The sequence below is a fragment of the Nothobranchius furzeri genome, chromosome 6 (assembly GCF_043380555.1).
Source record: "Nothobranchius furzeri strain GRZ-AD chromosome 6, NfurGRZ-RIMD1, whole genome shotgun sequence".
In the NCBI taxonomy this organism is placed as follows: domain Eukaryota; kingdom Metazoa; phylum Chordata; class Actinopteri; order Cyprinodontiformes; family Nothobranchiidae; genus Nothobranchius; species Nothobranchius furzeri.
Window position 1 is genome coordinate 80,980,302 of NC_091746.1, and position 69,059 is coordinate 81,049,360.

The 69,059-nt window shown below is 43.3% G+C and overlaps 2 protein-coding genes across 3 annotated transcripts in view; one reads left to right on the top strand and one right to left on the bottom strand.

The window, feature by feature from the left end:
* Positions 1–3,782: 3,782 nt before the first annotated feature.
* On the bottom strand, positions 3,783–37,725 carry mxd4 (MAX dimerization protein 4). The gene is made up of 6 exons (XM_015943732.3): positions 37,457–37,725; positions 36,926–37,025; positions 30,566–30,595; positions 11,558–11,672; positions 5,050–5,212; positions 3,783–4,161 (listed from the first exon to the last, which is right to left on the bottom strand). Exons 1-6 carry the CDS (start codon positions 37,518–37,520, stop codon positions 4,004–4,006), a joined length of 630 nt encoding a protein of 209 aa, XP_015799218.1. The 5' UTR covers positions 37,521–37,725; the 3' UTR covers positions 3,783–4,003.
* Positions 37,726–62,956: 25,231 nt separating this feature from the next.
* Positions 62,957–69,059, top strand: part of LOC107375287 (WW domain binding protein 1-like) — a 20,292-nt gene continuing 14,189 nt past the window's right edge. Inside the window, exons 1-2 of one of the 2 annotated variants that reach the window (XM_054744831.2) lie at positions 62,957–63,400; positions 67,155–67,181. In XM_054744831.2, coding sequence (XP_054600806.1) covers positions 63,350–63,400; positions 67,155–67,181 — 78 coding nt within the window. In that variant the 5' untranslated portion in view covers positions 62,957–63,349. Of the gene's footprint in view, positions 63,401–67,136; positions 67,182–69,059 lie in introns of both variants that reach the window. The other variant, XM_054744830.2, reaches the window with a different exon arrangement.

A 69,059-nucleotide genomic window follows, 5' to 3' on the forward strand; every position in this document is an offset into this window, starting at 1 on the left:
GTAAATTAGGAATCATCTGGATTTTTGTTTGTTTTTGAGCAAAATGCAAACTATAGTTGATGAAAACTATAAATGTGATGTTTGCGTTGATGGTTTAGGATTAGGCGCGTGTGGTATTCGGTTCATGTTTAATTTAATTTAATCCAATTATGAAATATATTAAAAATGAAAACCGTAGAGGCACTGTGGATGCTCAGTGACACATTTAAAACATTTCTTTGTTGACTCTTGTTGAATAAAAACTGATCATTTATTGTTGTTGTTGGCGTTATTTAACTCTGCTTCTTCAGTAGCAAATGGTGAACTTTGACCTCTAAAAGCTGATCACAGCTTCGCAGCTGCACAAACCAAACGGGAAGTACCGTTTCAACATCTAAATCGTCGTTTTCCTGCTTGGAGGCAGTTTAAAAAAAACTCACCGACAGCTTTTATGTATAAAACATTTTAATTATATTACAATGAGAGAATACACAATACCTCCAAGTAGTGACGTAGCCAGCACCAGGTACTCGTGTGCACAAAAACAAAGGAACTTATACAACAGCTTCTGAATGTAGATTACACATTCGCTTTAGAAAAAAACAACAACAAAGGAACATTTTCACAGGTCTCTGGCACAGAACTCTCCCTCCTCTGCACAGCAAACAAATTCTTCATCGTCCTCGCCTCACCTAAAGCCTCCCGCCGCGTTTCGATCAGCTGACCTCCGAGCGTCAGCCGATGCGTGAAGATGCACAAACAGAGAAAAAGAGATGAAGTGCAGGAAGTGGGAAGCTGACCTACAGGTAGTTAAAGCTATCCATCGTGAGTCGCACACGTGTTTCTAATTCGTCATGGAAGGATTAAAAGTGGCTGTAGGTTTGGCAGGAATAGTATTTTCTGTGGGTTTTATACGATTTTCTCTTTTACCCCGGGCGCCTCGCCGTGGCGACACTTTAGCTAATCTCTGTGCAACAAAACGGTAAAATCCTGAATCTCATCTGGTGTTGGGGCTCTCCCAGCAGGTTGTGAGTCTAAATGCTCTGTAGCTAAATATCTTTTGCCCCCAAATGGGCAAAACTGCTCTAACAGTCTCTGCTCGGTGTTACAATCTGTTTTTTCCAAGGCACGTCATTAAAGAATCACACACACGTTCCCTCAAAGTTCCCACAGAGTGTCAAGCTGTCTCAAAGTGTGTGTGTGTGTGTGTGTGTGTGTGTTTGTTTTACATGAAAAGTCAGAATCTCATATCTGGCCTCGTTTCACCCGTCGCTTTTCTTTACTAGGAGGTTCTGTGCAAGAGAATCATCGGATGCAATTCATCTTGTTCACTCACTTGTTCATTTTGACCAATATTTAGAAAAATGACTTGTTTTTTTTTTGTTTCTACAAACAGTCATGTACAAATCATTTGACATGAATGTAAACTCTCCACAAAGAAAAGAAAACAAAACAAAAGTTCTGTGACTTTTTCAACCTCCTGCAGTGTATGGAGAGAGGGAGAGAGAGAGAGAGAGAGGATAGGAGGTTAAAAAAATCAGTGAAACAAAAATAGTTGGTCACCAACGACGCAAGAGTAAAAAAAAAAACTACCTGCTTGTTTTAAAAACAAAAACCCCGCCCACCCTCCCTCAGAAAGCACAGGATGGTAATATTGCTGTGTGAAGAGGTCCCCTGATCAGCGGCTAACACTTTTTTATTTCGTCTTTTTGGGACGGACCACTGGGAGAAGGGAGGATATCACCTTAAGCTGCCATTGATATTATTCTTTAAATCGCTCCTCTCCCAGTGGCTCCCATTCAACAAACACATGTAATCAACAAACACACACACAAAATAAAAATAAAACAAAAAAGAGGTTAACACGCTTCAAGCCCAGACGATCAAAACCCCGTCCCACTGGTGGCTGTTCAGGAGAGGGAGGGGGGTGTGCCTGGAAGCTGCCATGGGAGTTTTACCAGTGTGTTTTAGTTTTGCCATGACAGGGGGGGGGGGGGGGTGATGGGGGAGGTGGCACCGGCAGACAAGGGCGGGTTCTGGTCTTCTGGTCACACACCACGTTCTCGTTGAAGTGTTTTGCGTTTTGGGCTGAAATGACCGCCGCAGGGAAACAAAATGAAGGAGGGGTGCGAGGAGGGGAGCGTGACCTGAGTAGGGGTGAGGAGAAGGGAGGAGGCTCATCAAGGCACAGAATGACAGCAGGAGAGTCGCCCATGAGAGAGGGGTCAGTGTAGGAGCTCCCCCGCCCCCACTCTCCCTTCAACAAGCCTGGCCTCCTGTCTGTCCGTCTCTCATGTACATATATAGATATAGATCGATATACTCACTGTTTTTTTTCTTTTTATAGAATAAGAGGACATTTAGGAAAATATAATACAAAATCCAATACAAGAAATATAGACTACACTAGAGCTGGTGCCACTTCAGGTGACGAGGAGCTTCTTTTGTTTGCACGATTTTTGACTTTTTTTAAATTTTTTTGGTCAGACCTGCCTCAGTGGACAGGCCGCGTTTTGTGTCGTTTTATTAAAGTGCTAAAAGCGCTAAAGACTGCAAGAGACTGGCGGGATACTGATTATTATCATTAATGTTATTAATAAGTGATCAGAGAGCAACGCGAGCGCCTCGTCCGTCGATAGTGACTACTGTGCAGACGTTTAGTCGGGTGAGGAGGAAAAACCTTTCAGTTGTGCAGATTTTCAGCAGAACCCGAAGCAGAGGGGGAGAAAGTAACAGAGGAGTAAAATTCACGTGGATCCACCGTTATTCGGCTAAGCTGAACACTTTTTGTTTCTTTAAGCCCACATTTCCAGCTTTGACCTGTTAATCAGAGAAGCAAACCAACAGAAAAGTGACAGAGCTGCAGAGAGGTGTCATATTTTGGGTGGGTGGGGTGGGGGTGGGGGGTGGGGGGGCAGACGGAACAATTAGTGAATTGCAGGTCGGCTCGTCGAGCGTAAAAACAAAGTCTCTCGCTAACACCTCTCGGTCCGCCCGGGTGGACTCGATCCTCAGAGGAAGCCTCTCGTACTTTTATTGCTACATCGATTAGCTACTGAGAAGAAAACACGAGATTTCTAGCTGTGAGACAGCTCCTTCGTTTCTCCGACGTAGTAGTCCGTCCATCCGTCCACGCCGCTGGGTGGTATAGTGTAGTGGTCAGTAGTGCGGGGGTAGTGGTTAGGCAGCCCAACCAGAGGGAGACGAGGGTCTGGGACAGGTACTGTACATCTATTTACACGTTTATTCTGCTCTGCTGCAGCTCCGCCGCTTTTCACAACGCCCCGGTCCCAAACCGAAAACCGTTCTAGCCAGAGTTCAATAGGAGCCCTGCCTCGGGGGCGCTTAAGATGGCGTCAATGGTAGGAACCGGACCCAGCCTGAGTGAACAATCACACCAAAAGGTTAGGACCTGCTTGTCTAACTGGAACTACACGTCCGATCCAAATACGGTCCGTAAGCTGCAATTTATGGTCGTAAATTGTAAGAAACGTTACAGGTGTGTGTAGGTTTAAACATAATCTCTCTTCTCATTTACCCGACAAAGTAAATCCTTCTAAATCTAGGCTGTTGACAGTGAAATGTCCAGCTGATCCGCAGCAGTGACTTCTGAGCATCTAGGTAAAAAAATGTAGGCACTAAATGGAAAAAATTAAGTTTTTGAGGTTCTGGTGTTGCATGTATTGCTCTACAAAACAAGTGCTATTTGTTGTTTCCTTTTAAATCCCAAACTTAGTGCAAACCCTGTCTGAGCCACACACACCACACACACACACACACACACACACACACACACACACACACAAATCACCGATTAACAGGTCAAAGCTCTTCACCTCCCTTGAGAAACATCAGATGAAACCGACTAACTCTGTTTCTGTGGTCTTTGAGCCTTCAGCAACATTAGGGGGAGGGTTCCAGGAATGGGTAGAAGGTGTTGGCAACTGAAAATGTAGGAGAGCAAGGACAGGAAAGGGTGGTGGTGGTGGTGGTGGTGGTGGTGGCGGGGGTGGACCAGTGGTGCCTAACAGTGTTGCAGCTGCAGTCTGTGGGAATGTGTGGCCGTGTAGCTGGTGTCGCTGGAGCTGCTCTGGAGGCTGTAGTGGTCCTCCTCGCCGTCGCTGATGCTGTCTATGCTGTCCACCTCGCCAGGAGTGAACTCCATGCCCTCGATGTCCACCTCTGCTTGCACAAACGGACAAAAAAAACACAGCTTTACAAACAAAACAGAAGTTTTTTTGTCCTCCAAACGTGCCGTACGGTATATTTATTAGGCGGCTCGCTGCACCTGCAGATTAAACCTGGATGTAGGCGGCCTTCAGAGGGAACAAGCAGACTTTTTTGCTCCTGCTGGTAATCCCGACTGCAGATAAGCAACTGCATGTGTGTTTACCTCAGCCTGGATTAGCAAACCCACTTCAGGGAACTCTGAAAGCTAAACTTTTACTGAACGAGGCTCGGTCCCTGCATGTTCCTGCACTTGAGCGGCGTTCAAGCATAATACATGTGTTATAAAGGAAACCAGGGTGTTCACCATGTGGTCGGACCACAACACAAGACTAAAGCGTTCGCCGCACACGCGAGGCAATCCTTCAGCATTCTTATCTCTGCACACCTGCTCAACCATCCAACGAGCGCTTCAGACGAGACGAGTCGACGCCTCGTGAGATTTCTGGGGGTTTTTCACTTTTCTAACTTTGCTCTGATCTCAGATTGCTGTCATTCTGTAGCCGACAGAGCTGTTACCACAGCGTGCGCCAAAAGCAGCCCACAGGACAACATCTCTCCCACCATCAGTAGCTGTAGAGGAGAGCCAGACTTGTTTACCTGTAATCTGAGGTGTTAACCTTTAACCCGGGGGAGTAGCCTGCAGACGGGGCCAGCGCTAATCGTCTGGTCCGAGTGAGAGCAGCCAAACGGCTGAGTGGGAATAGCTGCAGGCCTGCTGTGGTTTTACACTAATTATCATCTGTGATTTTGTGGCAAACGTGTAGGGGGGGGGGGGGGGTTAAAGAGTGAGGGGATGAATGCAAATTTGTTTGTTTTTTTTATAACTAGAAGCTAGCGTACCTTGCTCCGAGTCGGTGGAAATGGTGGAGCCCATGCTGTCGGTGCGGATGCGCTCCATGGATCCCGACACGGAGAGCTGCTCAAGGCGGCGTTTGAGGTAGCGGTGCTCTCTCTGAAGCTGCTCCTTCACATTTAAAGCCTTCCTGTCCTGCTCTTCCAGCTTCTGCAGACAAACACACGGAAAAAAAGACGATAGTACATCTTAACATACAGAAAAGATCTGTTTCCTAAAAATGTCCTTTTTTGTGTTTTGATTCCCTTAAAATACCGAAACTTTACAAGTGAGGGGACAAAACCCCTTTGACCTTTTCCATGAAACAACAAAACACTTTTTAGCATGTTTGAATTCTACTTAGAGATGCACCCCAAAAATCTGCTAGTTATCAAAATCGACAGATATTCAGCACAATCAGCTTAGTTGGCGATTGTTCGAACTTCTACTCAAAAATGTGGAATTTTATACATCCAGAAATTAATTGTTTCTAGTTAAAGCCACTGTAGCAAATCGGCAAAACAAGCTAGCTTTTAAACATAAACAAAGTCACGGAACTCTCACCCTCTACCCTCTACAGTTGGCTATCATATCTAGGCCACGCCCATTTGATGCCAGAACCTGCATTGCCACAGTTACCCCCAAATTCCACTACCTCCGCTCCGCTCCGACACGAACGCCGGAGCAAAATCGGTCCCGTTGTAGTCAATCAGAGCAATTCCACTACTGCGGCCGTGCTCCGGCAGTGCGGCGCCGCCCTCTGTTCCGGCGTCCGGCAAAAATAGAATCGATCCTATTTTTGACGAACGCCGGAGCACCTCCGCAGTAAATGGACAGAAATCACAACGGCCCAACAGGAAAAGGAGCAAGCACAACTTCCGTTTTTCACAATAAATCGATAAACAAAAGGCGTTTTTTGTTTCATATGCACAGGTTTAACAACTTTTAACAACTCTCAATGGCGGCTGAAGTTTAAATGCACAAAAGTAAGCCATAAATACAGTTTCTACTATCAAAGTAGTCACCCTTTGTTGATCCAAACACTGCTGATCTCTCAACACAAATGATGGGCAGATTAAGCAGTTCATGCCGATGCTTCTCCCACACAACGGGAGTTTGGATCTAACTTTCGCGTTTATTGCTCGGACTGTATCGCAAGATCTCGAAAATCCCGCGCATGCTTGTTTGCCCCCCTCAGGTTTCCGCACCGGAGCGGAGCCGTTGTAGAGCGGGTACCGGTAAAAATTGAGTTTGGAAGCGAGCGGCTGCGGAAGGCGGGGGCGGACCGGAGAGGAGTGGAGCGGAGGTAGTGGAATTTGGGGGTTAAAGAGCAAGTCACCGCCAAATCAACTTTTTCTGATAAACCATATAAATGCGTGTCTAATTGTGCTGCAGACACATGTAGTCAATGGTTTTGCACTTTAGTGCATTTTAGTTAAAATTGAAATTTTCTGCCTAAAACTGTCAGTGTTGTGCCGTCGTCAGGTAAAAACTCTGCACTGCAGTTGAATTTAAATCTACCATCGCTATTGGCTAAGAGGTACCCTAGAATGTTAGCTGGTACCATATGATGTCACAATGTCATTGTGAGCCTGTGTGTGTGTATTTGTTTGCGGCTCCGCCCTCTCGGTCTGCTAGGCTACAGCATTTGTTGCATTTTTCAAACAGGAAGTGGGGGTGGAGTAACACTCTGGTAGGGGGTGACTTGCTCGTAAACGAGACAGCACTAAACACCAGTCGCCGTCGTCTATATCCAAACATCTCTTGTTGTCCGTGACTTCAAATGTTGTTTTTCTTTTTGGGATTCCAGTAGTTTGTCCTAGAGTTGAAGTGGTAGCAGCCAAGCTGTTTCTCCTCTGGTATTATTGAGCGGAGAACCTCTCACACCAGCGGTGTTCTGTTGAAAAATGCGTGAGGGCGTAATGAATGGAGAACCCAGGGGAGTAAAGCGGTTTGGCAAGACCGACAACGGGATGGTCTGATAGTTGTTTTCAGACCGAGCCGTGTTATTGGCTGAGGTTTTTAGGCAAATGTGAGAAAACCACTTCATTAATTTTTTTAATCTCAACAATATATTTATAGCTATACTAATATAAGGCATGAAAAAAATGTCTTAAGCTAGCTTGTTTTGTAGATTTACCAAAGTAGCTTTGACTATTAATAATGCTATTTTTTTTGTCAAATTCTGAGGTAAATCGGTTGGCAGATCTGAGAAGTCCAAGGATCAGGAATCTGTATCAGACCTAGGGATGAGTACCGAATTCGGTACTTTTTAAGGTACCGACCGAATTCCATAGTACCGACCGAACACCGATTCACGTCATTTCAAACGGTGCCTCGTTTCGGTACTGCCAAGACAGCTGCGCATGCGCAAGAGCGTTATGTCGCCGGTCCCTGCGAGCCCGTTGTAAACAGAGCAGCATGGTAGAAAGAACACACGCTAAAACTTGGGTCCACTTCACTAAATGTGATGGGTAACTGGGTGATGAAACAAGCGACAGACAACAATCTAAGTGAGACATCCTCATCTTAATCTGCTCCAGTAGGTAAATAAAATGTTTAAGATAACGTTACCTTGATTTGTTAGCTTCCGTTTCGCTAATGGTGCGTTCGCTTTCTCCTTGGAACTCCGAATTTCCGACTAGAAGAACATGAACGCGCTCTAAAGTTTGGCTTTACTTTACTAAATGCGACGGGTGATTGGGTGAAGATGAAACCAGTGACAACAATCTAAGTTTGAGGCATCATCGTTTTAATCTGCTCCAGCAGCTAAATAAACTGTTTAAGATAACGTTAGCTTGATATGTTAGCTTCCATTGCCACCGTTGTTATCAGCTAATGGTGCGTTCGCTTTCTCCTCGGAAATTCTAACTTCCCAGTAGGAAAAATCAAATGAAAAAGGACGGCAAAAGGAATGAAGATACACAGTAAATTTAGTTCACAGTAAAGATGTTTGCTTCATTTTAATTATCAGCTTATAAAACTACAAGGACGATGTTAAAATACAAACTTGAATGATATTTATCGTGATATTTATCAAATATGGTTATATATTGAGAAAAATATATATTTAATTATAAAAGAGAATTAAAATAATACTCAAAAGTATCGAAAATTGGTACCGTTAAGTACCGGTATCGACTCGTAGGTACCGGGAATTAGTACCGGATCGATTCAAATGTCAAAGGTACCCATCCCTAATCAGACCTGAAACCAGCTCAGTGGCCTAGTGGTAGGGTGTCCGCTCTGAGACTGGGAGATCAGAGTCCAATTCCTGGTCGGGTCATACCAAAGACTTTGAAAAAAATGGGACCCAATGCCTCTTTGCTTGACACTCAGCATTAAGCTTGGTTTATGCTTGACGCATTAGCTTTCCGCTTGGTGATGCGGCTCGCAGATGGAACGCGCTTCACAACTCGCAGCGTTTATGGTTCATGCGACTTGTCTCTGCGGTGAGCCAATATTCTCCCAAACTGTAGGAGGCAGCATGGAGCTCTACGGCATGCATCCAACACTACACCATAGTAGAAGTAAAAATGACTGTTTACAACATGGCATTCCAGCATTTTTTAACAGCGTCCTCGTCTTTTCCGACAGTGCGAGCTATTTCTCTCCAAGAATTATTAACAACATGTTGATCACGGTGATCTCTGAGAGCTGAATCATACAAATGTCTGTATTTACGAATCTCTGCCATGCTAGTTCTTGCCGGTCCGCCATGTTTTTCCGTGTCTGACCGTCCGCGTGGTTAGAAAATTTCCTAGGTGTGCGTTGCGGAAATTTTGGGCCGTGCGGAGGCGCGGTGGAGGGGCGTGGTTGTTAAAATGACGCAATTTCGCCACGCGGAGCCGTGCGAACCTCGCGGACGCGTCAAGCATAAACCAACCTTTAAGGGGCTGGATTTGGGGGGGGGGGGGGGGGGGGGGGGGACCACCAAATGCTGTGTCTGCAGCTCACCGCTCCCCCAGGGGATGGGTCAAATGCAGAGAACAAATGTTGCACACTAGGGTTGTCTTAGGGTTGTCACGGTAACCGGTATAGCGGTAAACCCCGGTAAAAAAGTTGACAATAAAAATAACCGTCCAGTTTTTAAAAAACTATATTATCTCGGTGGGTTTACCGTGGCCGCGGTTTCGGCGCGATGACCCTTACCAGCCACCGTCGCTTCAGCTGAAGTTCCCGCGGCGCGCACACGCACTTTTTAATTTGCAACGGCACCAAAACTTTGAAGCTGAAATAATGGCCGAAGGAGGCGACGGCAGCGCCCAGGACATCCATCAGCCCTCAAAGAAGACTATTCGGAAGTATGGGCATATTTTGGATTTCTGAAAAATGCTGAGGGACAGTTAATAGAAGACGGCTATCCCGTTTGCAGAACGTGCAGGAAGCAAGTGTCTGCAAAAGGTAACACTTCAAATCTAATGGCACATCTGCGTGACGATCACCCACGTCTCTACAGCCAGTGCAAGGTAAGTTAACATTAGCATTTTAGCTGAAATGCATGACGTGAGGACTTTTGGCTGAGGGAGAATTCAACGAGTCACTATATACTGCAGCCGCAGCGCCCTCTGCCAGCATTTAAACCGTGTCACGGACACCCTGTTGCTGGATGAAGCATCTTAATTGTTGATGATGAAGAGAAATATACAATTAGTTCCTTGTCATTGATTTGTTTACTTATTCAATGCCATTTATACTTGAACATTTGGATTTGATTACATAGTGTAGTAGTTATTTTAGTAATTTGTTTAAAGTGGCTATTTATTTTAAATACATATTTTTTTAAGGTTGACTTGTACAGCGCTCAAGTCAAGTGTGGACTGGAGTTTTAGATTTTCATTTTGATAAAGAAGAAAACAAGTATATGAGAAAACAAGTGGTGTTTCTTTGATTTGTTTACATATTGTTTATGTTTTGAATGTTTGGATTTGTATCATTTAAACCTGCACTGACTACTGTAACATGTTCCAGAAAAATAAGCTATTTGTTCCTTGTGAAAAGTTGCACTTTTGCTAAGGCTTTGTGTTATTTTAGGTTTAATAAACACTGTTAAACCTTTTCAGAACTATTTCAGTTTGTGTAGAACAGGACTATCAATGCTTTCTGAACATATGCAACACCGTTTAAAAAATACCACGATAATACCGAAAACCGTGATAATTTTGGTCACAATAACCGTGAGGTTACATTTTCATACCGTGACAACCCTATTGCACACACATCAGTGTGTGTGACAACTGATGGGACTTTAACTTTAAACAAAGAATCGTTGCATCTTTGATAAAAAAAGAACTGAGAAAATCGTGCCCGTGCTTTTTAGGCTGCAGCTTCCATATTGTCCTGAAAACAAAATGTTATTTTGCTGAAACGCACATTTTAGACATTCATTTCTTGAATGAAATAAGTTTTTAAAGCTGGTTTTAGTTTGGGGAGAAAAATAAACAAACTCCTTGTGATAACAAATTTGACTTGATGCAGGAAGGTGTGCTTTGCATTCATTTGCATCTGAAAGTTTTCAGCGGTGAAATCAAAGCGGGGCCCTTTGTGATCCGAGAAGACTCAGTTTTGTGATGAGAACCAGCGTGCACCGTCTGAGCAGAGAAGCCATGCATGATAAACAGGAAACGAAGGGTTAAAATTCTCTACGTGTGGATTTTCCACCAGCCACACTGTTGCTGCCTGTAAACAACACGCAGCATGACCAAAACTACTGCAGCAAGGTTACATTCTTATCAGTTAATGTATGAAATCTTTCATGTTTCAGGCTTTTCTGTGCCAACACTTATTCTGCCTATCGTGACGGATCCTCATGTCTGTGAGCAGAAACAAAACATCACCTCGTATCTACAGATCAGCCACCAAAACGCTATACAGTCCACCAAGCTGACTCATTCGTTAACAGATGTCTTTCTTCCTTTCAGTCTTGAACTTCTTTTTTTTGACAAGTCAGATGGAAAGATTGGACAGCAATTCAACTCTTAAAGCAGAAAAACAAAGCTAGAGTTCAGTGTGCTTTAAAGAGCAAGTCACCCCCAAATCAACATTTTTTTCTGATAAACTATATAAATGCGTGTCTAATCGTGCTGCAGACACGTGTCCTCAATAGTTTTGCACTTTAGTGCATTTGAATTAAAAAATGTATTTTCTGCCTAAAACTGTCAGTGTTGTGTCGTCGTCAGGTAAAAACTCTGCACTGCATTTGAATTTAAATCTCCCATAGCTATTGGCTAAGAGGTACCCTAAAATGTTAGCTGGTACATTATGATGTCACAATGTTGTTGTGAGCCTGTGTGTGTATTTGTTAGCAGCTCCGCCCTCTCGGTCTGCTAGGCAACAGCATTTGTTGCATTTTTCAAACAGGAAGTGGGAGTGGAGTAAGAATCTGGTAGGGGGTGACTTGCTCTTTAATGTTCTTACTGAGTTTTTTTAAAGTTGTTGTTTAAAAGTTCCGTTCACCCCGATATCCAAGCAGCTCAGCAAACTAGTTTTTGAAAGCAGCGTCCACCATTTTTGTACCTTAATGTGCATTTTGGCCCGCTTCAGCAAGCTCAAGGTGGTGTGTCTCGTGCTGTCTGGACCCAGAGGCACCAGCTTCTTCAACTGCTCCAAGTAGAGCCGTAGTTTGGCACGTCTGCAAGCACACAAGCAGAAAATGAGTCAGCACCTGTCCTCTAGCCCCCCCACCCACACACACACACACACACACACACACACACACACACACACACACACACACAGGTTGAGAGCAGCTCACTGGCATGTCCCTAAATAGCAGGCGGATGCTCCTCTTGTGTACTCTGATTTACGTGCTCTGTCCGAAACAGGAGCGGTGACTCTCCCATCAGAGTTTGACTGTTGGACATTTTTAAAGGTCTATGTTAATATGAAGCCCCTGTTTAGGCCAGTGAAGGCACCACGTCCACATAAAAAAAGCTGACAATCCTGAACACCCGACTCCATAATCGTAAAATAGATTTTTTACCAGATATGTTTGTTAAAATGCATCTTTTACATCTGAAAGGACTGATATTTCAGCAGAAATACTTCCATTCCTGCTGGGCTTGACCTCACTTTGCACTAGAACGACATCACGCTGCTGCTGATTATAATTATAATAGTGTTATGCTTTCTAAAATGCTGTTACTGCTATGACAGCCGGGAGATTGGAGCTGCTTCGTTCCATACTTTTTCAAATTGAGGCCATTGAAGACTCGGGGGGGCTATCTACATTTGGTAAGATAGTGATTGAATACTGGTGACTTTTACAAATAAACACTCAAAATGACCAAACTATCGCTCAGACAGGAACACTATTATAAATCTTTTGATGTAATGTCCCGTGGAAACTATTTGCGACTTGTTTTTTATCCCTTCAACATTTTTGTGAACTCTGCTGGAAGCTTCGCTCAGGAAAATATCTTTAAAAAGCCTAAAGAAACTCATATTCCATGCATGTACTACTATTTCCCAGTGTTCCTGAATGCCTCCAAGCCAAACAAAAAGTAAAACCCTTGACGCCTACTGAAATATGACAAGCACTCACCCCTGCAACGTTAAACTTCCTCAGATCTTACCTACACACCCACCTACTCCAGAGTACAGTCAGACTCCTACAAATCTCAGCAGCATAAATACCGTTTATTGTCATTGTTTGATGATCATATCTCCAAGCCACAAGTCAGTCATGTTGCTGATCTTGTCTTTGAGAACAAAAACGAGTGTCATTGCACATCCGTGTGTGGCATGATCATCCGGACGAACAGGGCCTCCGCACCGCCTCCGGTTCACCTTTCATTCGTCTTACAACCAAGCCCTTTGGGCTTTACGGGCCAGCGTAGCTTCACAACATACCAAACATGATGTCTACAGCAGACTCTGAGCTCTAAAAGACACATGCAGAAATCATTTTTGACCAAAACGGCAGTGACGATGACTCCAAAATCCAAGACGCAGATTGTGACCCCAGAAAACCCTTCATCCCAGCCAAATTCCTGCAGGCCAACAACCCCGGATCCCCGAGCAAACAGTTCCCTGGACGCACCATTAGGATGTTTGTTTAGGTGATAGTGAGGACAAGGCAAAGTTGATCTCTGTGTGCAAGACGAGTGACTTTCCCTGAACGCTGCACATCATTTTAAAAGGCTAATGTTTAATTTTAGATCACCACACCCTCCATTTCTGTTCTTGGGCCTTTCAGATTTGCTCATAAGGCCTTTCAACCTTCCATTAGTCAAGCCGGTCCATGAACCGTGTCTTTATTCGGAGCTCTCCTTCCCCCCCCCTCTTGCACGTTCCTTTGGCTAACTCCGGCTGAACGGTAAACAAACTCCAACAAAGTAAGATCTGCTCCGGTCATCGCTGCAGCCACAATGAACCCAATCAGAGCGGTCTAGCTCTTCGGGGTTTGCCGCAGAACCGGGCACACAGATACGGTCTTCACAACCATGTTTCTTTTTCAGGAAGGGCGTCACCTGCTTTTCTCACTCGGGGCGTGGCCTCCTCTGAGACCTCCGCAGATCAAAAAGCAAGAAAACTTTCATACAGAGAGACTTTTAGCAGGACAAACAACCATCTACAGGTGCTCCCTCAAAAAGGCCGTGTGAAAGTGCTCTGTCTTTTATTTCCACCTCTCCCTGGGGGGGGGGGGGGGGGGGGGGGGCAACCCCAACTGAACCCCATCAACCCTGTGCTCCACCCTGCCAACACCAACACACCCTCATCCCCCTGGAAAACAAGTGTCTTCTGAGGACAGGGGCAGGGCGGCCACCCCCAGCCTGCCCCAGTCCAGCCACATGAAGCACTTGGTCTGCAGCCAAGGGAAGCAGGCAGGAAGGAGCAGGGGTCCGCAGCAGAAGAGGGGGGGGGGGTGTTTTGTAGGAATGGCAGTGGGGTTCGAGCTTGTGGATGACTTTCTCTGGGGTTGAAAAAAGGCCTCTTTCAGTTCAGTGTGCTCAGCTGCACCAGGCAGCGCTCCACACACATCATCCAGAAGGTAATCTGAGCCAAGAGTCCCGGACACCCACCCTCTTCTGCTCTTATAACAAAAAAGCACAAAACAAGGCATTTCACCCAAATTCTCCATTGCCCCCCGAGTGTTCCCATCATATTTTCTCTAGAATATTCTTTTTCTAATCCACGCTTTTCACCGTCTAGTTTCAACTGGCGGCTAATGCACAAAATAGAGGTAGAAGAGCATTTTCATGTTAAGCATGCATGTGACACTCAGAGTTGCCGATCAGATTTTTTTAATGGGCATTATGGAAGTGTGACAGCCAAAACTTGTATAGAAATAATAAATGTCTTCTTCATACATTCTCCTGCAACGCCCTGGTCCTGTAGAATGAGCCCTGGCATTTTTACTGGGATTGCCTGTTTTTCTGTAAAATCACAGAAAAAGAGAGATGCTCGGGTCGAGCAGGCTGCTTCATGCGCGTTCACGCTCAGGCATCGCCCGTAGCATTTGCTATCCGTAGCTTTAGCAGCAGAGAGAGAGGCAGTGCCACTTTGTCGCTGTTCCTAACGCCTAGTGACAAAGCTAGCTACATTTCTGAGGACCCTTAGCTACTTTCTGTAGAACTTTCTTCTAGATATTTCCTGCTAATTAGCAACAAAATAGCCGTTTTCACTCCGAACAGTTCTTTGAACGTTGTTTCAGCTGTCATCAAGTAGGTAAATGTTACAGATACGAATAACATCACTGGTGCTTTAGCTCACCTAGTAAGGCGGCGGACTCTCGTGCAGGAGAACTGGGTTCGACTCTGGGTGTGATCATAGTTTATTTAGAGTTTCTTATTTACATTAATGGTATTTTTTTTTACAGTAAGATGCCCAAATTTTTATTTGAGACTCGCCGACCGGCATTGAATTCACAGATAAAAAAGATGTGGGTTCAACTTTCATTTTGGAACAATTTTTCAAGCAAGGGAAGGGAATGATCTGAGCATGCAGGAGGACTGACCCATCATAAACCTTTGTCGGCTGTGCTGAAGAGAAAGGTACAGAACCAAATTATTTAATTAATTAGCTGCACGTTCTCCTGTCCTCCATCCTCCAGGCCACACACACACACACACACACACACACACACACACACACACACACACACACACACACACACACACACACACACACACACACACACACGGGACTGTCTCAGCTGTGATTTTCGTTAAGGGGTGTGCACGTACAGCATGCGTGCCTCGTGCACAAGCCTACTATTGAAGCTGCAGTTACACTTTTGGCCTGAGGGGGCAATCGCGAGCATACAAATTCAAAACTCCGTAATGTCCCTTTAAAAGAAGTTTAAAAAAAAAGGTTTCTCAGTGAACTTGGGCTTTAATCTGTACAAAAATATCCACGTTAACGCTAACCGTAACGACGCGATTATTGAATTGAAATCTTTATTGTCATCATGCATACACATAACAAAATTTGGTTGGTAGCTCTCAGCTTAAAGGGCACTAAAACCACAAATAGAATGATAAAAGCATGAAAATTAAAAAAAAAACAGAACAATACATAACCTTCCCTTTAGGGAGCCATACACACACTAGTAAAATGAGTAAAAAAAAGCTGAATAATTTAAAAGATATAAAAGATAAATGTTGTGCTGACTAACATTCTGATCATACTATCGACATGTTGATTGATATTATTGCACTCCTTGTTATTGCACATAGAAAATATGTTGAGCCAGTCAAGTATTACCCCTCCTTTCCAGATGGGAAAGCGTCAAGAAAAGGCTTCGTAACGTACGTTGGTGCAGTTATTCGCCATGGACGACAGGAGCCTTTCCATCGGCCGCCAAGAATCACGTTTTGGACGCATCCCAGAAGCATAAGAACGTGTTTCTTATGCTTCAAGTCTATTTTTATGCTCTATGCTTCCAGAACGCGTCAGACTCTGGAGTTCAGATCAGGCCAGACAGGAAGCCAAACAAAAAAGCTGTGTAAACCATCCAGAAAATTTCAAAATAAAAGTCACGTGCAGCTTTCCAGTTGCTTAACTAGTAAAAAGCATACGTAATTTCCTGTTTAAACCTCCGTAGCCGAGGTAAACTACAGATCTTTATGGGTACGTGCTGCCGCCTTTCTCCTTGCTTTTTATCGTCTAAAATCACACGTGATCTTGCAATTCTCCAGCGGTATCGTGACCTCGCGAGACCAGCGGTGTTTCTCCCGCTTCAAATCTGAAACGCTCCCGGTTGGAAGGGAGCTCGTGGGTAAAAGGCCTCACGCTGCTCACACATCTGTTGGAAAGGAGGGGTAAATTTACATTTTCCCAGGTTGTGGGAGAAAGTTGAAGCCATTCTGTTGAAATAATACAACAAATGAAATCAGAGGATTCAGTCCCATTTCATCAACATAGTAACAAATACACCTCAGTGAATCTCTGACTGGCTAAAAGAAAAAAAGTTGGCTGAGAACCTTCAGTGGGACTGCAGCGTCTTTGTTTGAGGAGAGCTTCGTGTTCCTGATGCATATCAACCAGAGGACCTGGTTAAACCCAGCATTGTGTCTCAACAGCGTGCGCTCCCCCATCACGAGACACACTCACTATTTTCTCCTCAAGAGCGCACAGCTGATTTGCAGCAGGGGTTAGGACCCTCGTCCGCTCACGTTTGTTTTCCCTAAGCCGAGCTCTTGTCACGCAATGTTTATCAGATGGCCTGGAACAGCCGCGCAGGGAGTGGCACGGCGAGCGTCCCTGACGCAGAGCAGACGCTTTCTCCCGCGTGCTTCTGGATCACTACTAATGTTGAAGTTTGGGTTGAAACTAGGATGGGTTCTGATGCCTTGAACAAGTCAGAGTGACACTTTTTTACACAGTAAAACCCGCGTTCACTGAAATGTCGAGAGAATCGGAGCAGATCGGAGTCCTGCAAAGAAACCTCCACCTGACTGTTCTCCTGCCGAGAACCACGGGATGATTTGTGAGCGACCTCTGGTCTTCCCTCCCCCTCCTGTTCTCTCTGCACCAGCAGCTCGGTGCCAAAATAAAGACTTCAGTAGAAAAACGTTACACATCGCTGCAACTGAAGTAAACTATGCAAAGTGTTGCAGATCTTGTTTTTTTTTTCCATATGTTGGGTATGTGAATTATCTTGCTTTGCTGTAGCAATGTGAAAATGTAAGATGGATGCAAACTCTGGAGGTTTTTAATAACCACGAGCTGCTCTGAGTCCGCATTCCTGCTGGCTGCAGCGTCCCGGGATGGCTTTATGTGCTGCAGGAAGAAAAAGGGCCTGAGAAGGCAAACAACAAGTCTTCAGACTGTTTAATGAACTTAAAGCAGTGAATTCCTTCTCCCATGCATGCAAGACTGAGTGGCACATCTGGCACAGAGCCAGACGTGCTGAACGGAGGTTAGAGGTGATCAGAATCTCCATGGTAGTTTTTATTCTGGTTGCATGAGGGGTTTAGAGAAGAAATCAAGCAGCCATTCTTCTTTGGTGCCGTTTCAGATTCGTATCAGTGAACAGGAAACAAAAACAAATCTCTCCGTCTGCAATGTATCAAAGACTGCCAGTTTTTGATTGCCCATTTGAAGTCCAAATGTTGTGAAAAAACATAAAAGTAGCAAATTATTTGATGTTTTTATGATTTTTACTGAAATCAGGGGTTCTAGGGGAGTTTTCACATGCAGGAGGAACTACAAAATAACAGGAGATGTAGGTTTGGTCACAAAACTTTGGTCGATCCTTCAAAATAAAAGTCTCCAACATGTTCACATATCTCAAAAAATCCACAAACCACATGTTGCTTCTAAAAATAGCTTCTTATTAGTAACATTGATATTGTAGCCCAAATTACTGCTAATTCTAAAGAGGACTAATGACTTTTTTCTTAAATTACAACAGTTCTATTGTTGATATTAAACATGTTTATGAAGTTCTTTGCACAAAATCCCTCTCACATGAAGAGATTTCATCAGTTTTATTCTTGACATTTTTAGTCCCTTCCAGAATGAGCCGTTTCAGGGCTCTGTCACTTTAAAAAAACAAGTTGGAGCTGGCCACGCCCACCCATCACCTGGTCAGGCTGCTATAAGCTGAACAGCTCCAATATTTGTGAGGGGCTCAGAGTAGAGATGCTGCTCCACCAGCAGCAGCTCACTATTGCACATGAGAAGGGGATCTATGCTAAATTCCCCATTTGTGACATCACAAATAAGGACTTTTTCAAAAATGCTTGTTTTAGGCAAATCATTCCTAGAATCAAACACTGACAGAAAACATAAGATTTTCTTTTTCACATTTTGAGTTTATAGAGGCAGTAGAGACCCAAATGGCAACACAAAAAGATGCAAAAAGGTGAGTTTTGCATAATTTGTCCCCTTTGAGAAGTTATTTTGCACCACCAAATGTGTTGTATGGGCTAAATCATTTACTTTTAAATGAAACCTATTCACTATTTGCACCTGTTTTATTCAAAGTAACACTAGTTTTATTGATTAATGTAAATGAGAAAGTTAGCCATAGGTGATGCATGGTTTTATTTAACCAAAAATATATATATATGGAATTATTCTCAACATTTTGACTTTATTATGAAAACTCCTCCCAACCATGTCATCACAGATAATAGAGATGTACAGCTCTGAGCTGCCAGTACCGATTTGTGGTACAAGAATCTTAAATCTGTATCACATTGTTAGAAATATCCAACTCATCAGCATCAGCTAACGTAAATCAATGGATTTACCAAGCCATACATTTATTGTAATGCTTTCCCTTTTAGAAATTCTGGCTAAACTACAAAAGCGTTGGGCAGCGCCTGTTTACAGCCCGTCTTTTCCATGCGAGGTGAAAGTTGCGATGGCGTCGCGTGAGTCTGGATCACCACAGAGAGGCCCTGGAATCTGAGGTTGCCAGTGAAGTGGCTCTACATCTGGCTGGCAGGTTCCCGGAGAGAGAGGGGGGGGGGGGGGGTCCTGCCCAGGGGCCTGCTGAGAAACACGACACACACGCAACCTTTCAGCAGCCCTTCATTAGTCTTCCTGTCACCCTCCAGGCCTGCCCTGAACGTGTTTACATTTAACTCGGAGCTCAGGAGGACTCAGACAACAAGATGGTAGAAAAAGGAGATTTCACCGACGCAGCTTGTGTGAAACAGGCAAAGTAGCTTACCACACACACACACACACACACACACACACCGAGCAGCTTTTATCACTTATATGAAATGTCAGCCGTCTGGGAAGAGCTGTGTTTGTTTTCTGTCATCAAAAACACCACACCCACTGAGCGCAGCGACAGCTAGGAGGCGAGGCAGACGGAGTCAAGTCCCCCCCCCGTAAACACACTCTCCTGTCTGCAGAAATGTGGGACTCACTCTCACATGACCTGGAGCTCACACGTAGGCAGCAAACACTAACCTGTATGTACACGCACACACACACACACACACACACACACACACACACACACACACACACACACACACACACACACACACACACACACACACACACACACACACACACACACACACACACACACACACACACACACACACACACACACACACACACACACACACACACACACACACACACACACACGTTTCACTTAAAGACTTAGGAGAGTAAAAAAAAAAAAAGCTTGACATGCTTTATTGGTGAGTAAACAACAGGAAATAGTAGAATTACTCTGATGCTCACTCGTAGTAGCGTTACCACATAAACTGGAATTTCCACAGGGCGTGCTTGGGAATGTCGAGTAATTGGACTCATTTGATTGTTTTCATGTACTGAGACAATCCCCTGCATGAGCACAGATCACTGCAAAATCCCTTCCTCAGAACTGCCAGCTTACAGCGGCGTTACCAGAGAAGCGACGATAACTCAGAGAGGCACCTCGCAATCTTTTCCAACCCCGGTCCCGGACGTGCACAAACTTCCTCTGAGGAATCTGCAGAGTCCACGTCGAGGTTTAATAAACACGCCCGACCCTCTGTTATGGAGAACTCTGGATTTATAATGATCCTGTTTAATCATTAACCAATCAGAGTCTAAAGGCATGGAAGGGGGGAGGTCAGTCTTCTTACAGCAGGCTTGAGTCCAACATGAAGAGTTTCTTGCACCACCTGCTAAAAATTAGCAAACTCGGCTGCAACAACACTCTGCTGGCTTAGAGACCCCCCCCCCCCCCCCCCCCCCAAGAATCTTCCCCCTTAAAACGCCTCTTCTGTTACTTAACTCCACATTCCAGTGTGTTTGTGTGTGTGTGTGTGTGTGTGTGTGTGTGTGTGTGTGTGTGTGTGTGTGTGTGTGTGTGTGTGTGTGTGTGTGTGTGTGTGTGTGTGTGTGTGTGTGTGTTTGCTCCGCTGACCTGAATTTCAGGCAGCCTGCTTGACACATATAATATAGCAGCTACGTTCTGAGCCGCCTCACATTCTTCCACTCAGAACCTCCAAGAATGCCTTCGTCGTCTACGGCTCCTCCCCTTCGGTGGGGTCACCAGGTTCGGACCAGACCCTGAATGGACCAGGCCCCCCTTTTCCTCCCACTGTGTTATTTTTATATATTTTTTAAGTTGATCGCTTGTTTATGTGTTGAAAGAGACCCTAAAGTTAAGCCATCCCTGATTTCTGTATAGAGTTCGTATGAAATGATCTCAAAAGCCTGTCTTCAGACAGACAGACAGAGCATAAGAATGGACCCTGTCTTGTTTTAATAGAAGCATCAGCTGTTACAGGTTAAACGAAGGATCCCCTGCAGCAACAACACTGGGCTCTGCAAACACCCTCACAGATGTTTCCATGCAAGTGTGTAGATGTAGAAAAAAAGTCTTAAAGGGGTCGTCAAGCCTGCCTCAGAGTCCTTTTCTACCCACATATCAATTTTGAAAAATCAACATTAGTAGGCGTTGCCTGGAGGACCGAGAGGGCGGAGCCGCGGCGGTGACGAGGACGGACGGGTAACGAGACGAAGCTAGCTTTTTTCACTCTGAGCAGTCATTAGAAGTGGAGGACGTTTCTCCCCCTGAGTTCACTCATTTTTCCAACACATTTGCAGCACTCGCTAGTATAAATGAATGCCTTATGAGTTAATCTCTGTGGGGAAAAATCTCTGGCACTCCTGTTTCAGGAAATAGGAGTTAGTTGGAGGTAAACATGGCAGGATGCAAAGTCTTATTTCCTAATATTCAGTGTTGGGTAGGGATGTGTATTGGTGAAATTCTGGCGATACAATACGTATTACGATACAGGGGAGACAATACAATATATCACGATATATTGCGATACATTCAGTCGGACGATATTGGCGATTTTTTAGACTACATTTATTATAGGAAAATTCAATTAACAGTCCAAACTGATACTTAACATGTTTAACCATAACAAAGGGATTTACATTTCAATGGTGGAAACAAAACCCATTACAAACTGCTGCCAACTAGTGGTCGGCGTTTGAATTGCACCACAAGAAAATAAAATACACAAATTTCCATGTAAATTCTTCCAAAAATTAGATACGCGACTTTTAAATAGTGATATATTTTTGCAAGAAAAAATATCACAAAATATTGCGATATCGATATTTTCGATACACAGCTTTTGAATATCGATATAGTATCGCTGGGGAAAATATCATGATATTTTGCCATAATCGACATTTTTTTACATCCCTAGTGTTGGGTTCTATTTTTGCCACAAGCCACTTCTGGAACCTGTCAACTTTCACAGTTAACATAGGGTTAGACAGGAAATGACACATGGTTTCAGTGTAGAACCTCAGGTAATTTTCAAAATAAAAGACTATTGCAGCAATGCTATTTCATATCTATGTAGATTACATCGATGCCAGTGACCTAACAGCTTATTTACTTCCAGCATCGTTCGAGAAGTGCAACAGTGTGTTTTTCATGGCTTTAATCCTGGTAGTAGAGAGGAACAACATCATATATAACATCAAACGTGATCTTGTTTTTGGTTTAATGGCAGATGGCATAAACAAACTGTTACCTTTGAAGTCTCGAGGGATTTTGTGATCTTGCGAGTCCAGCGAGGAGCAGAGCAGGAATGCGGCTCGCGGCTAACACTCTCGCGTAACTTGTGAGTTAACCATTCCGCTGCCTTGCCGCGCCGCTAATACCTCCAGTGTGAAGTAGGGGTCAGAATGAACTTTTTTGCATTCGTGCATGGATGTGTGCACCTAAATTTGGCATAAATTAAGTTCAGAAGACATCTAAGTATTTGTACTAAATTTACCAGAAATCTCGGCAAAACTGAACTTTTAAAAGTGTCGCTTCAAAAAGCCAGCCGCATTCTGCCTAGTTCAAGGGAGACTATGGGCAGCTTTGGCTTGCTTTTAGCACCCCCTAGTGTCTGTTTGTAGAATAGAAAACAAAACCTATCTCCTCGCTGTGCATTTGTCTTTTTAACACCTTCATCTAACAGCTGAAATGTCTCCCAGCCTTCCTTAGTGTCTACCTTGAGCGATTCATCATGAAGGAAACATGCTGGAAGCAGACTGCAGAGCCAGGTATGTCAGCTCCCGACAGAGCGGCCTGCCAGTCCGAAGTTGTAAGTGGAATATTCTAGCCACAGGGGGCGATAGGTGCTGGTTGGCCTTTCACTAACCTTGTAAAGGGCTGTTTTGGCCCACACTGGCTCAAGAAAATGCTTTAAAAATACAAAAAAGCCGCAAAGTATGGCTTTAAAGGTTAACTTAAAAACCTGTGATCAAATTTAAATACATACTTTATGAAATGTAAAAATGTTCATCATGGTGGAGATTCAATTTCTTCTACTGAAATAAGGATTTGGTGCATTCTGGGTATATGGAGGCTTCCTCACTCCCAGAACTGTTCAACAATTAAATAATGGACTAATAAATGTTTCAACCTGTAATAAATCAAAAATCTGCTAAAAATTCCTGTTTTTTTCCTCATTGAAAGCTGTTGGATTATTTACTTGGAACATCTTTGTGGGGATTTGTAAATCATGAAATAAACTAAATGAGAACATACTTAATTTGCTAGGATAAAATACTAAGAAAAAACACTTGTGAATATAAATAAACTAGGAGAGATTGCTGTAAAAGCAGCTCAGTCGCTGATTTTTACCACTATTTCAACTTTAAGTGTGACTTTAGTGACTGCTGCCTCACACGTCACGTCTGTAACTGTCCAGGAAGTTAGAAGCGAGTGCAATCGTCAGAGTACCTGAATGCCACACCTAAATAAAACCTGGAAGCTAAAAAAATAAAAAATAAACTTTCCAGACTTTGTTTATAGTAACTCAGAGGCAAATGTGCTATTACAAGAAATACCGATTACCAAAGATCAGGCTGGACATTCACAACCCACAATAAAAAAAAACAGCACATGCTTCAACATAAAGTGACTAAAGGAGGAGAATCAGGCACACGGGGGGGGGGGTTTACACCTACGTGCAGAGCCATAGAGGTCCTCTGTGAGAGCAAAGCTGCCCTCCACCTTTTTACTGCCTCGGGGTTCTGCTGACTCAAACACTTTTAGTGAGAGAATCCAAGAGCCAGAGGACAAAAAGATAACTGAAAAAACAGATGTGGTGTCTGGGGAAAGAGGGAGAAGGAGGTAAAGTAACAAGAGCGTGTTCGGGGCTCCCTCCCCTCGACACATTACTCAAACAGCCAGCCCTGTAGACGCAGAGGCCAGCGTCTCCTCAGGGGACAAGAGCCTTTCAAACGGCAAATAAGTCATTCATCCGCGCTCAGAGTGGACGACACTTGGAGAGTAAATTTAATTAGCCAGAAGATCAGGCTGTGACGTATGGGCTCCTATACGTTGTGTGTGTAAGGTAAAGCAAATCAGAAGAGCCCTCTAATCGCGGCCGTATCGGACGATAAAAATAGGGACGGTAAATCCTTCCTTTGATCGCGAGAAGCAGCGCCGCTGCACCACACGCCGGGCCTTACTGAACTGGATGTACATTTCCCATAAACAGGTGACATGCGGGGAAGGCAGACTGTGTGCAGTTTCACAACTTCTCCTCGCTGCTCGAAAAAGGAAACTGGTGGCATTCTTGAGTCGTCACAGATGCGATTGTGAGTGGTTAAAGTGAGAATCAGGAAGGAAGCAATGCCAGCGGACAGAAACCACACAGGCAATTCATCTAAACAATCTAAACCTGCAGTGGAAACGCTCTGGTTAGCATATCAGTGGTGACTGGAAATCTGAAGAGATGATGTGGATTTGGAAACAGGTTTTGTTGTTTTTTATTTCAATATATTTTAATAAAATGAGAAAAACTGGTTTGATGGATTGCTTGTTTAATCTAAATCACAGTATTTCAGCTGAATTACTATATTTACTGTTTAAATATTTTAACTATCACAAATAAGCAAAATAACAATTTGAGTTATTACCTTATGCATTTATAGTGCACATTATGAAATATATCACTTATTTTAGAAATTATAACCATTTTTATGCCTTTTTCTTGATGGTTACTTGCTGACTGTCCATAAAAATCTAAATAAATGTTATTATTTAGCATACATTTTCTGGGAAAACGAAAAATGTTAAGTCTGCCAACACACACACACTTTTGTTTATAAAACCAAATCATAATTGAGGTCTTAATTTTGTAATAATCTAAACTATGATCAATGTACTTAATTTGATTTTAAATCCAAAAAGATACAACCAAAAGCCTAAGAAATGTTAATGCTACTGAACGTGACTCATTGGGGTCGACCTGGTAAGCACGTATCTAAACTTCTCTGTAACTGACCGTTTTCTTTCAGAGCAGAATTTCAGTCTCAAACAAACAAAAACCTGAAGTTGAATAAAAAATACTTTAACCATAAACAAAAAACTGTGTGAAAATCACACGAGCCAATCAGATGACAGATGCATACACGTTGCACTCCGGAGGTATTTTTGGGTGACGATGGCTGAGAAGTCAAGCAACTGGAAGGTTGCAGGTTCGAGCCACCCTCAGTCTGTCATTGTTGTGTCCTTGGGCAAGACACTTAACACACATTGTCTGCTGGTGGTGGTCGGAGGGACCATGGCACCTGTGTATGACAACCTCGCTTCTGTCATTGTGCCCCAGGACAGCTGTGGCTACATTGTAGTTTACCACCACCTGTGTGTAAATGTCTGCGTGAATGACTGATTGTGTTGTAAAGTGCCTTGGGCTTTACTGTACTGGACAGTTTTATGATTCGGGTAGGTACACTGGGGTGAGGTCTCTACCTGCTCTACCGCAATAGCTGTTTATTGTGCTGGCTAGCAGTTAGCGTTGTTAGTTCACTGACTGTCAATATAAAACAGAAGGGGAAGAAAAATAATTCTGCTTTTTTGTTGTTGGCATCATAGGAGTAAAAAGACGATAGTAATGTCTTTGGAGACAAAGCAAAGTGCCAAAACCCGAGCGACCATTGGCGCGGCCTACACTCATGAAATCACGGACTGATGGTGACCTGTCTTTGTTGCTGCCGGACTTGAAAGTAACAGTATTTTTGTCCAACAGAGTGGATCTTTTCACTTCATGGCTTATTTTGTATCAGTTGGCTCGTGTTAGCATTAGCTCATGTTAGCATTAGCTCATGGTTAGCGCTAGCTACAGCAGGCTTGTTTGCAACAGCTGTAATTCTGCTTTCAACCAGTAGGAGGGAGAAGTGAGAAACTTTTTAGGTGTTGATTTATGAGAAAACTTTAAATCCTCTAATATTGAGACACACACTGATCAAAATAATACATTTCAATGTTTTGTTGTGTGAACCAATAGAAAACTTTGTGGGGATCAAAAGGGCCCAAAAAGTTTTTTACCCGTCACTTTGAATTTTTTTTTTTCAACGCTACGGGAGGAGTAGCAAATAAAAAGAACGTGATGAAATGGAAGATTTAACAAGTGAATAGCAAAAAAGCGGGTCAATTTATTAAAAACAAAACAGCAGAATCATCATTAAGGTGGTCTAAACGGAGCCGTCACAGCTCCACTCAGGCTGAGGCAGATAAGCAGGCCGTGCAGGGACAGATGACCCCGTGTGACCCAGCAGACGACTCGCTCTGATAACAGGACATAAATAAATGTAGGGTGCCTCCTGACTGTCTGCAAAGGCAGCACTGACAGACACACGGCAGGCATATGATCAGCCTGAGGACGAAAAACTCACCGGGAGTAGAAACTCTCCAAAAACTAAAGCAACTGGCTGATTGATCCATCATCTGTTTTTGCAAGCATAAATACTATTATCACCACTATTAGGACTTTATTTAACGTTAAGAGCTTGTGAATATTTATCAATTTTTAGAATTTCAAAGAATAATAAATTATAAATAAATTATATTCCTGCACCAGTCAAATGAAAACAGCTATTGTTTAACTGGCAAAAGAAAGAAAAGTAGCTGGAATTAGCGTTAGCACAAAAATGTTTAGCCTGACAGCAAATATTGACAAATAGATGAATCGGTGCTGAAAACCAGGTATCGACTCGTTTCAGTTACACGTCCGCCCAGCCCGACTCCCAAGATCGCACACGATGCCTGCCAGCGTCCACCCCAGACATTCCTCAGTCACCTTGCCCGCCTCGTGAACGTACTGCAGGACAAGAATGAGTCTGTGCTCCGACCAAAAAGGCACGACTCATGACAAAGCAAAGACAGTGAGTCAGGGCCCAAACAGCAGCACCACCCTGGCAAGGCGTCTGAGGGCGTGATGGAGGCCGAGATCTCGTGGCGATACTGGATTTGCTGGAGATTAAACAGGGCTGAGGCTTTAAGAGGATGCTCTAAACATGCACTCGGTGAACTGGTTGAACAGGACAACAGTGACGCTTTTGGTTTTACTGTGAATGTGCAGCAGAGGAGGAATTTTTCAAACGTCCTCGTTGGGAGTTCAAAGAAATCAGGCAATTCTCAAGAATATCAATCACTTTGAACAATGAGGACTAAAAGATAGTGCTCAGCTAAAGCCATGTGATGCTTTTACATTTAGCTTGTGTTCATATCACTAGACCACTGCTGATCTTCAGTCAGTTTGACTTTTCCTAGAAGTATTATCTCTGCCTAGCTGTTAGCTTGTGTAAAAACATTACCCTTAAGAGAGATGTGTCAAAATATTTACAATAAAAAGCAGATTTTAAATGGGTTGTATAATTTTTCTATTGCGCAATAAATGATGTAGTAACATATCAAGTAAACAAAGCAGCGGCAACAGTAATATTTTTAGTAACGCAGCCGTGGTTCTGCTAGGTTCTAGTGGGGCGAGGTCATACGAATAACGAACGGGGAAGAGCCCCTCCGACCTCCGTTTACTGTATGGGAGCTTGGGAGGGCAGCTTTGGCTTCATCGTAGCTCATCACCACCAGTGTGTGAATGTGTGTGTGAATGGGTGAATGACTGGTTGTGTTGTAAAGCACCTTGGGGGGTTCCAGGACTCTAGAAGGCGCTATATCAAATACAGGCCATTTACCATGAATGGCTGTTGTTTACCCAAGGATGAACTAGGGCTGGGCAACAAATCGAAAATTTATCGTTATCGAAATTTCTGACTCTTATCGTGATAATTTTTCGCACGTCACTAAATTTGATAATAAAAAATGAAAAGATGTGTGTAAGTTGGCAACGTTAGTGTCCCTTTAAGAAGATGTACCACCTTGAGTCACGTAAAAAATGTGACTCAGCGTAACATGTGACAGCCCCGTCTGGTGGACAACTTTTGTTTCCGTGCATACCCGTAGTTATCGTCCATTTATCGTTATCGAGGTGAAATCCTCAATATATCGTGATATTAATTTTAGGCCATATCGCCCAGCCCTAGGATGGACTGATGGACTTTTTTTTGGAGATTTTAAATGACCAAACAAACTACCAGTATGCACCGTACGCTAGACAATCTCTCAGTATGCTGTGAGGTCAAGTTTTAAAGCGCCGGCACTACATACTGGTGCGTACTGGCCCACTTAAAGCACTGGTAACGTATGGATGCGTTGGAGACCCCATGTCAACAAGCACTAGTAATGCTAATGTGGTGTAAATGACCAACTCACAAATATGCCCAAAAAATGAACTAATTACATATCTTTAGCATGTCTTAGTTTATTTTCATGAACAACTGTGTTGAGATTTCAAGTATGCATTTTAAGGCCAGTTACGCCACAGCGAAGCGACAAGGTTGTCCACATTCAAAATACCCACCAAATACTTCTCAGTGGTCTAGTGGTAGAGTGTCCGTCCTGGGAGATCATGGTTCAAATCTGGTCGGGTCACACCAAAGACCTTAAAGATGGGACCCAATGCCTTCCTGCTTGACGCTCAGCTTTAAGGGGTTGAATTGGGGGGTTAAACCACCAAATGGTTCCTGAACGCAGCCACTGCTGCAGCTCACCACTCCCCACGAGGATGGGTCAAATGCAGCAATGAATTTCTCCAGTGCGTGATGACTAAAGGGACGTTGAATGCGTCCTCATTTACCCTGAATTCCAAGAACCGGTCTAGTGAATCCTTACAGCTATTCCAGGATTCGTTGTGAGGCGAATGGGAGTTTTTCGTTAATAATGGTGGACGAAGCGGAAGAGGATTACGGCATTAAATGGTGGTGTATTAATAACTGGCTGTAAAAAACATAGGCATTGGGTGTTTTTCATGAGTATATTTGTTCATTAAATATGTTTTTTTGTCAAAAATTATTAGAAAAGTACTCATAAAGTAGCTAGATTGACTGGTTCAGCACTTTTAGTTTAGTTTTAGCTTCTGTTTAGCGCCGTCACAGCTGGTGGGCTACAAGACTCACGCTGAGGTAGGGGCGGAAATATAAATGAAGGCTGGACCATCCAAATAAACAGCTGCTCACTTTCAGCCCGAGAGGTCGAGGAAAGACCGGATCTACGCGGACCGGGTTGGACGAGTCCTCACGAGGATGCCACCCCTGAATTTGGACGCAGCTAGCAGCAGTCAGGCTTAAGTTGCGTCACGTCTAAATTATCCTGGCGGAAATGGTCGTTTTCTATTTTCCATCTGACAGAACGGTTCCTTCAAATGACTTCATGATCTCTCTGCTTTGGTATGTAGTTAATATGTTCAATTAATAAATAATCTAATGTCATAGAAGGAGCTATCATGGTTCGTAGGCTTTCGACAGAACTCCACTTGAAAAGATCAAAGCATAAAGACTATAAAAACAGTTTTAAAGATGCTGGCTGATGAGAGCTGAAATCCTAAGATCGTGGTTATGTCTTTCATTTGTTTAAGTATGGTGACACACATTAGTGTGTGCTAACATCCGACATCTAGCCCGTGTGCGTCGGACCAGGCAACTGAAGGGCAGCAGGTTCGGACAGGGATTTGACTCAATGTGCTGCAAAGGATCACAAAACCCACTGGAGGATGGTTTGCATCACAAACACGTGGATGGAGTTAAATTTTCCAGGCAAACTCAAACTGTAAATTAAGTCACTTCTTATGAAAGATGTGGTAAAAGTCCTGCGTCATGGAATCAGAATGAAAGGGGAACTAAAAGGCTTTAATGTTGCTGTGTGATGACAACGGGAAGTGAGTAAGGTGGTTAAGGAAGAGTTGATTTTGTCAGTTTGACTGGACATCAGTTATCTGGTAACCAACCACACCCATCGTTGGATGTGAGGTAACCGATGTGTCTCAACTCTAGGGCGTCCGACTCTCAGGTCAGAGAGGGATATGTCTCTACTTGTTCCCCATCCTGCTACACACACACACACACACACACACACACACACACACACACACACACACACACACACACACACACACACACACACACACACACACACACACCATTACTCACTCGCAGACATGTGACTGGCAAACCCCAAGCAATCAACGTGAGGGACAGTGTGTCACACACGCGAGCGGCCCTAACATGCCCATTTCAGCCTTGGCTCACATGCTGGAAGTCACGTCAGCTGTTTCCTAAACCCACAAAGGGAAGGAGTTTCAAATGTGAGCTGCTGGGAATCAAAAGGAACCCCAAACCCATCCAACATTCACATTTAAATGATGTTTTCAGCTCCTAAAAAAGAACTTTTTCCTGTTTACATTCATTTCAACGGTTTTCAACAACGAGCAAAAATCGTCAAATGTGTTTTTCGTGCAAGCACCACGAGTCGTGAACAACGACAACAACAAAATAATTCACAAGCGGCAGTGTGGTGCATGTTGGGAACAGCAGAGCAGTATCAGAGCGTGCCATCTGTGGAGTTGTGAGTTTGTAGAAACAACTCCAGATTCAGCACGCCTCCGTTCACAGCGCTATTCTGGGCAGGATTACTGCATTTCTGACAGGATTCTCCTTCCAAAGGAGGACATTGGATCTCATCCGTGAAACAGATCCAGCGGACCTCAAGCCGCTCTTTGAAATCCACTCGTTACCTCTTTTTCAGAATTAATTCAATAAATCTCCGGCTCTTTGAAGACGACCTCTGATCTGTCCAGCCATGCTGGGCCGTTCACAACGAAGAGGAATTATCTGACAGTAAGAATCGATTCAGCTCAGCAACACGGCAAAAATTAAAGACGGGGGAAGGTGGCGGAGCGTCCGATTTAAGCTTACCTGTGTTTCTCCAGTTCGTTGTGCGATGACCTGAAAGAGGAGAAGATGTGTGTCAGGGTGGAAAGTGAAAATAGCAACGAAAAATGAATCTAATCTCTGTGATAATGACAGCTAAACGTTTTGATCTTTGACGTTGGACGGATAAGAGGTTTGGTGGAGGAAAAGATCAAAACGCTCAGAGAAAGGCCTTCATGTGGCTCGGAGCTGATGTACAGTTAAATGTTTCATAAGAAAAGCAAAAGTACAATAAATTTAAAGAAGATTCAACCGTTGCAAACTGGATATAATAAAAAAAACTGAACTCAACCATGCAGAGGTATGTGCATGCGTTTCAGAACAGCGATGCGTGAACGCTTCCTGTGTTTCTGCACAAACCTGACGTGAAACATGATCAGATTTTTATTAAAAAAGACTAAATGAGTCAGACATGCTGTGGCTTCAATAATCCCCACTGGTGAGTGACAAACAGAGTCAAGGTCAAAGGTTACAGAAGAGTGCGCTTCACCCCGTTCACAGCGAGACAGACGTTACACAGACGGTGGAAGTTCAAGTCCTCTTCAGGAGAGCTCAGACAAACAAAGGTGCTTCCTAAAGAAAACGATGAGACGGCCCGCTGCCATTGTCTGCTCCAACAGAAACCCTTTCAGGAACCCATCCAGCTGATTCGTTTAGCCTCACGCTCATTAAACCTCACAGAGCGAGGGCGTGTTTCAAAACAACGTTGGAATCATGTCAGCGGCTCGGAGGAAGAAGAAATGAGCTCAATATGATTTATTTCTTTATAATACACACATAAGTTTAGCATCTTGTTGTGAACACAATCTGGAACATCTGATGATTTATGACCCAGTAAAGATCAGCCTTTTCCTATTTAACACGGTCTCCAGTAGGAATGAATGCCTTGCAAGTTGTTCTCTGGGGAAAACAAAGCTCCGGTGCACCTGCTTAAAGATGTAGAAGTCCGCTGGGGGAGAAAGTGACTTAAGATGGCCGGATTTGGAGTCTTATTTCCTGATGTTTGGACATCTTGCCTCTGATTGGCTAAACCCAACTGGACTCTACCACTGACTCTTTTTGTTTTGCAATGTTGATGTTTTAACTCCACAAATAACACAGGCCTGAAAGATTTATGCTGTGTGGTGGATGCTAACGGTTAGCTTCAACTACTCAAGACGTTCCCTGCTGTTTCCTGACGTTAAACCAACAACAGCGATTTTCGGCGTGATCCAAGATGAGTGAGTCCATGAGTGTTAAATGACACAGTGACGTAGATCTGTCAGGATTTTCTGAACCGAGTGTCTTTTTTCCATCAGATGCTAATGCAGGAAACAGGGGCAGAACACTACTTAAGCATTCAACTTGCACGTTAAACTTAGAGTCACTGATCTTTTTCAAAGATGATGAGTAAAACAAAATGTTTGTCAGTGAACCTGCCCTTTAAAACAATCCATTGCCACCTGCCAGTAAAGCAGACCTTACAAATGCATCTCCATATCAAGCTACTCTCTCATATTTCACTTCTGTTTTGTGCCCTTTGGCTTTCCTACACAACTTACAGACCTGACTTGTGTGTTTGTGACACTAAATGTGAATTGTAAAGTAGGGATGCAACGATAAGAAATTTTGGGCCGATACTGATATCTGATATCATAGTATACCAAGACCACCGGGTACCGGAACAGTTTCTTCCCAACAGCTGTCAGACTCCTGAACTCTGCCTCCTGACATAAGACCCACGTTAAACTCATGGACTGCTTGTATTAACTACAGCCTGTAGATACTTATAGTCATAGCATATTCATAACATACTTCATACCGTGTGCATTATAACATACGTAATAGATCCATTCTGTAATATACTTACACATCTACATTATTGCTAATATATATTGTAATACATCTATATCACGGCTAAAGCACTTCTGGATGGATGCAAACTGCATTTCGTTGCCCTGTACCTGTACATGTGCAATGACAATAAAGTTTAATTCTATTCTATATTAATATTGCAGTTATCGGCGATAAAAGATATTTCCTGAAATATACACATTTATATTTATTTTGGGAAATATCTGTTATCGTCCATAACAGCAAGCATGACTTGCTTTCTCTCTATAAAATGACCAACACTGACCTATACCGATATGTTAAAAAATGACTAACATCGGCCAATACCGATAATGATGCCAATGTACCGTGCATCCCTAATATAAAGACTAAATTGCTCAGAAAGAGGCGAGTATCTAGCCAATTAGACGCAGAATCGTGATGAAAGAACAAATTTGTGCAGATGTCATTCACTAAATACGTCTGAAATAGGGCTGCACAATATATCGTAAATATGTCATTATCACGATATCAGCATGCAAAATATGCATATCGCAAAGAACAGATCAATATCGAAATGAATGGTCAGCTCAAATGTTTGCTAAACATAATGCATTCTGTCGATCAAACAGGAGGATGTTTTAACTAATCAAATAGAGCTCTTCACCCGTTTGGCCAATTGGGTGTGTTCTCATAAGTTAGATGCCCGCCCCCGAGGCGGACGGCCCTTCATTCTGATGGGTAGCAAACACCTGACTCAGCTTTGTTCTGCTGATTCTGCTGATCCCGGGATCCGCTGATTGCCTTTTCTTGTTCATTTTCTTTTTCCCTTTCTTCACATCTTTTGCTTTTCTCATTTTTATGATTTGTTTATTTCTTTGTTTTTGATTATTTTTGTTCCCGAGTTAAGTTTTTCTTTATCGCAAGTAATATCATCGCAATATTAATCATTGTTATTTAAAATCGCAGGTTTTCCTAATATCGTGCTGCCCTAGTCTGCAACTCTTTTTTTTTTTTTGGAAACTGATGTGAGAAAGGTTTGAGACCGGTTCCAGACACCTGCAAATCCAAAATTCTCACAAACACTTCTGTATTTTGAGCCTGATGTTTTGAAATTCTTCCCAGTTCTGCACGTCCAGGAAGAGCAAAAATAGTCTTGGGTGAGAGCTGAATGTGTGACGCCGCACAACAGCCCTCCTCCAGGAAAAACAGCCCTGCTGCTGCACGCTGGCCGGGCGGCAGCAGAGAGGACAGAATAAAAACACTCTCAGACGTCTGGAGGCTCAGACGCTCAGCAGAATTCCTCAGCGTGTGGGCTATTCCGAGGACAGCCCCTATTATGACACGCTGTCCGCCTGAAACAGGCCCTCCGTTCATGAGACCGTCATGGATACCACGGCAATAAAAACAAAAACAGGAACAACAAAGAGCCAGACGGACAACAAGCCTTTTCAGACTCTCCGCTGTTTGAGAGCTCTTGTGCTGGCGAAGCAGTGGTTTTCCCACAGCTGCGCCGAGGAAAAGGGCCCCAGCATCTGAGGGACAACGCTGTTTTACAGCGGCACAAAAATCACCCTGGAAGGAACGCAGAATTTCACACCGCCCATGAGCTAAAACGGAGCTCAGCTCCATCATGAAGAAAGTTGGTATTCAAACTAGCACAAGCAGGGGACATGTCACAGTCGAAGCACAAGGCACGACCAGGAAACCATCCAGAGGAAGGGAATCCGCACGGATCCACGGCAACGCGAGGTGAACACACACCTCTGCCTGTTATGTAAAGGATCATTATGTGACATGCAAAACAAAAGAGGAAAGGCCAGAGGAAAAGGAACTAATTGAGGAGAAACTCAGCAGCATCTTTACTAGCGGTTTTATTTTTTTATTCCATTTATTTTGAAGCAAACAGCAACTGCGTTCCAAGTCATTTTAGTGTCAGGAAAGCTGCAGATTTTAGCATCAAAATGACTCTTTGAGAAAAAGTTCTAGTTATAAAAAAGAAAACCTGAGTTAAAGTATGAGAAAACGTTTTTCCTTCACCGTCCGTCACCACTAACCTCAAGCATCCTGTCCATGTCTACAAAAAAAGCTGCAGGTAAACACAAATAGGGTTGTGATGTTTGCCAACAGGCTGGTCACGAAAACACCAGGAAGAAAATAAATCAAGTGGGTGGGTGTTTGCCCCGTGGCACAGGTGTGTGTTTTGGCCACCACGCCCTGCGGGCACATCCACACACACACACACACACACTCGTATGTAATAAACAAACATATCCCCTTGTTAGAGTGAAAAACGAACGTGGAAAGTGCTGCGTTCTTATTTAGGACGACCCTTTTCACTTCTACACCCACCGTCCTCCCACCTCCTACCTGGTTAAGCCAACGTCATTCACGCTCAAACTGTTTTCCTCTGAATCACCGGGTCATTTGATGTACAGAGAGGATCCATACGGCACACCTGGACTAGATCAGCCTGAATGGGAGCTTGCGTGTAACCTCGGATAGGATGCCTGCTCAGGGCGCGTCTCACACCATCCATTCGTGACACAGAAACGGGACGGTCCACCTATTGTCTCAATTCTGTTTTTAGCAATTACAGTGAATTAAAAGTGAGTCAAAAGGTGAGTAAAATATCGCGCCACATCTATTTTGAGTAAATTGTGCAGTTTATCAAATCTAGATTAGGTGTTTTTTTAAATAAAACATAAATTAAGTAGGGGCCAGCTCACACTGGCAAGTTATGATTTCAAAGAATCAACAGAAACATGAATCAGGTTGAAAATGTTACAAAAACATATAAAACCTAAATGTAACAGTTCTAAATAGAGATTAACCTAGATGGCTTTTTCTAATGCTGATACCGATATGTAGAAATCAAGATGAGCCGATGGCCGATATGTGCTGCCGATTTTTGTGGCCAAAATCTAGTTGTTCTCCACCGTGTCTGCATGCTAAAATGTCACCATTAAAAGTGGAAGCACAACATTTCTGAACGTGATCAGTCTTGAATGTCAGAATCGAACCAGCTCTTGGATCTTGATTTTGTACACGGCGCAGTATAAGAACCAACATTTACCCAAAGGTAATCAAACAAATCGACGAACGGATCAAGTAATAAATACAAAAAATACGGTAAACATAAAGAAACGTCAGTTGAACATTGACTAAGCAGATGTTTTCAAGAACGTAAACGTACATTCAAATAAAACCCTGCGGCAGCACCAGACTGCCCAAGAATGTGCCCGACTTTAAATCGGCATTACTAAAGCGGTTTATCGGCAGATGTGACGTATCAAAAATGGTAAATATCGTCTCGATCTATCGGTCTATCCCAAGTTCAATGTTTTAAAGTTTCAAGTGACTGCGTGTGTTTCCCTGGCGATAGGGGGCGGTACTTGCCTAAATCGTTGCAAGCATCTGATATTTTTGTGTTCGAGTGAGACCTTACCAATGGATAGCCATTAGGGTCAAAAATCCCTGGGAGCACAACCTCCAGCAAAATGACAAACACATCATACTCCCTTTCATCACAGGCAACGAGTGAAGAGGTAAATGTGTAAAACAACATTTATGAACGGCGAAAGTTTTAAAAACCGTTTGTGACAAATAAGTAGATGTGTTTTGTCTTCACGAGCTCCCAAAGACAGAGGTGTCTAAAATGGCGTTGCCCAGAAACTTAGACCCACCACCGTGTATTTTCAGACTAGATTGTCATGGTTATGTTACAAAGCTGCCAATATTTTTCAACATTGAATTCTTTTTCCACTACGTTTGGATGGATATTTCTAGAGATAAACAGTAAAAACTACACATTGTCTCTTTAAAAGAGTAGATAAAAGCTGTTGATGTTTAACAGGTCCAGCAGGTCTGAAATCAGAAAACCAAAACTGAAACCTGCTCTTTATGTTACGTAATGACGTGGCTCCTCAATATCCGCCTGTAATGGGCAGAAGCAGCAGGTCCGTGAAAGCCTCACGGGTGAGAAGCTGCTGTTTTGATCGAGCAACAATGAGGCCTTCATGGTCTCTCTGGGTGTGTGGGGAAAAGGGATTGCAGTTTCTGAAATGCGAACCCCTTCTCTTTGTTTCATCTTCTGCAGGACTTGCATTTAGCAACAAGACACCAAACAAAACACCACATGAAGAAATAAAATAAAAAATGACATTTAGGGCTTTCAAGTAGGCGTAAGCTTAGTTTAGAATGGTAAAGTGTGTGTGTGTGTGTGTGTGTGTGTGTGTGTGTGTGTGTGTGTGTGTGTGTGTGTGTGTGTGTGTGTGTGTGTGTGTGTGTGTGTGTGTGTGTGCCCCTCCTCTTGGCATGGGGAGGCTAACAGCAACAGAAACTGAGCAGAGGCAGCAGAGTTGACAGTGTACGCGTGGCACTGTTGATTGGAGAGACCAAAACACCGATCCCAGACCAGCTCAGACACCAAAGCACTTTATGTACTACTGCATATGTGTAAGTGTCTGCATATAGGAGGGTTTGCACGAGCTGTCACGAGTGTAAACACACAAAGAATGGGGTGAATTTTACCTGTTGTTCGGAGATTTTCTGGAAATTGTCGTAGGTTTTGTTTTCTTTCGGGAATAGTCGTTGCTGTAGGGTAAAACCGACGCATAGCCGTGCTCTGCCTCTGTTGACACAAAGCAAAAATAAATCACAAGGGGGGAAATAAACTGATAAATAAATAAGCCATAAAAGCGGGGAAAGTGAGTGAATAAATAGGAAATACATCAAGGCTAAACAACCACATTTTTCAGATATTTTATAAGGCATATTAAAAGCACAAAAAACGTGTGTTTAGAAAAAAATAAATCTACCCAAAAAAGAAAAACGTAGAATATATATATAAAAAATTTAATCTGTGATTATTCTGAAGCATAAAGCTGCTGAGTCCAGGATGTACCCATCGCCTGGTCTGTGCCCCACTGAAAGGGAAAAGTGACATCATACCTGCACTGTGGATGTTGTTAAACCCCAAACATCAACTCAAACCCCTTCCTCCTAAACCCAACAGCTACAGAAAATAATCTATAAACGCTGTCAGCCCAGCTTTACCTTTACCTCTGTCTCGTCTCTCCAAATACTCTGCAGCCTCCAGCAGAATTAAAAGAGAATTAAGTTCCATCTTCTTTGATGTCTCGTCATAAAAATAGAAAAATCTATTTACACAAATAAACAATTCATAGGATAATGGAATGAAAATGTAAAAAATAAACTGTTTCAGAGCGATGTATGTGCGCTGCTACGTTCACTTCTGAGTCTTAGCGACTCCAAACTACAATAAAGCTCCTGAACTCAGGAAGTTGAGTGATCGTGACTTTATCCAATCAGAAAAGGCTCTCCGCCGGTCCCAGGTGTGTCCTCACCAATGAAGCTCTTTGCTGCTATTTGATTGGCTAAACTGTCTGAAGTCATTGGGGACATGCCCTAGCAACAGCTTCAGCGCCACACCTATCTTGAAGCTGATTGGTTTTACACATGAAGGACGCATATGATTGGCTGGAAGCGACTCTGGGCGTGCATTTTCTTGAACTTGGGGTGGTTTGGTTGCCAAATGAGATAAAGTTCCCAAAGTATGGTGTTTTTTTTTCTTTTCATTCTAGTGGTGAAGTAAACTGCACTCTTTCAGTCAACAAGACGTCTGGTCCTATTTCTCATAGGAGCGTGTGGTATAACAGACCTGCTAGCATGCGGTGTTCGTGTTTTGGTGCTCATTTCCTGTCCATGTCATTATGAAAGTCCTGCTAGAAACTGAGATGAGAATTTCTGATGTGAAGATACAATATGGCAACACACTCGTTAGCTTGGTATTAAGAAATACACAGTAAAGAAAGTTGAAAATGATGTAGTTTATTTAAGCACCTGTCAAGTGTAATAATAACTAGAGCTAATCAAGTGTGTACTTCAAAATAAAAGGCTTTTAAATGTATTTTCACAATTAAACAATTTTATAAACACCATATATCTACATTTAAAGAGACAAAATGAAGATTCTAAGAGTTTGGCAGAATGTGCTAAATTATGGCCATTATTTTTAGATTATATATATATATTTTTTTATACTAAATTTCAATGTTTAATTAGATTAGAAATTGTGAAATGACATGAATAGCAAAGGCTGAATCTCGAAGGATGACCTAAACATTTTGTTGAATGCCATCCATTTTATTGCAAATCCACCCCCCTTCAATCTAAATTCATTGATCTCATCCAAATGAAGTTCAGATCGTGTGACTGGTCTGGAGTCTGTAATTGCGGCTGTGGATCCAGAACTTGAGGTTCATTTGAAAGTGGGATGACCCATCATGTCCAGCGCCAAGTGAGCTTGGGCAGAGTGTCAAAGCTGCTGAAGCATAGGAAGAGTTATGAGTAGCTCAACAGGGGCGTGCAAATGTGGTTTGTTGTGCATGGCAGGCAGTTTGTAATGCTAGCAGCCAGATGTTTGCTGGACTGCATTCTGAAGGCATCACATTGAGGAAATGACTTTCAATGCAAATGATGAGAAAAAGGACCCCGAAGACCAGTAACATAATTAATGTTTGTGTTGTGCTTACTTTGGGGTCTTTTACCACAGACAGAATTATTTCAAATGTGGCTGTCGGTTTTGTTAAAGTCAGCAAATTTACAGGTGTGATGAGCAGACTGGATGAGGACCAAAAATGTGTGAAGCTGAAGCCACACCAACAACTAATTTATAGCAATGCTTTGCAGACTTTTATGAAAATCCTGTTGATGATCGTGTTGTTAAATGTTAACTTTTATATAAATACAGTAACTCAGCTTTCAGTAGAAATGCTTTCAGTCCATTCAACCCTGCAGTCATCGGATGCGGGTGATTTTTGATCTAAAATCAAGCTGGTGTTTGGTTCACCGATTTCAAGTCATAATGCATTAACCCCATTCTGCTGCGAGTCAAGCACTTTCATATCTGTCTGTATTTTGCATGACTTAAGTTCAGTGTAACAACAACACTGAATTACACTCATGAGCTATTTGAAGGTTTTATTGCAACATAATGCAAAGTGCTGTAATACATGTGATGCTGTAATATTTAGCTCTTGTTGGGCTAGCTTGCGAGTGAGAGAAATATTCCTCTCATGCATGTTCAGCTTGTCTATCTGATGACGTATTCAACTAGGGCTGATGTTATTCACCCTTCTGCCTTTGTAGTGGTGTAAAAACGCAATAAATGAAACACCAGATCATCCTCACAACCCCCTTGTTTCACATTGTGCCGCTATTGTGGAGTCATAGTGAGAATTTAGTTGCTCATGCTGTAAAATGCTATTGTTTCACAACAGCTAAGCTGCAGCATGCATTTCTTCTAGTTGAGCCGGATATCATATTAAAGCCATACATCATAACTGTCCTTTCAGCGTAATTACAGAAAAGTTGTGAAACGTGAACCCTTTTTATCATGAGCCCACATCTGTGGGGATATTGGTTTAAGAAGCCACATGGAGACGGACTCTTTTGAGCCGTGTGTTCTCCGTGTTCTTCATTTGTTCGCCAGTGCCGTAGAGAAAAGAGCGTTTTTACGTAGGCAAACATTTATCAGCCTGACTTCTGTATTAGAAGTCCCGTTTCTACTCCTGCTGAAGCTGACTTCAGTGGAAAGATGTGTTTTTTTGCCACTTGCTAAATAATGTGCACCAAAACTCTAACTGGTTCTAAACCTGACATTTGTTGTTCAATACACAGCACGTTCTCTTGGTGGTGCTTTGCATTTATTTTTGCTGCATTTTTAAAATTTGGAACATCTCCCACCATTGAGTAGAAGATGAAAAATCTCAATTTTGATGAAATGTGTTTAGGATTTTTTTCATATCGCAATTAAACAAGATCTCATACTTTTGACATGGATTTAGCTGGTGCGTTGCAGTCAAATGTTTACATCATTTGAAAGGAAATAGCTTTTGTCCCTCCTGTTTCATTTTTCTATTTATAGACTTATCATCTGCATGCACTCTGTTCAGAGTGGCTCAGGCCTCGTCCACCACATCGCCTCAGGCCCGTGCATCCAAATGCTTTCTGTTCTTTTCTTTTCTTTTCTTTTGTCTGTCGTCCATCTAATGCAAACAAGGTGACACACGCCACAAACTGCTCCCAACAGTTATCAGATCTCCTCTGATGAGACGAGTATTACCACAGTTTGATAAATGTAGGTCATAAAATCAACACTGGGGGGCTTTTATGCATGTTTGGTATTTATTCAAATGTTAAAATATTTTCAAAGACTAAATTGACATTTTTATGTTTCCACATGAGCAATTAAATACTACAGCATATTGTAGGTTTTTAGTCAGCAGTGAAACTGGAAACAGCTTTGTTGTTAATTTCAACCTCTTCATCCTTTTCTCTTTTTGACTTTGATAGCATCAGGCCATCAAGAGTCACGTTACATACCACTTTTACTCTTTAGTCATTTTGACTTTAGGAAAACTCACAATAACTGAACAGTTATTTTAATAAAAGGTGCTCAAATATTGAATATTGAGAGGATCAAATTGGATTTCATGTCCATTTCTAAGTACATATTATTTTTTTACTTTTTTTTGTACTAATATGCTCTTTTCAACCAGGTAAGAATTAATTTATATAATTGGTGCATAATAAAAGCACAATTCTGTTGAGTATTTATATTGAAGCATCTCGGTTTAAGAGCCTAGCACAAAGATCATAATCTTTATGTTGAGAAAAGATGGCATTACAATCAATTTGTTAAATCTTGAAAAAAAGCAACATGTGCAATCTCACAAAAACTATCAAGGCTTTACATGAACTTTTAGCAGTTAGGGTTTGTGCCTGAAATAACTTGTGATACCAAATTCAACCCCAGTACGAGACAAACTGGCTGAGGTAAAGCCACTTTTATATTTTGGCAGCCATCTCTAATTTGGATGGGTCAAAGCTGTCATTCACTCATTCAATCTGCAGTGGTCAGTGATATAAATGCGAGTTGTTCTCTGTGGAAAAAAAGCTCTGGCGCTCCTGTTTCAGGAAGTAGTTGTTAGCTGGGGGGGGGGGGGGGACCACACCTCTGATTGGCTAATAATGCGACGTTACTGACCTGAGTCGTTCTGCAACATTGATGTTTTATCTCCACAAATAGCACAAGCCTTAAAGTAGCTTTCCAGAGTTTTCCCCTTTCAGAAATTATCTATGATTTTTCACAAATCCATAAAAGTGATTACCTCATCATGTACTGATATAATGTAAGCAATATGTCTTTATTTAATTTCTTTTCACTAAACACGCCCACCGCCCCGCAGAGCTCTGTGCAGTAGGAAACTGAGTGGCGACCAGAACTAACCAATAGCGTTAGACTACCGCTTTCAAATTTAAGGAGGTACCTCGGCTGATGCAGAGTTGATGAACTTTTCACAGACATGTCTTTAAAGTATAAATATATGAAAACACAACATGACATGAGAATAATGTTTGTAAAGCAAAGTGTTTTAGCTCTGTTTGTCGGCTACGCTAGCAAGAACAAACAAGAAACGTGAAGTCGCCATCTTAATAAACAAATCAACAGAGTTTTTGTGTGATGTGCTTGTCAGCCACTAGATGGTGCCATCAGATAAGAGAAATACTCCGGAAAGATGCTTTACGGAGTTCTGCCTTGTTGTGGAGTTGCTAATGCTAATGGTTAGCTTCTACTATTAGAGACATTCTCTGCTGTCCTGGATGCTTAATCAACAACAGCCTTCCCCATCATAAGCCAAGATGGATGACTCCATGAATGTTTATTTTCAGTGTGATGTACATCTGAGTGGCTTTTTCGGACCCAATCGTTTCCTCGTCTCTTTCAGATTGGTGGTTAATGCAGGAAACTATTAGAAGCCTATTTTCACGTTTAGCCCGCATGTGAAACTCAGAGTGACTGATTATATTTCAAAAATAACAACTAAAAAACTGTTTCTCAGTGAACGTGGCCTTTAAGGTTGGGGTTACGATAGTTTTCAGTTATAACAGAAGGGTTGTGGCTAAAAGCCAAATGAAACTAGCTAACAACATATCGACAACACATGTTTTCTCCATCCCCCCCAACCCCCACCCCGCCACCCCCACACCCCCCACCCCCAACGGGCAGTCTGGGGGGTGATGGTTCTTCAATCGCACTTATGTTCTTGAGAAATAAAGATAATGCTTTCAATATGTTACTGAGCTGTAGATGATTCCTACATGAGTCCTCTCTGCCACTTTCATTGCAGTTAAAGTCAGACTCATGGGTTGTAAATATGTCTTCGGTGGTTAATAGTTTGCAGCAGCAGAGCCAGGAAACAAAGGAGCCAGCTGCAGTCACCCTTTGTTGATTATCTGACATTTCTTTAACTCTACCACTCGGCAGGAGGATCTAATGAGATTTAATGTTTGTTGCATGATCATTCATCCAAAATAAGGCTCTTGTACAAAAGGTCTCACGTGCCTCTCCCTACAGTTTTACTCAGCCTGTTAAACTAAATGCTTGTTGAAAACCCACAGAACTGCTGCTGTCTTCTCTAAGTGGCACCAGTGCGATCGTTCATCAGTGGCGTACATGAGACAAGTAATTATGGGTTGCATATTTGGAAAGCCGTTAACCTTGTTTACACTGATTTTTACTGACTACTACCATCTTGTAGCAGCTAAACTCTCTACAGCGTTTGGACCAAAGATCGTTCTTCAAACAGCGTGCAATAGTTACAGAATATTTCCACGCCTCTCCACTACGACTGCAAAAAGAACAAATGTTCATAGACGTAGACAATTTGTTCTCCTAAATACAATTCAAATCGACATTTTGAAATCATATTTGAAATAGACTAACGGTCAGAGGAACTGGAGCCAAGGATTCAGCCAACACAGAATAGAGCATAAAAGTTTACTGCAGCAAAAAAAGCATTGGTGTTGCATGGCGATACTTCAGACTGACTAGACTAGACTAGAAATGACTTTCACCTACTTCACGCGACGTGGCTGGATATGAACGGGAATCAGAGCAGGCTTGTGAGCTGCATGGTGACTTGTGAGCTGCATGGTGACTTGTGAGCTGGAAGGTGACTTGTGAGCTGCATGGTGACTTGTGAGCTGGAAGGTGACTTGTGAGCTGCATTGAGGCTTGTGAGCTGCATGGTGACTTGTGAGCTGCACGGAGGCTTGTAAGTTGCATGGTGACTTGTGAGCTGCACGGAGGCTTGTAAGTTGCATGGTGACTTGTGAGCAACACAGTGACTTGTGAGCTGCATTGAGGCTTGTGAGCTGCACGGAGGCTTGTAAGTTGCATGGTGAATTGTGAGGTACATGGTCACTTGTGAGCTGCATGGAGGCTTTTGAGCTGCATGGTGACTTGTGAGGTGCATGGTAACTTGTGAACTGCATGGAGGCTTGTAAGTTGCATGGTAAATTGTGAGGTACACAGTGACTTGTGAGCTGCATTGAGGCTTGGGAGCTGCATGGAGGCTTGTAAGTTGCATGGTGAATTGTGAGGTACATGGTCACTTGTGAGCTGCATGGAGGCTTTTGAGCTGCATGGAGGCTTGTGAGCTGCATGGTGACTTGTGAGCTGCATTGAGGCTTGTGAGCTGCATGGTGACTTGTGAGCTGCATGGTGAATTGTGAGGTACATGGTCACTTGTGAGCTGCATGGAGGCTTTTGAGCTGCATGGAGGCTTGTGAGCTGCATGGTGACTTGTGAGCTGGAAGGTGACTTGTGAGCTGCATGGTGACTTGTGAGCTGGAAGGTGACTTGTGAGCTGCATTGAGGCTTGTGAGCTGCATGGTGACTTGTGAGCTGCACGGAGGCTTGTAAGTTGCATGGTGACTTGTGAGCTGCACGGAGGCTTGTAAGTTGCATGGTGACTTGTGAGCAACACAGTGACTTGTGAGCTGCATTGAGGCTTGGGAGCTGCACGGAGGCTTGTAAGTTGCATGGTGAATTGTGAGGTACATGGTCACTTGTGAGCTGCATGGAGGCTTTTGAGCTGCATGGTGACTTGTGAGGTGCATGGTAACTTGTGAACTGCATGGAGGCTTGTAAGTTGCATGGTAAATTGTGAGGTACACAGTGACTTGTGAGCTGCATTGAGGCTTGGGAGCTGCATGGAGGCTTGTAATTTGCATGGTGAATTGTGAGGTACATGGTCACTTGTGAGCTGCATGGAGGCTTTTGAGCTGCATGGAGGCTTGTGAGCTGCATGGTGACTTGTGAGCTGCATTGAGGCTTGTGAGCTGCATGGTGACTTGTGAGCTGCATGGTGAATTGTGAGGTACATGGTCACTTGTGAGCTGCATGGAGGCTTTTGAGCTGCATGGAGGCTTGTGAGCTGCATGGTGACTTGTGAGGTGCATGGTAACTTGTGAACTGCATGGTGACTTGTGAGCTGCATGGTAACTTGTGAACTGCATGGAGGCTTGTAAGTTGCATGGTAAATTGTGAGGTACACAGTGACTTGTGAGCTGCATGGTGACTTGTGAGCTGGAAGGTGACTTGTGAGCTGCATTGAGGCTTGTGAGCTGCATGGTGACTTGTGAGCTGCACGGAGGCTTGTAAGTTGCATGGTGACTTGTGAGCTGCACGGAGGCTTGTAAGTTGCATGGTGACTTGTGAGCAACACAGTGACTTGTGAGCTGCATTGAGGCTTGGGAGCTGCACGGAGGCTTGTAAGTTGCATGGTGAATTGTGAGGTACATGGTCACTTGTGAGCTGCATGGAGGCTTTTGAGCTGCATGGTGACTTGTGAGGTGCATGGTAACTTGTGAACTGCATGGAGGCTTGTAAGTTGCATGGTAAATTGTGAGGTACACAGTGACTTGTGAGCTGCATTGAGGCTTGGGAGCTGCATGGAGGCTCGTGAGCTGCATGGTGACTTGTGAGCTGCATGGTGACTTGTGAGCTGCATTGAGGCTCGTGAGCTGCACAGAGGCTTTTGAGTTGTATGGAAGCTTGGGAGTTGCACAGGGGACTTCTTAGCTGAATGGGGGCTTGTGATCTGCATGGTGACTTGTGAGTTGTCTGAAGAATGTTGATGATCTGGCCTGTAAAGATATTGCCAAGACATTCTTCTTCTTACAGAACAGGTAAGAAAAGTATATAAATGAACAGAACAAAGGCCAGACTGTTTGACTTTTTTTTTTACTCGGTACCTTCTCTTGTATCCCTCAAGAAAAATGTAGTTTTCCATCTTCTTGAATGACTTCACACTTTCATTTAAAATATTTTCCATCCACTAAGAACATTGTGTGATTTGAGGGTTAAAGCTGACTCAAACCGTCACAATCACTAGACATGTTCCATCATCTCTCCTGCTGACGCTTCCTGTGTGTCAGGGTTAATGACAGCCTTCAAAAATACCAAACAACTGCTCTGAAATACTTCTAAATGATGAGATGGGGTGTGCACGCAACAAATGCGGCACACACTAAATTCTGTATTTGTAGCATTGCTTTGATTTAAAGCTGTTCTTTGAGCCCACATTTCTAGTTCCTGCTTTGATCTGCAGGCTGTCACAGCTTTCTGAGTTGGACAGTCATCTCAGCACATGTGACATTCCCACAGTTTAGGTTTCACTACAAGCTGTTTATAAAATGTGTCCAAAACGTGAATATTTTACACTTTTAAAATAACTGAAGGTTAATTTACCAATACAAATCATAAATTACTTTTTTTTTTTTGCAAAATCTTTATTGTTTTGTTTCATTTCTGAAGCCATTTCTCTCAGTATACTGAAACAAAATAAAAAAAAATGAACGAGACTTCATTCAGTAATTAAAGAAATGAGTGGAAGGTCATGTCAACATTAGACTTTTCTTATGAGTTTAGAGCACTTTTAAAAGTTTTTTATTATTATAATGGGTCAAAAATACTGACTGGATGTTTCAAAATAGATAAAACACACACGACTCCTTAAATCATCTGTTTTTAGAGATTATGTCGAATTTATCCATCGGAAGTGTCTGTTTGCATGCACTGTGGAGAGTATGGAGAGGAGCATGCAAATAATACTATCAACTTGTTCTTAAGAATAAAAAAAGAAGACATTGGCCTTAGATTTGTCCCACTAAACCCGAGCCTGTCATGATCCACCCCGGCCTCCCTGACTGTGTCTCTCCTGCCTTGATTACCCTTATTGTTCTCACCTGTCCCTCATTACTCTGCTCATGTGTTCCTGATTCCCTTGTGTATATATACCTCCCTCTTTGCTCCTGTCAGTTGTCAGATCATTGTTGTGTTTTCACCGTGTTACGTTTGCTCCTGCTGTACCATCCTACCTGCCATATTAATTAAACCATTTTTATTTTTCATCCGTTGCCTGATCTTCTGCCTCCGGAACCCCCACCACACATGGTCCACCATCTCCATCCTCCCAAACGTGACAGAATGATCTGACCAAACCTGGACCTGTGGTGAGCTAACACCTGTTTGTTGGAGGACTTATTTTTTGCTTTTTCTCCTTTTAGCAGAAGGAGATTCTGACTCAAGGTGTTGGCGCATCCTACCTGTTCTCCGGGGTGGTCAAACCTTTGAGTGGGTTTCGACGCATCCAGGTTGTTCCTGTGGTGGTCAAACCCTTCTCCTCTCCTGCTTTCTGCCCCCGTCCTGTTTGATGATGGAAGCCGCGGATCCTGGAGCTTTGAAGGAGTTACACCCCCTACGCACGCCATCGTTCTCCGGGGTGGTAGGGCTGGTCTCCCCGCTCTTCTCCTGCTTCCCTGCACCCAAGCCTCTGTCTGAGACCCAGCGAATCGTGCTGTGCACCTGCTCAGACCGGTTGTCAAGTACCTGCCGCCGATCCTGGTTTCCTCGCGTCGCTCCTACAGATCATCCACTTCCTGGTCCATGCCTGCAGGACCTTCACGCTGTAGTTCCTGTTGGGTCCTATGCCTGCTGCTGCAGTTCCTGCTGGGTCCCACGCCTGCCGCTGCAGTTTGTTTCCAGTCAAGTCTTCATGTTCCTATCCAGTCAAGTGTTCCTGTCCAGTCAAGTCCTTGAGTCCCGAGTCCCAGTCCGAGTCAAGTCCAAGTGTTCCCGGTCTCCTGTGTTGTGTGGGCGTGTGGTATCCGCCCTTAAGGGGGGGTACTGTCATGATCCACCCCGGCCTCCCTGACTGTGTCTCTCCTGCCTTGATTACCCTTATTGTTCTCACCTGTCCCTCATTACTCTGCCCATGTGTTCCTGATTCCCTTGTGTATATATACCTCCCTCTTTGCTCCTGTCAGTTGTCAGATCATTGTTGTGTTTTCACCGTGTTACGTTTGCTCCTGCTGTACCATCCTACCTGCCATATTAATTAAACCATTTTTATTTTTCATCCGTTGCCTGATCTTCTGCCTCCGGAACCCCCATGGTCCACCATCTCCATCCTCCCAAACGTGACAGAGCCAGCATGCATTTCTGCATATATATATATATATATATATATATATATATATATATATAATTACTTTGCAGATGATACAGGCTTATTCTCGATGCATGCAGGTGGAATACGGTGCATATAAAAAAATTGCATGTAAGGTTAATTAACTGCACTGCTGCATCCACAAATAGATAAAAGTCTCTGCTAAATGAATCTTAAATCCTTCAAAAACACCACTCCCTGATCTACAGCTAATTAAAACTAAATCAGCATTTTTTCTTTTTTTTTTTTTTCATTTCTATCAACATGCTCCTGAACCACATGGAAAGCCTTCCCAGAAGAGCTGAAGATGCTTCATAAGAGCTCCAGCCGCTGTATATGTCTAGTTCCTCCACACCACACTAACTCATCCATGTCACACCTGGATGCCCTGACGTGTTGGGCTTTCGTAGCAGTTAGCAGAATAAACGTCACGTCACGTGACCCTTCACCTCTAGAGCAGAGCACCACATGACCCTTAGCATCGAGTTGCTGCTGGGTTTGTCCTCCATGACCCCTGACAAACTGCCTCAATCGGATGCGCCTGGATGAATTTTTAGTCTGCAAAGAAATAATAAAAGAGGTTAATACAGATTTGTACCCTACCCTGCAACATTTTCATATAAATAAATGTTTCTTCATGCAATAAGGGAGAAAATCCCAGCAGCACCATCTAGAAAATCTCTGCAGACCTAGCAAATCAGTGGAACATGAAGGGGGCTGGGGTTCAAATAAAACAACCTTATCTGTGACCATGGCAACTGGTGAACTTAAGCTAATTCATACAGTCAAACAGTGGGTTTGTAACAACAAACATCCTCCCCATAAATATGCAAACCAGGCCGATCCCGTCATGCTGGTGGCCAGCAGAGAGGGATGGTGACAGACCGCCCATTAAAGGATGCCGTCCTCTTCTATTGATGGATGGATTTCTCTCGCAGAGGCAAGAGACACCTCGTGGTTTTGATTTGTTTGACATCCTGCTGAGAATCCCTGTCAGGATGTCTGGATTTACAAATCCCTGGTGTGCCATTGCGTCTAACCTTTGGACTTGTTGTGACTTGGGATTGTGTGCGTTTCCCTGTATTCAGTTGCAGCTGCGCTCCACCCAAAATGCATCCTTTGAGGGTGACCTCCTGCTGGCTTGACAGATAGCATCAAACGTATCCATAGTTAGTTTGACCCTTTGAAACAAACCCCAATTTGTTGGCTATGCTAGGAAATACTTTTTTCACATATTTCTTTTGTTGGGTGACGAGTAGCTTATCAAGGATCACCCCACAAACGTGCACACCAACACTTGCTGCAACAGAGTGTTAATAACAAACCTCACACACACTCAAAGCAGCATTAGCAGTTCGGCACACGTTGAAACACAAGCTAAAGCCAAAATGTGCCTCCAGTTGCTAAAGATGCTAAGACTGCAGTTGCATCCATCAACCAGCTTGGATGAATGCACATGCCTTTACATTAATCAGCCGTGTGTGTGTGTGTGTGTGTGTGTGTGTGTGTGTGTGTGTGTGTGTGTGTGTGTGTGTGTGTGTGTGTGTGTGTGTGTGCATACCTGCATTACTGAGATGCCCAGCTTAATCTTTTCATCAGCTATGGCTCACAAGTGGTCAAAGGGAGCGGTCGGGACAAATGTTGCAGACGACCTGACCCTGTCATTACGTCCGTTCCACGAGGTCGTGCTTCGCGACTTGTGTTTGTCAATGTGAGAGCTCCATTGTTTGCTTGCTTTGTGAGCTTGCGCGCACATTTTGATTGTGACAGTGCTAAAAGTGGATGTGAGTGTTATTCTGCCTTTTGGGCATATTTGCCCACAGCGTCAAGGTACAGGCTCACATCCGGTGGTGAGCTGGCAGCAGGAAGGAGGGTTATTGTGGCTACCGTCCTGCACCACTCTCCCTCTGATTCACACACACACACACACACACACACACACACACACACACACACACACACACACACACACACACACACACACGCGCACAGATGAGTGTTATCTTGCTTCTGTGCTTAGCAAGCCCTACAGAACCAGCGCTGACAACTCGAGCAGATCTCTAAGCATTCGTGGTTGAACTGCACATGACTGAGCCAGAGTCATCTTCCTGACTCCGCTGTTTCGATGCAGCTACATTATTTTTCTCTCTTCTTCAGGCCGCACAAATAATCCAAAGCACCAGAAGGGGAACGTATTTTTGCAGCTGAGCAGTGTTTTCATATAAAAGAAAGGAAGAAAGGAAATAGAAACAAGAACCACAGATACTCCAAACTGTTTTTTAAGAAAAGAAAAGTCCAGCGAGCCTCCATGGGGTTTTTTTTAATGAGGAAATGTGCTCCGTAGAGCTGGAAATAAGCACATTTTTCATGGTTTATACAGAGAAAAGTGAGGCAGCAAAGATGAGAATGAATCAGAAGGCTTGTTTACATTTCAGTGCAAGAAATTAGCTGAAAAAAGCTTTTTAAAATCTCCTTATTCACCAGTTTTAAATGAAAAAAGTGTGATTTTTGAAGCAGAGGACGTTCACATGATGACTGCCCTGTTTGGGTTTGTGGCTGCTAGCAGCAGCAGATCCAGAGAGTGGTCCACAAACACACAGCTGTTTCTAATCGGTAACTCGGCACCAATGGCTGACCTACATTCTGCTGCTTGCACGTCTTTGAACCCGTGGCCCTGCCAGACTCAGCCATGGGGGAAGGTAAAAGAGAAAAACAAGAGGGAGGAGAGGCAGGAGTCAGCACTGGTGAGAAGGAGGTGAAAAAGAAAAGATTTAGTGTTGGTTTGTGTTCAAGTTTTATCAGAGTTTGCATGACACGGATGACTGTTTAATATGAATGTGAAAGCCCACAAATGTTTTCACAGCTCCAGCGTGCAGCTGTGCACCACCGAAATTCAGAAAAATCTCCTGACTGTTCATTTTCTGCTCCTCTGGGTGGATTTGTTGGAAAATCCTCCTTTTTTTCTGTCTGTTAAGGGTTTGCGCTCTTTTCTTTCCTGCATCTGAATGCCTCTTCATAAAGCATGCAGATCTTGCATGCAGAGGAGGGGTGCATCGTGCCAGGGGTTCCCTGGAAATGAATCATGGCAATGTTCCCCAATCCATCCCAACCGTCACACAAGATGCTGTGGTGGCGGATGCACACACAACACACACACACACACACGCACGCACACGCACACACACAGCAGTTGAGATGGGTGCTTCAACTGTGGGGTTAAAAAAACAAAAGTAGTGCAGTCTGAGGTGGTTGAGGAAGAGAAAGAGGTGCAAAAACAGAAACCGTCAACATGTATGCGCATTTTACTTCTTAAAGAGGAAGGAATTGGAATTGGGTCACTGTGTCTCAGGACTCCAGAAAAAAAAAGAAAGAAAATAGAAACCATGGGAGTGGTTAACTCAGGCCAGCCAAAGAATTCACTGGATTGAAATGTGCAGCAACAAAAGCGCACAAAGAGGAAGAAAACGAGGGGAAACACAAGCTCCAAATTCTGATGTGGTGCTGCTGCTGCACCAGTCAGAAAACAACGCATTTGCAAAGCTTGCAAAACCGTTAACATCTTTCAGATGGAGAGAGCAGGTGTGGCACAGAAATGTGCACGTTTCTGAAGCAAGATGCATGCTGGGTATTCAACCCTATTCCTGGAGGGCCTCTGCCCCGCATGCTGTAGCTGTTTCCCTGCTCCAACACACCTGACTCAGTGACTGAATCACCTCTTCAGCCGGCCCCACTAATTCTTCCAAAGCTCGCTGATTCAACCCAGGTGCGTTAGGAACACAGAAAAGGTGCAGTTGGGGGCCTTCCAGGTTTAACAGCCCTGACCTTTCTTACCGATATCATGTCAACAACATTTCAACAAAAAATTTTTGTTTTTGTCAGCACGGAAAATCAGATTTCAACACACACACACACACATTTTCTGCTGAACTTGTGTTTAAAAGTGGCTGCAGCATTAAGAACGGAATTAGACACTGCTGTCAGCACATTTTGAGAAGCCATTCACGTGAGGACAGCAGCAGACACGCTGCAGACGTGCAGGAACTGCACTTTCTGTTCTGGACCTTTTCTGGGTTACTGCTGTCACAGATGCAACGGCGCTTTGTCCTGGATGTTCTTCTCTGTTCCTCCTCGGGCCCCGATGCTCCTCTGGGATCTGGTTTTTTGTGCTGTTCTTTGTGGGAAAAAAAAGTTGTGTCAGCAGCAAAACTAGAAGAACTTTAAAAATAGTCCGATTCAGACATCTTTAGTACGTTCTTGCCGTGTTTGTCTTCAAATTCCATTTTTGGTTCTTTTTTAAACACAGACAAGGTATTTTCTTTACCCTGCTGACGTTTCGTTTGCGGCTGCAAACATCCTCAGAGCTGACGCTGATGGTGGCGTCACTTCCAGTCCAGTTTAGGTTTGCATGAATGTAGGTTTTTCCTGTTTTAGTCCCGTTTGACTTAAAGGGATATTTCAGCCATTTTGAAACACGTTTGTAAACGTTTTGAATAAAAACTATCTCAGCAGATTGCTTCCAAATAGGCCTGCCTGAACAAAAACGGACTGATGAGCTAACGGCTAGTATGTATGAGGGCATTTTCACACTTTTTTCTTGTTGCTTGGTTTCCTTTTACGCAGAGAAACCTGCAAACGAACCAGAATGTTTACAAACAAACACAAGGGAACTTTCAGTATTCTTAAGCCTGATTTATACGTCTGTCAGCTCTGCAAGGGAGAGACGCACAAGCATTAACAGAGACGTTTTGCTTTCAGACTTCTTTGTCACATGGGAAGTGTTACAAAGCAATTCCCCTCCAGGACAACAGAGGGCGTAGCGCTATGCCAGGGTATCCTGCCACCCTTACAGTCACACATGCGGTTTAAGATAGTGTATTGTTGTGTTTCTACATAGCAGAGACTTTATAACACGGACACATTTTTCCTTTATTCTCCTCCGCTCCTTCCTGCGGTCGCCATCTCTAAACCTACATTTCTCATTATTTCCGTCCACAAATAAAACGTTTGTTCCCGTTTTATTCATGGGTGAATAAATGTTCATATTTTTGGATTTTCCACAATACGTTCTTTGATCTGTTCCGTGTCTGGTGCTGTATACTTTTTAACTTTTTGACGGGGCAATGGCGGTGCCGTTGGCGAATTTACAGAAAGCGGCGTCCTGACCCATCGCGAGCTTGCTGTTTCAGTCACTTTTAAAATTGTGAAAAATTTGGAGTAGAACCCTTTATTGTCATTGTGTATGAACATAATGGAATTGCGTACCTCGGCTGTAAAAAAAACATGATAATAAAAAATGAACATGAATTAAATAAAGATTAGAAGAGTAAAAACAAAGAAAGGTTAAAAAAGTTCTGGGGCGGGGCTACTAGTAACCCCACCCACCGGAGTCCATTACTAAACTCTTTGAACTCTTCAGTGATTTTATGAGTTGTTATGAGCCGAGAGATATCGGTGTTGTTTGATCAAATGAGCCATTGCTTCATCGCTGGCTAGCTTCTGAAGTTTTTGTACTTTACAACCTTCTAGATTATTTTGTTGTTAGTCGTGTCGGACTGAAGTTGGTTCATGCTCGTACTGTAAATAAACTGCCCTGGATGTAGTTTGGAAACACATCAAGATCACCTGATGCAAAAGGGCCTTATTTAAATGGACCACAGCCTGTAGACACCTGAAGAAAACACACCAATATCACCAGCAGCACCAGCAGCAGCACTTCCCAAGACATCTGGGGAACAAATCCAGGAATTCCTAGTTTTTCCTCACATGAACCGACGGATGTTGGGTTAGGGTTACACTCAGACTAGCTGTTTGCTCATCGATCTTGTGAAACATAAATTTCCAGATGATCCAAAAAAAAAAAAAGAACTCCTAAAGGAACTTATTTTCTGACTATTTTATGTAAGGTGGTAAAAAATATATAGGAACGTGAACCACTTTGCATTTTTTAATTTTGGTTTTAGTTGTGGGATATTTTTCTGTTGCTCGTAAGTTTAACTGAGCTGTTATCTGTTCATATTTAAGGAAAAGAACAGAAATAAACAAGAAAGTGTGGTTGGTTGCCAAAAGGGCTTAAAACCAGGTGGTTACTGGTGAGATACTGATGTGTTTAAACAAATATGCACAAGGCTTGTGTTTTGGTGCGACAGCAGAAAGATCACACATCCCTTCACAACACACATGGCTCACAACCTAATCCTTATTTCACTTGCAGGCAAAGTAAACACGAAACTTATTTTTCCTTTGATAATGACACTTTGATGTATAATTAAGGCTGCAGGGTGAAGTAAGCAGATGAAGTTGTTTCATGTGATGTTTTGATGGCCTCAGTCAGCAGAGTGGTAATAACACTTGTTGTCATGCACAGGAGTCCAGCTCCAAGTCAGCCACGTACAACCTGATGGGACTTGTCATGAGCCTAGTGTGTGTGTGTGCGTGCATGCGTGTGTGTGTGTTGAAGGAGGGTGGGGTCTGTCAGTTTAATCCGCTGTCAAAGAGAGGAACAGGAAAGAAGTGCAAAACAACCCCAGTTACCCTCAACTGCTGCGTGTCTGAGTTAAACTAGCGGCGGGGTCCTTGTGTAGTTGGTCTGCGATGCGTTTGTGTGCTTTCAGCTAAAACCAAAGTTTTAATACCAATGAGGAAACATGTTAGAGAATGAAATGCTGTCGATAGGAACTGTGAGTTCTGTAGCCGTCGAGCTCCCATTCTGTGTGTTTGTTGCTTGTAACGCCACCACTCAGAACTTGACAAATGTTTGCGTTTGGATTAGTAGTGTGATCCCTCGACAAGCTGAGGAGCTTTTAAAAGAACAGTGACCACTTCTGCACTTCAAACGCTTTGACAGCTGAAGGATTCCGGATCAGGAACAGCTGATTTATGGAATGCTGCAGAAAATCTAAGATAATCTAAATTCTTAGTAATCTGCTCCTGATGTCACGTTAGTAAAACACTTGTGTTATTACTGAGTACACATCTGTGATAAGCAGCATTAAACAAATCTAAAGTGTGTCAACCACATATCGCATTGTAAACTAGACAGAGCTCATGAACAGTCGATTCAAGAGTGATATTAATTCTGATTGGTGAAAGTATTTTAGATAGTAGTTGAGGGGCAACAGCCTAAGCAGAGAGGCCCAGACTTCCCTCTCCCCAGCCACTTGGGCCAGCTCCTTCGGGGAAATCCAGAGGCGTTCCCTGGCCAGCTGTGAGACAGAGTCTCTCCAGCATGTCCTGGGTCTACCTTTGGGTTCACTTTGTTAGACGTGCCTGGAAAACCTCACCAGGGAGGCGTCCAGGAGGCACCCTAGATGCCCGAGCCGCCTTAACTGGCTCCTCTTGACGTGGAGGAGCAGCGGGTCTACTTTGAGCCCCTTCCAGATGACCGAGCTTCTCGCCCTATCTCTAAGGGAGAGCCCAGCCGCCCTGTAGGGGAAACTCATTTTGGCCAATTTCATCTGCGATGTCCATGTTGTTCTTTCGATCACTACCTAAAGCTCATGACCATAGGTGAGGGTAGGAACGTAGATCAGCGGGTAAACTGAGAGTTTTGCCTTCCAGCTCAGCTCTCTCTTCACCACGACAGATCGGTGCAACGCCCACATCACTGCAGACACAGCACTAATTGATCTCACGGTCCACCATTCCCTCACTTGTGAACAAAATCCCCAAACTTCTCCACTTGGGGGCAGGACCTCATCCTTGACCTGGAGAAGGCATTCTACCCATTTCCGACTCAAGACCACGGTCTCAGATTTAGAGGAGCTGATTCTCATCCCAACTGCTTCACAATCGGCTACAAACCGCTCCAGCAAAATCCGATGGTCACGTTTTGACGAAGCCAACAGGACCACATCATCTGCAAAAAGAAGAGACCTGATTCTAGGGCCACCAAAACAGATCCCTTCAACACCTTGGCTGGACCTAGAAATCCTGTCCATAAACGTTTTGAACAGAATCGGTGACAAAGGGCAGCCTTGGAGGAGTCCAACTCTCACCGGGAACGAGCCCGACTTACTGCCGGCAACGCGGGCCAATTCATTCCTACTCCTCTAAGAGTCATCTGGTGTTCAGGTGGCTAAAGTTCTTTGCATTTGCAAGTTAAAATCGCCCAAACTAAATAAAAATAGATGAGATTAAGGAAACAAACGGCTTCTGTTCTGTTTAAGCCGAGATGATGGAGCGATGTCTCTGCCGCCAAACAAGAAAACAGTTACATTTCTGTCTCTGTCGTTCACATTTTACCATTTTAAATCATTTTATCATCCAGACTTTGTTGAGGGCTTTGGTTCATTTACCACACTATTGCTAAAAGCAAGCCAAAACTGCCTAGTATCCTTTTAACTCTGTAAACGATAAGCTAACAGAATGTCTAATTCATCTTTGGGATCAAAAAATTATTTTTTACTGAACGGAATTAAGATTATTGGGTTGAATGTGAGAATTTAAAAAGAAGGCTATAAAAAAACAGAAAGAAGTTTGAAGCACTCTGATCATTTTAACTAACATGCACACGTCTGTGGGGAAAGGAACATAACTGCATGAACCTTAACATTCACGTTGGACAAAACAAAACACTTTATTTTTGTCCACTGGAAAGGATGCTAACTTGTTCCTTCAGGGATGCAGCAGGAACCTGAGGTGCAGCATGCTGGCGTTGTGGCATTTTTAAATGTCACTTGTCCACAAGGCACAGGATGTGAGTTCAACAGCGTGGTGCATTTCTGCAGGCAGATGCATGCTGCTTCAGCAGCGCCAGCCCTCTTTTCATTTCCTGGAATTAGCATATGATTAAGCTTCGTTAGCAGCTCTGTGAACCTTCGGACAGAAAAAGGAAGTTAATGTTGCACAAAATGTGAATTTTCTTTCTTCTCCCCGTCTGTATGCCACCGGGACATTATAGTCAGGCTTCTGCTAGTCATCTAACAGCTGAAAGACCTCTGGAAGCATGCACAGACGTTACTCTGACAGCAGTCAAAGTGCAACATGAACTCTTTAAAGAGCAAGTCACCCCCTACAAGAAACTTACTTCACTCCCTCTTCATGTTTGAAAAATGCAACAAATGCTGTTGCCTGGCAGACCGAGAGGGCGGAGCCACTAACAAATACACACACACACACACAGGCTCACAACGGCATTGTGACATCATAATGTACCAGTTTACATCATAGCATACCTCTTAGCCAATAGCGGTGGCAGATTTAAATTCAAATACAGTGCAGAGTTTTTACCTGACAACGGCACAACACTGACAGTTTTAGGCAGAATATTTAAATTTTAACTAAGATTCACTGAAGTACCAAATTATTGACTACACGTGTCTGCAGCACGATTAGACACGCATTTATATAGTTTATCAGCAAAAAAAAAGTTGATTTGGGGGTGACTTGCTCTTTAAATACAACACAAGCCTGCTGCTCTTTGTCACCATGCTGCTTTCCTCCAGCTCTGTGCAAGAATGTGAAAGTGAAACTTCATCAGCTGGCACAAAAAATAAATCAAAAGTCAGGAAATTGTTTTTTATTAAAGCGTTAAACAAGCTGAAGTGAATATAGACCAGAAAGTCAAATGCATCATAATTTAAAAAGCGTTGAGGGCTTTGTAAGCTTACAATTTAGTTCTTTAGAGTTTATTTTAATCATTTGTTAAATTTTATTTGGACCTTTCTCTTCTATAATTGTCTGTCACAAAAACTTGGAACAAATTTCAAATATGCATTAATATCCCAGATTACTGTTCTTGAGTCATTTTAAATTTTAGTGGCATGTACTCCCCTCTGTGGGTAGAAAAGAGGCATGGGCCCTAGCAGGAGAGGGGAAAGAGAAAACGTGCTGCATGTGCTGTCACATCTGCAGAGAGGTTGTGATGCACTTACAGCAGAAGAAAGGACAAAATACAAAAAGAAAAGTCTATTTCTACTAAAAACCAGTCAGGTTTTTTTGTCTGACATCAGCTGAAAAACATTGTGAACTTGAGATAATCTCCATCCTGTTTACTAGATCTGAGCCTATAATTTGATGGTAAATAACTGTGTGTGTGTGTGTGTGTGTGTGTGTGTGTGTGTGTGTGTGTGTGTGTGTGTGTGTGTGTTTACAGATGTATGACAGTGCTGAAATGAGTATGAGGAAGTGTTTTATGACACAGACGAACAAAAACTAGCTGAACAAAACTTGTTTTTAATTTTCAGAAAAAAGAAACAAAACACATCGTCTCCAGTCAGAGAAGGGAAATATTGTTATTTTCCTGTTTTAGAGATTATGCATTCTCTCGTTTGATTCTGAACAGTTGATTTCCTTAGTTAGTGTTTTGGAATTAAATCCACATATCAAAAAGTCGTAAATGTTTTTATTAACGTCCTGCAGCAATCTGGACATGTGACTGTGTCAGAAAAAACACTGAAACTGTGCTTTTAATCCAGAATAAAGTTTTTGTTTCATTCAGATTACATTTAAGTATGTGTATGCAAATATGCTCTAGTGCTCCAGTCACAAGAGATTTGGCTTCAAACGGCAAAAACAAAGGACAAATAAATTAATAAAATAAATAAAATAATATGTAGTAATCTGCTATACTTTCAAACTGTAAAAGCCAGTCTACCATCCACCCGATAAGCAAAGGGAAAGAGGCTGAACTGTGCCATCTGCTGCCCTCTAGTGAGAAACATTTATACTGCAACCACTGCACTATAAAAATTAGACCAGTTTTGTTTTAAAAACAGCATTTCTGAGATAAACGACTTAGTAAAGAGAAAGAAAATCTAATGCAATGATGGTCTTTGTTAGATTTGTGCCAGCATGGATTCTCTGCAGCTGTTTAATTTACATTTTTCTGTCTGTGATGTAAAAATTATAACTCTCAGTCAATCCCAGCTCCTTTTGCAGCATTCTGCAACCTTTACAATCACAGGCACATTTTTCCCTCAGTCCACCAAAATAAAACATGTTTAGAGTCCTAAATGTGACGAGACTTCTATTATTTAAAAAGAAATATCTTTAGAAGAAGATTAGGAGAGAATAAAAATGTTTTTCCCTCAGAATTCAGAGAATCCTATAAATTAACTTAAATCATGTTTCCTCCTCATTCTGAGGCTCGGTTTGAACTGCAGCGGATCGTCTTGACCCTATCAACACTCCTAAATGCATTGATTTGCCACCATGGTAAATGGAAAATGGCCTGTATTTGTAAAGCGCCTTCTTAGGGTTCTACAACCCCCCAAGGCCCTTCACAACATAATCAGTCATTCACCCATTCACACACACATTCACACACTGGTGGTGATGAGCTACGATGTACGCACAGCTGCCCTGGGGTGCACTGACAGAGGCGAGGCCTGCTGAACATTGGCCCCACTGGTCCCTGTGACCACCACCAGCATGTGATTGGCTGATTAGTCATTTGCATTAACAAGCAGGTGGACAAGAGTACACAATTAAGTGGCCAGTGAGTAAAAAATGTGTATACAAGAGCCATCGTGTCACAGGCTCTAAATAAACCAAAAAGACACAGGAACTATGTGACCTTGAAATTTCAACTAGGGCTATTATTTTATGAGATCCTACCTACTACACAGGTCTTTTTGTGTTTGAATGGGCACTTGTCCATCGGAAGATGCTCCTCTGAAATGGGGGGGGTCCCTCAAGGATCTGTCTTAGGCCCTTAGTCTTTGCCGTCTACCTGCTCCTGATGGGAATGTTATTTACGAAGCACAATGTAAACTTTAATCTGTATGCCGACGACTGTCAAATTTACTTGCCAGTAAGTCAGGGGTCATTGGGCATGACTCAGCCTCTGATGGACTGTTTAAATAAGGTAGCTTCCTGGATGACAGCTAACATCTTGTGTTTAAATGACAATAAGACTGAGGTCATAGTTTTCACCCACAGTGACCGCCAGCCTCACGGTGTGGACCTCATGTCACTGGGCCCCTTTGAACAAACTGCGATCACTGACCTGGGTGTGAAACTGGACTCTGCTCTGTCATTTGATGCCCAAGTGAAGACATAGTAATCCGATTCTGCTTCTTTCAGCTTCGACGCCTGTCCAGAATCAAGTCAGTGATTTCAAAAAAGGATTAGAGACTGCAACACGTACGTTTGTACTGTCAAGGCTGGATTATTGCAGTCCCCTGTGTGCCGGAATGACTCTGTCTGCAATCTACTGCAGATGGAGCACAGTGCTGCTGCCAGGTTCATTTATGGGGTAAAAAAGTAGGATCACATATCTCCAGTCCTAGATGATTTGCAGTGGTTGCCTTTCAAGCACATCATAACAATGAAAATGCTAGATTATGCTTTCCAGGCTCCTGCCGGAACAATTCCACCTTATCTTACAGAGCTTTTAATGAGATAAGACTCTACCGATCCCTTCGCTCTGCTGATAAGGATCTGGTGGTTTAACTGTGTAATGATCTGAAGTTGTATATTTATACACTGTAATTAGATCTAAGTAATTAATCAGAAGTGGTCGTTTATATCATCAGGGAGTTTACTCAAACACTCTGTATTGACTAAGAGACAAGAAAAGAGAGAGAGTTGGGATCGTTTAAGAATCTTTAATTTCTATAATTATAAATTCTTACAATCTACCAGGACTATCTCAATGATGAATGCATATGGATTTGGATGTTTCGTGTTGGTGTGTGTGTGTGTGTGTGTGTTTTGTTCAGAATCTCTAGGCTGACGTAGCGAATCTGGTTGTTATGACTAGGCTACCACGAGGCTTCAGAAGCTGATGACATGAGCCGCCATTTTGCCGTATTTACGTACCCAGGAAGAGCCTCCCGTGTTAGATCAGGAATTGCCAGGTCCTCGGACCTTCAGAGGTACTGGAGCTGGTTGAAACAGCGGTCACAGCACACAACGCCCGTCTGAAGGGTCGACTCAGGTAGCATCGGCAGGCGTCAACAAGTTCACTCTTATTTTGAAGGAACGTCGTCTCGTTGGTTCAAACGACGGAAATCTCCAGCTCGACAGTTCAGCTCAAAGTAGGAAGTCCAGCTGGCCAGCCTGTAACTTCTTAATGATGACGACGGAAATCCTTAGGACCTCGGATGTACTGGAGCTGAGGTTAACATGGAACTGAACATAAAATGGCGTTGCCTTATTTTATATCCCCTAACTGTTTACAAATCTCAGTAAACCGGATTGGACGACTTTCATTAAACAACCCAGATTCTGCCCTACCACAGACGAAAGTTCTGATTGGTTGAGAATAATGTGTCATGCGTTTCCATGGTAATGTAGATCAGTCTGTCTGGTGCAGTCCTGTTTATTCATTAAACACATAACTCATGACATCTTTATTTCACAGATCATTCACCTGATTATTAATGCTCAACATATGCTCTGATTAGCTTATCACAAATAAAGTACTTTAATTAAAGGAAAGCGTTCTTCTTCTCTTCTTCTGTCTCTTCTCCTGGAATGTAAACATACTGAACCAAGCATCCGACCTTGGCGATGTTACTGTGTGAAGGGGCAGCTGTTAAGGGCAGACCATTATAAGATTCATAACACTACAACTGTAAGTGTCCTGTCCTGTCCATGTCCTCCCTGTCCCTGCCATACACCTTCCTTGTCTCCGGTCCCCTCAGTCTTCACTCAGGTTTCTCACTCCATTTCCTATTCCCCAGCCGCTTAGCATTATCCTTGTTTAGCTTTAGTAGTGTCAATCCCCTGTTTAGTATCCTTTGCATCAGTGACCTTTGACCCCGTGTCAGCAGTTGTTTTCTTATAGTTATTTGTTATTCCTCAGTTAACTTCTGTTTACATTTAGCCCCCTTATTCGTTTCCACTTTTCCCCCATTTTCTCCCTGTGTTCTAATTTTATTTCCCAGTAATTTCTCTAAGTCTTCATTTTCCCTGCCCTTACTCCCTGAGTTGCTGTGTTGTGTTTTGTTCTGTTTAGATTATTCTTATCATTAACTTCATTCAGTCTTTTAGTTCTAGCTTCCTCTTAGTTTACTGTGTTTTATTTGATCCTGTTCAGTTCGTCTGCGTTAATCATCTCTACTCGGTTAATAGTCACACCTGGTCATCATGAGCAGTTATCATCGCACCTGTTCCCCATCTCCACTCACTTCCTCAGTATCAGCTCTGCCCATTGCTCTTTGTCAGCTCCTTGTGTTAGTTAGCATCCCTGTGTTAGTTTTTGCTCCTCATGTTCCACCACAACTTTATAGACTTTTGACCTACCTGGCTGCCTCCTGGATTTACCTGCGTTTGGGTCCTATCCGACCTCCAAGCATGCCAGTAAGTCCCGAGGGAAGCGTGCCTTTGCAGTACTGGCCCCAAGACTGTAGAACAAACTCCCGTCTGACAACCAAGGACTGTCTGGAGTTTGAAAGCTAAATTAAATCAGTACTTTAGATCTATTTAACTTCTCAGTATTTTACTTGTCTTATCTGGTTTTTATTGCCACGCTTGTATTTTGCAATGTTTTATTTTTTTTAATTGTGACGTTTTGTTTTATTGCTTTTTATGTGTTGCATGGCATATCTTCTGATTTTTATCATGTACCACACCCTTTACTGGTGGCAGTAAGGTTATTTTTTTAAATAAATGAAATTTTATCAAACTGGCAAAATATTGAAATTTAATAAACTTTTTTCTGTGGTAGCTTATTGTTGCTTTGTTTTGTCATCTGTGTTTAAGATGGTTGCATAGCAACATGGGTTCAGTTGATAGCAAAGAAATCTGTGAAAAACAAATTAATTTCTTTTCCCTCATTAAAGAGCAAGTCAACCCCTACCAGATTCTTACTCAACTCCCACTTCCTGTTTGAAAAATGCAACAAATGCTGTTGCCTAGCAGACCAAGAGGGCGGAGCCACTAACAAATACACACACTCACAACATTGTGACATCATAACGTACCATCTAACATCATAGTGTACCTCTTAGCCACTAGCGATGGCAGATTTAAATTCAAATGCAGTGCTGAGTTTTTGCCTGACGACGGTGCATCGCTGACAGTTTTAGGCAGATTATTTAGATTTTGACTAAGATTAACTAAAGTGCTGAATTATTGACTGGACGTGTGTACAGAGCAATTAGACACTCATTTATATAGTTTATCAACAAAAAAAGTTGATTTGAGGGTGACTTGCTCTTTAATTTCGTGAGACGTGTTTTAATCATCGCTGTTCTTGCACTTTTAGACGTTTCATCAACAATCTAAATAATGTAACACTCGTTTATGTGTCTTGAATGATACAAACTTTATTTCTGAAGCGCACCAGAGCCGCAGCCTCCATGCGCTGTTGCTGGGAGCTCCAGCCAATCAGCGCCGCAGATCTGGTGGCAGCAGAAGCATGACATCATGCACAACTACGTCCCTTTCTGCTAAAATTTACTAGAGAAACGCTGGCATGTCGCCACAGCAACATTAAGCACCGACTCGAGCCTGCGTGCGCGCGGTGACATTGTCGGAGGAGCGCTCGGTGTGCGCGGCGGGGAGGGAGAATGGCGGACGGGGACGATGGAGATCATGATTGTGGAGTCGGACTGCGGTAATCAAACTGTAGCTGTGTAAAAAATATATATCAGGATTTCTGCTCGGCCTGGAGCTCGACGCGTCCATGGATCCAGAGAAGAAACTGACGTTCTGCCACGGGGTGAAGGCTGAGGAGGTAACGCTTTCAGACACAACACCGCTGTCAACAGCTGGCCTGTGGTGAGGCAGTAGAGCAACATGCTTCATCCATCCCTGCTGTTGACAAACACACACCGCATGCTCCTCTCCTCTCATTTATTCACTTTTCCTAGGATTTATTTAGATGAGTTTACCAGTCTGCTCTATGGATAAAGGCGCATCAGTCCACTCAGAAAACAAACAACTAGTTATGTTCTAGTCACCAATTGGATCGAATAAACTATAAAACTAATCAGCTGGGTTTATAGAGCTAAACGTTGTGAAGGTAGTCCAGAGTTTGTCCTTTTTATCTAAACCAGCTGTTGTTGTATTGATGAAAAATCTGACTGGTCACCTTTACTAAGAAACATTAGAATATGGTTAAAAAGTTAATTCAACTTAAAGGTGAAGCTAATAACAGACGTATATACAAATCCAGGTACACGTCATTAGTAGTTATAATTGTGATGATGGCAATTAGAATACTGCAAAAAGGTTCAATATTCTAGACTCACTCTAATCAGCTAATGAATCCAAAACACCTGAAAACGGTTTCCGCGCCTTTTGATGGTCTCTCTAAGCTTAAAGTAGCCATTTCATGCTATTTAAAACATTTGAAAGCAAAGGTGGCACAATATATGATCAAATATTATTGTTGGTACTGCCTGAATTTATACCTGGAAATGAAACGTTTCGATTCAGTTAAACTCCGCCCACCTCGCTCTGACAAAATTCACCTAGAGCGTCTTAGGCCAGCCAGCCTGCTGTTGTGTTGGCCTTGATCTGTCCACACGTACCCGGATAAATACGTTGTTAAGGACATGCCAGACCTGTAGGCGGCAGTACTTCCCCCGTTCTTAACCTCGTCCTTCGTCTGTGGTCTTCCGCAAGGAGCAGTAATTCCGCTTGCAAAAACAAACAAGCAGAAAGCGCTTGGACGATTGATAAAGCGAGCGCAGCTCTGAGGGCATCCATGCTGTCGGCTAGTGTAAACACAGGTCGCACACGTGATGTCAGCATTTTTTTGTCGCGGAAAGTGACGTTGCGGACCTTAAAACTCCGGTTTTGTCTGTCCACACGCAGACACCCAAAACGGAGAAAACGCAGATCTTCACTTTGGCCGGAGTTTTTAAAAAGATCCGTTTTTGTGTGAGAAAACTCAGTTTTCATGTGGATGACAGGCCAAAACGTAGTAAATATCTAGGTTTTGGCAGATCCCCGGCTACGTGTGGACAGGGCCTTGGTGGCACTCTAACCGCTGGACTACCAAGTCTGTTATAAAACAACAGTTACCTTACACTAGTGCTGGGCGGTGTGGCCTAAAATCAATATCACAATATATTGAGGATTTCTCCTCCATAATGATAAATGGACGATAATTTCAGGTATGCGCAGAAACAAAAGTTGTCCACTAGATGGGGTTGTCACGTGTTTTACATCTTCTAGGTGGTACAGCTTCTTAAAGGGACATGAACGTTGCCAACACACATATTTTCATTATTTTATTGTCAAATTTATTGACATGGGAAAAATTATCTCGATAAAAGTCAGAAATTTCGATAACGATCAATTTCCGATTTATTGCCCAGCTCAACCCCACACATATATCCTGAGCTGGCCATTATGTGTGGCTTTGTTAGACACGATGCATTGTTTTTACAGCAGCATTTTGTCCCCGATGCTGAAGTATTTTGTCAAAATATCCGGGCGTTGTCAGAATTTTTTGAGTAAACTAAGCAAACAGGAGAAAGCAGCCAAAAACGGGTTTGGGTTTGTCTTTATGAGGAAATAACTATCACATGACCGATGGACATTCTTTTATGCTGCATCTTCATTTTATTTACGGTTTCTGTTTTGCTCTTATCTGTTTTTATTCTTATGACCGTTAAACACACACTCTGTGTATGAAGGTGAATTTTATTTACTCTGTGCAGCACTTTGGTCGGCTGACACACCATTTTTAAATGTGCTATACAAATAAATATCACAGATAACCCTACAGTAAAAAGCACATAAAAGTGGATTTTCCATGATGTGGTCCCTTTAATTAAAATACAAACTTTTATTAGAAGTCTGTATAAGATCTTTAAAGCCAGTTAAATTGTGGTGATCTTTCTGTCGTGCAGGTGACTGAAAAAGACGACTTACACTTCTTAAGATTGAGTCTTCAGTAGAGATTATTTGTGGTTAGTTGGTGGTCTGACACTTGTGCTCTTCCTGCCACAGGAACCCAGCCTGCTAGCGTTTAAGACACCACATTTCCTGTTCTTCACTCAGGATTTAATCAAAGGAGTTGCACCAGGTTATGAACCACAGCGTGCAAAGCTCCAGCAGCAATCCACAGCTTCCCCCTATTTTAGGAAATATGATTTTTTTAGAAATCAGTAAAAGTGACAGTCTAACCTTGATATAATGTAGGCAATACATCAATTTGTGTTTTTGCTAAGTGTGTCCCCATCCAGTAGAGCCCCATGCATTTTTAATTGAGCATTAGCCAGTAGCATTAGACATCCACTTAATCACAGAGCATGTGGAAGTACGTTTGCAAAAGTACCTCGACTCCTGCAGAGCTGTCAACATTTCTTATGATCAAGCAAGTATAAATGAATAAACTGCAAACAAATCAAGATAACACAGGTTTAATACAAGATGGCTGGCTATTAAAAGAACAGAGCAGAACCCAAGTAAAATAGGGTGGCAACATCTGGACACAAGTGGCGGGCAGGGCCCCCCAGTGCCCACCTATGTTGCCTGGACTGTGTCCAAAGTACGTGAATGGATCCAGATCCTCTTTTTCATCTAGATCTGTTCTTGATTTCATCAGTTCAGGAAGTCAAGGATGAGAGTGCTAAAGGTTTTGCTATCTTATTTGTTGTTTGTTTAAAGAACCGATTACAGTTAGAGAGCCTGACTCATCCAGAAATGGGTTTAATATTAAAACTTGTAAATATACTGTGGTTTTTCTTCATTAAATGTTTTTTTCCCTTTCCTTAAGGTGACAAAAGAGTGTCCTTGTACCAATGAGACTTGTGTGTTCACACAGCTCAGCCTGCAAACAGGTTGATTTTTGGCAAAACCGATTCTCAGATGCAGGGTGTCAGTGCCAGATCTGAAATAATTCTGTTTTTTTTTTCACTCATTGTACTTTATGCTGCGTTAAAACCTATTTAAAAACTCATGGATGATTATTTTTATGCTGACAGTAAATAAATGTCAGTTTGAGCATTTTTTAGGTCATTCCACTCACTGGGGAGTGTGTGTGTGTGTGTGTGCGTGCGTGTGCGTGTGCGTGTGTGTGCGTGCGTGCGTGCGTGCGTGTGTGTGTGTGTGTGTGATCAGAAGTAATGCTGTGTCTGCAGTAGCAGTCCAGAGCCAACATTGTTTACCGCGCTGACCACACAAGCAGCAGCAGCAGCAGCAGTTGTTAACAATGTGTGGCTAATTTACACGACTGCAGGCTTTGCCTCACGTGCAGCACAAACACACACAAACATTGTTCCCTTTGCTTGCAGCAAGCCTGCATGACCTGTGTAAATGATATCTTTTACTACTGAAGCTAGAACTTCATGAATGTACAGACAGTGTGATGTTTTCTCTGCAGAGGATCTCAGACATCCAGCAGTTTGACATGATTTCTGGGTCAGAAAGAATGAAGGACATTTACATTTTTATGGGGACTTACTGTGTTTTTGAAGGAAGAACAAAAATCCTAATATCTTTCTGTTTCTATTAAGAGTACTATGTCCTTCCAGGAGCAGGTTGTGACTGAGGCGGCCACGGTAAGAAGCTCTGTTTTTTTAACCACAACTAAACATTTCCCAACAGATCAGAGAGACAGTTTCCACACGAATACAAAATATAAATAAATAAGGTTGGCTTATGCTTGATGCGTCCGCGAGGTCCGCACGGCGAAATTGCGTCATTTTAACAACCACGCCCCTCCGCACGGCCCAATATTTCCGCGCCGCGTGGACGGTCGGACGCGGAAAAACATGGCAGACTGGCAAGAACGTTGGTTACGTATTGTAACCCCAGATTCTATGAGTCTAGTCTTCGCCCTTAAGCTAGCTGCCATTGGAAGGGTGATCTCAGCATCAGTCAATCATGAAGAGCTTAAATGTACGCCCACCGATGGTGGGCACCCCTGTTCGCCTCCGATGGCTCTTAGTCCTAACAGAACCAGTGGGTCCATTGGCTTAAGGGCTGCGACTAGACTCATAGAATCTGGGGTTACAATACGTAACCAACGTTCTATTTTGTCTGGTCTTTGCCCTTAAGCTAGCTGCTATTGGAATAATGCGCAGCTGGATGGGTTTACGCCCCACTGGTTAGCTCAACCAATGGACACACCCAACATGTCTCCTTTTAGCGAGGGTCGCCCAGCCTTAACCCAGGGCTTAAAAGGCTGAGGCAGCCAGAGAGGAGCGGGGCCCCACTAAAAATGTCATCCACAAGAGGATGATTCAGGTAGGGCTGATGTGGTGCCATAATGCTTTCACTCAGCCTGCTGAGGTCCAAGCACTGAACGAGTGATGGATCCTGAAGACACATCTCGTAAATAATAACGAGTAAAGGAACAGGGTGAAGCCCATGAAGCAGCCTGACAAATGTCTTCCATCGACACACCACTGTGGAGCGCCATCGAAGAGGAAATCCCTCTGGCTGAGTGAGCCCTGAGTGTCTCAGGAGGATCCCGCCCTGATGATGTGTACGCGAGTGAAATGGCGTCACACAGCCAGTGTGACAGGCGCTGGGTCGACAGCGCTTGCCCAAGGGAAGAGTCTCTGTAGTGCACAAACGGGCTTTGTGAGCGGCGAATCCCTGAAGTGCGTGACACATATCGTGCGAGCACGCGCACCAGGCAGAGAAGGTGGGAAGCCGCCTCCTCCTCAGAATTATGGGGAGGAGGAAAAAGTCCAGCCAATGAAATTGACCTGGATTTGAAGGAAGTATTAATGTTTTGGGGCACAAAGGCTGGGTTGGGTCATAAAACAGCAGACCCGCCATCTTCCCGGATCCTGAGGCATGCGGGAGCCACTGAGAGGGCGGTTAGGTCGCTCACTCTCTTGACTGATGCTAGCGCCAGCAGCAAGGCAGTTTTGAGTGACAGGAACTTGAGTGATACCTGGTCCAAGGGTTCAAATGGGGCTTCAGATAAGCCGTGCAGAACCACCGTTAGGTCCCACTGGGGAACTAGCGGGCGGGACACAGGTCTGTTCCTCCTGACACCTTTTAGAAAACGTTTTGTGAGGGGATGATTGAAAACAGATCTATCTCCAAAGCCCTGGTGACAGGATGAGATAGCTGCAGCATATGTTTTAATAGTGCTGAATGCGAGGCCGCTGTTCATCAGCATCTGCAGAAACGATAGGACATCCGCCAGCTGGCAGGAGAGCGCTTGAACATTCCGCTCTGTATGGGTCAGGACAGCGCGTCTGTGTTGCCCCGAAAATTCCCGCCAAATCATCTTTTTCGGGCGAAGCCGGTTCTGGCACGGCTAGCCCCTTGCGGACCGCAGCCGCGGAGCTGATGGCAGGCAGCTCCTGGAGCTTTAACTGCTGGCAGGGAGGAGCGAGAAGTCAGTGGAGCAGAGGAGCCCGCTGAGCGAGGCTCGTCGACCTCCGTGTTGTCCAGGAGGGAAGAAGGGCTATGGCAGC

What these genes read in the sequence shown, in the direction of transcription:
- mxd4 (XM_015943732.3), bottom strand. Translation starts at nt 37,520, where the DNA reads ATGGAACTTAATTCTCTTTTAATTCTGCTGGAGGCTGCAGAGTATTTG. An exon ending in AGAAAATCTCCGAACAACAG is followed by an intron (nt 30,596 to 36,925) that starts GTAAAATTCACC and finishes CTCCTCTTTCAG; the next exon opens with GTCATCGCACAACGAACTGG. An exon ending in GGGCCAAAATGCACATTAAG is followed by an intron (nt 5,213 to 11,557) that starts GTACAAAAATGG and finishes GTTTGTCTGCAG; the next exon opens with AAGCTGGAAGAGCAGGACAG.